This window comes from Pongo pygmaeus, chromosome X (genome assembly GCF_028885625.2).
Source record: "Pongo pygmaeus isolate AG05252 chromosome X, NHGRI_mPonPyg2-v2.0_pri, whole genome shotgun sequence".
NCBI classification, from domain to species: Eukaryota; Metazoa; Chordata; class Mammalia; order Primates; family Hominidae; genus Pongo; species Pongo pygmaeus.
Genome location: NC_072396.2, coordinates 145,013,106 through 145,085,194, shown reverse-complemented (window position 1 = coordinate 145,085,194; position 72,089 = coordinate 145,013,106). Strand labels below are relative to the sequence as shown.

Here is a 72,089-nt window from a genome sequence, read left to right as displayed (position 1 = left end):
CAAGGCCATACTTTTCCTTCTACTTGTTTTCCTCTTTGGGCACAAGTTGAGTTAGAATGGACTACAAGTGTCCTGTTCAAGTGATTGGACTTGATTGATTTTTACTACATTTGTGAAAATTACATCGCTAGTATCTCTGGCAAGGTTATAGTTTTAAATGTGCAAAATTATTCCAAATTACTTTAGAATCCATTTATTCCTCATGCTTCTGTGCATAAAGGGGATGATGCAGCTTGGAACCTGGTCATCTATGAGATCACACTTTGTATTTTCCATTTACCATGAAAAAGCCATGTAGCTCGTGTGCTTTCTCCATTATTCTCTTCATCACTTTTTTTGAACTTTTCCAGCTGAAGAGCAAGATATCTTTTTGGTCTTATTTCCCAAACCATACTCTATATATATTTCAGAAGTCAATAGTTTGTTTACATAAACACAAACAAATAATGGATTAAAAAGTAATAAAGAGTTTCACTTCTAGAATGGCAGTGTGAATAGCACTGTGGACATACTTCTCAATGAAACCATCATAACTGGTGAAAATTGTTCTTAAAAAATCAGTCATTCAAAGTCTCTAAAAATTACCTTAAGGGCATCCATTAAGTAAAACATTTATTCAAGAAAACCTACTAAATCTCAGCAAGAGCAGCAAGAGTCTGTGGTATTTCAGTCATGAGTGGCTCCCTTCTACCTGCCCCTCACTAAGCTCAACTTAGTGGAAGTTCCACTCTGGGTGGGTGTGGTCAAGAAGATGGGCCTTTTTCTCCCCTCATATCCCAGTCAAGAAATATGGCATCCCACGAGGAGGATCTGGCTGCCAGCATTTCTCATTCTCTCCAACTCCAAATGATAGAGGCTGAATTCCTGATGAGTGCAGCTGAGAGGTAGGGTGTTCCCTACCTCCACGCAGACCTTGTGTATATACTAGGCTTGTCTCTATAGGCCAGGTGCAACAGGCCAAGAATACTAGGGCCTTGATGATTCTCACTCCAGCTAGTTTGTAGAGCAGAGGTTTCATACTGGGAGAAGCAACCCAGCAAGGCAAGAGATTCCCAATGCTCAAAGCAGTGGCTCAGAGATTTTGCCCAGGGGGAGAGTCAGTCCATAAGAACAGATGTAGCTGAAGTTCTCCTCAACTCAAAGGAACTGACTTTGTTTGAAGGAGTATGTGGCAGTTCAAGCCTAAGGATACTCTAGAAAATGATGGAGATTTTAATGGTGAGCAATTAAGAGGAGGCTGATAGCTCTATCAGAACAAAAAGCCTAACCACAGACCATCTTGTTTATCAGAGAGAACCAGAGAAAGGCCCAGCTAAGAGGAGTTTTCTTGGGGTTAGAGCAAACCTCAAAGAATCACAACATAAAGCTACCCCTGCTTAAATGTAATTGGATCCAACTGTGAAGCTATGTATACCCCCAAAATTATTGAAAAATAATTGAGCAATCCGCCAGAAATTCGTGTAGTTTAATAGAAGGAGGCAGACAACTTAACAGAGGTATCAAGGAAAAAGACAAACAGAGCCATGCTGAAACCACTATCATCTCAGGGTGACTGTGTTCATGCTCACAGCCATACCATCTTAGGAGTGACATCAGAGGATTTTATTGTATAGTATGTGAATTCTACATCAATAAAGTTATTTTAAAAAGTGATACAAATAAGAGCAAAGTGAACATTTCCATTTGCTTCCCCTTAAAAGTCACTTGAGAAGAACATGGGCCTGCAATTCTTCTTTTATGTTTGGGTTTATTTATTTTCCATTTGCCACAAGTCATAGTACATGTCAAAAGAAAAGGAGATCTTGAGACAATTTTGGCCATTTGTTCTCCTTCCCAGCATACTTCGTGGCACAGTTACTTAGACATCAGCACTGGAATAGCAGGAACATCAAACAGGGAAATGCAGGGTAAGTTGGGAGAGTCTGCTGGTCTGATGAGGTTTATTTGCTCACTCTCTATATGAGAGAGTTCTTAATGCTTGGTTCCTGGCTGCTTTGATGTCTTTTCTATGTCTATTTGAGCTTACCAGATTATATGTCCCCTCTTCAAATTTATATCAGTAAAGGAGAGCAAGTAGCAAGCATCATGTCTTCTGCAAAATCACTTTCTTTGGGAGCCACTCATACCAGGATGACCCAGAAGGACCTCAAATTTGACATGTCCAAAATTGAGCGCATTCTTCCCCTCCTGCCTCTGCTACCCCTGCTCCTTCTGTATCTCCAATTCTGGCAGGACACAAACTGGAAAACTGGAAGTCATCGTAAACTCCTTCTTCTGCCTTAGCCACACAGCCGATCAATCACTCATCCATCTACCTCCCAAACAGCTCTGTGTCTCTCTGCTCTCTTTCGCTGCTCTTACTGGCCTAGCTCAGGCCGTCATCATTTCTCCCTTGGACTGTAATAGCCCGGCACCCTCTGTCTTATATCTCTGTCTTTAGAATTGCCCCCCACTGGCTCACAACATCTGATATGATTTTACACGGGATCAAGTCCAAGTTTCCCAGTTATACCCAGAATGGCATATAAGGTCCTTCATTCTCTGACCCCTGCTTATTGCTCAAGCCTCATTCCCCAACCTCCATTCTCAGGCTCATCTCCATACTCTTGACCATGAAGTTCCCTCTGTCTGGACTGACCTTGTCCATATTTTTCAAGCAGCTAAGCTCTATTCATCCCTTCAGAACCAGCTCAGGACTAATCTCGGAGTAGCCTTCTCTGACCTACACACTGTGTTAGGGGCCCCACCTCTGTTTTTCTATAGTTCTTTTTGCATGACCCCATCTCTGCACTATGCTGAAAGTGTTAGTTTATTTGGAGGTTTTCTCCATTAGACTGTGAGCTCCTTAAGAGCATGGGCTATGTCTTAGTCTTCCTTATATCCCCCCAGCTCCTAGCACAGGTCTGACCTAGAGAGGATGCTCAATGTATATGTTGTCAGAGTGACCATCAAGTTGGTGCTTAGAGGCAAGGTTTATGAAATCTAATCTTTCTGACTTGATACTTGATGATGCAGTTGATAATTGGTTAGATGCACCTCCTTTATGCTCCCAGAGTGTTCCCTCATTCCCCTTACCACTGTGATAATCATCCTGTATGTTTAATGGCATTTCCTTCTTTATTTACTTGTCTGGCTCCTCACTAAATGGTGTCAGCTCCTGGAGAGAAGGGTTCAAGTTTCCTCTTGGTCACTGCTGAATCCTTTGTGCAGAGCCCAGTATGCATGGTGGAAAGTATCCTCTGGGCAGGTGAGCAGATGTGAAAGGAGGGACTGTGTTGGGAATGTCCATTTCTCTGGTCCATCCCACCAATCAGGTGGAGTGTAGAGAGATGGCAGTGCTGCTCTAGCAAAAATTTCCCGCTCCCCAATACAAACACGAGCCTGGGGAAAGGGAGGACCCCACCAGCAATGACTACCTGCTAACCTAGATTGCAATTGTGGGCCTCAGCTTTCAGTATGGTCCAGTTGTTGCAACAGAAAGCTTTTGGAAGAGATTTTATTCCTTATAAACTCCTGGAGAGTTAGGAGTATAGAACAGACCTAGAGAGAGAAAGCAAAACTATTTCAGAGAGCTGCACTGAGAATTGGATTAGTCATTGCAGGATGGGCATCAGCTGTTACTAACATAACTTCAAACACAGAACTTTGAAAGAGCACGTCTGTAGTCAAATAGAGATTGAAACAGAATCTTGATAGAGCCCCAGTGTTCAGATGTTTATAAACTGTAAGATGCCTCCTTTCTTGTGCTCAGTCTTCCAGGCACCCCTCTCTCCTCTACCTTTTTAAGGTTTTCCAGTGAAAACTGAGAAATCTGCTAGACTAATTCCAAAAGAGCTGTAACACTGTGTCTCCTTCTTTATTGAGTGTGGTCATAGTTTTCAGCACATGAGAATCAGCAGGATTACAGGTGTCTCTCTAAAACAAACAAACAAACAAACAAACAAAAAGTTGACCACTTTTCAGTGCTGCTTAGTGTGAAAACATAAAGACATACTGAATATTTATCAGTGCCAGGGTTGTGTGGGTCTGCCCACACAAACACAAGCAAACTTTGTCATTCCACTCAAATGAGCCAGTGGCAAAGGGAAATGTTACTTATTTGAGCAGACTTATGTTACTGTAACTTTGAACAAAAGGTGCTGGTCCAATGTCTCAGTGTTGATCATAAACAAAAAAAGCTTTGAGCCTAGCCTCATCCAGAAAAGAAACCCCTTTGTAGTTTGGACTTTAGGCTGAGTTTGTCATGCACCTGCCCTATCATCCATTCCCTAAGCATTCTAATACTCATTTCTAAAATGAGGATTGAGTAAAACTATTTTTGTTTGGGAAATGTCCTGAGATGTCCTGTGATGACCAGAGACTCTGTCAGGTAAGTTTAACCCCTAAAGCTGGGCTTTGCTCCCCTAGAGGAAACATTCATTAACATTTGTTGAGTGTCTACTGTGAATCAGGCACTGTGCTAGGGCACTTTACATGTGCTCTCTTCTTTAACCCTTAAAATGGCCCAATGAGGGAGGCATTCACATCCCTGTTTTCCAAATTGGTGACCAAGACTCAAGAAGAGTAAAAACTTACCCAAGGTTGCACAGCCATCAATTGATAGAACTAGTATGCAATGCCAGCTCTGGCTTACTTTGAAGTGCATGTCTTTGCTCACCACTTCACCACACTGGTCTCTTAGCTCCTGGATGCTTGAGAAAACCACATCTAGCCATCATCTAGAGGTAATCTGCAGCCTTTATAAGTCACTATTTTTGAAGATCACTGATTCGGGTAGCCTTTGTTTTAGGATAGCTTTTACATTTGTAATGTGGTTGTGACTGTGGATTTCCCCTAACCAGAAAAGACTGGCATGTTGTACCACTTTAATCATAATGCTTGAAATAATTACTACATAATTTCAACACCTTGCCTTATATCTCAAAATAGGGAGATGATGATGTACTAACGGAGGATGTTACACTGACAGCCCACTTAGGCTTTCACCAAATTTGTTGAATTGTAAGCCAAACAACAAATAGAGGGACTTATTAGGTAAACATAGTTAAAATGCATAGCTTCCTGAAAGGCTGCTGATAGTAGACATTCATGAAGACTTGTGCAGGTGCCATTAATTTTTAATTTACCATCTGTAGAGTCTGTACCTCCAAATATCATTTTTGGGGTCTCTACTTGGGCAGTGTTCCAGGTTGAGTATCGGGAGTGGGAGGAATATTCCAAACCCACACCTGTTCAGATAAATGGTGATATCATTAGCAACAAGAAGTAAGTGATCATGGCTTCTCCCGCTTTTCATAAATTACACAAAATAACCATAATGCTGCAATTTAGTGGTCCAAAGTTCATTCTATTCAGCAGGCCATCCATAGTCAACAGTTTAAAGAAAAGGGACCTGCTGAGAAAATAGTGGTCTAATCAGATGCCATAAAATCGAGCTGATGAGATGAGTCTTATTTCTTATTTTGTAAGGGGATTCTAATGAAGCAATGCTCGGAGGGGATTCATAACTTTCATTATTCAGGTCAGCTGCATCCAGTTCCAAATGAGGCTGGGGAGCCTAATCCTACAAATTATTTGTAGACATGCTGGATTGTGCAGAGGACTTATTAAATCCCAATTTCCTCGCTGCCAAATTGTACACCTTGTCTTGGTTCCTATGAGGACTAATGAGAAAGCTTTGGAAAAAAGGTAAATCAAAGGGAACAGTAATCAAATGAAATGTACTGAAGGATGGTGCCTCAAAAACAAATTCATCAAATGCTGAAAGTGGAAGACAAGAGGGCTCCGTTTGTGTACAGCACAATAACAGCTCTCACAATACGGTAAACACCTCTGAGGCTCAGGTGGGCAAACACAGGCAGGTTCAAACGGGAAGTTTCCATGACACATCTAGCACACCTTTCTCTCCAGAAAGAGCCTGAGGAGGGAGGGAAGGGAAGCTTGGCCATTTACTTAAAATCTGCCCACTAGGCCCATAGGCCTCTAGAAATCATCTACCTGTCAATGTACAATTATCTCCTGCCAGGGAGGCATAAATAGCCCAACTGTTAATTTCTGAATTTATTCAATAAATAGTTTCCCAGTGGAATATATAGGAATTATGTTTGAAGTAATTCCAATATGGTAAGTGGGAAATGGACGTATTTCCTTTTGGCAGCACTGAATAGATTGAGAGTGTATTTTTAATACTTTCAGCATTAAGGAATGCATTAACAAAGCCAGACAAAGGAATCGGTCACCAGCTCCTGGGGAACAGAGAATCTTCCTGCTGCAGCTCTTGGCTATTGCCTTCTCAGCTCTCTGCCCTCTGCCACTGGGTTGTGTCTTGCTTACTTGCAGGAGAAACTGAGGCCATGGAGAGGAAGGAGCTCATACTGTTGTTAAGATTAAATGAGGCAATGCATGCAAAGCTCTTAGCAAGGTGCTTGGCACCTTAAATGATAAGCACTCAATAAATGATACTTAATGTTATTATTATTATTACTTTTGCAGTCACTATCATTATCATAGGAGGAGGTATCTACCTTTATTTTTTTATTTTTTTATTTTTTGTATTTTTTTTGAGACAGGGTCTCACTCCTGTTGCCCAGGCTGGAGTGCAGTGGCAAAATCTTGGCTCACTGCAACCTCTGCCTCACAGGCTCAAGCAATCCTCCCACCTCAGCCTCCTAGGTTCCTGAGTAGCTGGGTCTATAGGCCTGCACTACCACACCTACCTAATTTTTTGTATTTTTAGTAAATACAGGGTTTCACCATGTTGCCCGGGCTGGTCTCGAACTCCTGAGCTCAGGCAATCTGCTCACCTTGGCCTCCCAAAGTGCTGGGATTACAGACATGAGCCACCACCTCAGCCATATATAAATCTTAATGTGTTGAAAGTTATTTGGGATTCTTGTTCTCTAAGATCCCAGTGACACTTCATGTGGCCCATATGGGATAACCGAAGTGAGCTCAGCCTGTCTTGCCAGGTGAAGTCCTTTCAGTACAGCTTGATCAACCTTAACTAAATAAGTCTGGTGTCTAGTGATCATAGCTCAAATAAAGAGGATTTCTCTTCTGTGTATAACATGGTTTATAAGCTAGGAGTGAGGGGTAACCCATCTCTGGACTCATTAATCAATTCAACAAATATTGGTTGAATGCTTACTAGTTCTGTGCCAGCCTTACTTTTGGATGCTGAGAATAGAGTGATAAACAAAAATAGACACAATTCCTGCCTTTATGTAGTTTACAGTCTGGTGGATGTGAGGTGGGGGATGAGGGAAGGGGAAGAGACAGACATTGAACTCAACCTACTGGAAGATGTGTACTTGAAACAATGTGCATGATCCCAAAATGATTATATCAAAAGAAAATTTCACAGAAGAAATAACAGAACAGGTTTTCAGTCTGTCATTTCCAGAGCACTGGTACCTTATTAGCCAACCAGACATAGGCAAAACAAACAAACAAAACAAAACGAAGCAAAACAAAAACACACACACAAAAAAAACCAAAAACAACAACAACAAATCAAAACAAACAAACAAAACACTGAAGCTGCTCCTGAGCCTGAAATCTCCATCCAAAGGAGTGGGGCAGAAGCATGGAAGGAAACTCTGTGAAGCCACTTGTACCCTTGCACTGCCCCAACTGGCAGTAAAGTGAAACAGGTCATACATGACACCCAAGAGTATGAGAGTGAAAAGAGGCACTCCGTACTGCCTTCACTGGTGACTCACTATGGCCATTCATCCAGTCAGCATGCATTTACTGAGCCCTTACTAAATTCCAAAGGGTACACAGTAGTCCCTGCTTTCAGAGAGCTTCCATTCTAGTGATTGGCCCTGAGTCACTAACCAATGATGTTGAGTTCATCTACATTCCTAAAGGTAAGGGATAGCTAAATTAATATTAAAGGTAGTTTGGAAATGTATGCCAGGCAGAAAGAACAGCAAATACAAAGACTGGAAACAAGAACAAGCTTGGAGTATATAAGCAGCAGAAGAAAGTCCATTGGGGCTGGGCGCGGTGGCTTACGCCTGTAATCCCAGCACTCTGGGAGGCCAAGGCGGGTGGATCAGCTGAGGTCAGGAGTTTGAGACCAGCCTGGCCAACATGGCAAAACCCCATCTCTACTAACAAATACAAAAATTAACTGGGCGTGGTGGCACACACCTGTAATTCCAGCTATTCAGGAGGCCGAGGCTGAAGAATCGCTTAAATCCAGGAGGCAGAGGTTGCAGTGAGCCGAGATCGCACTACTGCACTCCAGCCTGGGTGACAGAGTGAGACTCTGTCTCAAAAAAAAAAAAAAAAAAGAAAGTCCATTGGGATTGCAGCATAGTGGATGAGGAGAGATTGGTGGCAAAGAAGGCAGGAGAGAGTTCTGGCTTATACAACTGGGTACATGGTGGTGCCATTCACTGGGAGAGGGACCATGGGAGAAAGAGGTTATTATAGATTGTCATTGCTCCCATGTGGCACAATTTTGCCACATGATCATCCTAGGTTTAGGATCACTAAGGCCATTTCCAACTTACTAATAGGCAAGTTTTCAAGGTCTATTTGTGAGATGGCTTTTTAAAATCCAGAGTTTGTTTTCCCATAGAGTAATGTTATATGTGGCCAGCAGATGGGCTGTTGTATTGGAAGTTTGACCGTCCAAGACCCAAGCGTGGAGCTGGAGTGAACCTGGACAAAGTGCCATTCATGGAGGGACTTTGTCAATGTCAAGGCCCCGGTGTAGCCATGGATATCATCTGAGTGCTGCCTGTGGCTAAATTAGCGCTCATGGAGTATTGATGGGCAGGACCATAGGATTAGCTCACGCCAATGGACCATGAGCAGAAGTGATGTGAGTTACTCCTAGGCCAGAGCATTTAATGGCTGGTAAGCCATTAATGTAAGCAACCTCTTTCTAGATGGCAACCCATGTAAGACATGTAGCAAGAATGAAATAGAAATGTGTATTACTAAAATTGTGGGTAGTTAGCCCAATGTAGGCTAGCCTGCCTTATACAGTGGTGTTTGCCGTTTGGCAGTCTAAATCCATCAGGTCCTCCTGTGTACCATGCCATAGGTGGAGGAGGTATTAGATTGGCCATGAAAAATATACCTGGGTGGGCTTGGTGTGGTGCTCATACCTATAAATCCAGCACTTTGGGAGGCCAAGATAAGAGGGTCACTTGAGCCCAGGAATTCAAGACTAAACTGGGCAACATGGCAAGACCCCATCACTACGAAAATAATAATAATAAAAAAAATTAGCCTGGCACGGTGGTGCCTGCTTGTGGTCCTAGCTACTCAAGGGACTGAGATGGGAGGATCACTTGAGCCCAGGAAATAGAGGCTGCAGTGAGCTGTGATGGCACCACTGCATTCCAGCCTTGGTGACAGAGTGAGACCCTGTCTCAATAATAATAATAATCACAATGCTCATTTCAGATATCCAGCTAGACTTGTCCTCTTGCTCGCTTGACCTTTCAATATGCTAATGTTTACTCTCATTTCACTGTGCCTCTATTCCCTAACTGCATAGCTTGACTTTCAATAACTGCCCCTCACGGCCTACCCAGCTTCCTGACACATTTTCATGCCTTTCTCTGCTTTATTGACCTTGAGTTCCCACTTGCTTCTCCTCTCCGCACACCATCTCAATTTGAGCATCCTTTGTAGCTATACACAGGATACTCTCACAGACAACTCTTGGCACTATGAGAGCCTCATCAAGCCCCATCTCCACAGGATAAGGGAGTTTTTAGATACTAGTAAAAAAGGGAGCCAATGGTGTTTTCTGGGGAAGAAATACTGAACATGAGGAATGTAGGATAAAGGTGAGACTGCCAATGAAAAATGAGGGTAGAAGTCAGAAAGACTGGAAATTAGTGCAGAGCAAAAAATGGCTCAGGACCAAACATCTGAATGGTGCCTGGTTGACTGAGATGAACTCCCTCGCGTACTTCCTTAGGGGTGCCAGCTGTGTGGTATAGGGGCAGGCCCAACAGCTTAAGAAAATAGAACAGGTAGGACTTGGCATCTATAAAACTCAAGACTCCAGGTAACATGATACCTACAAAAACATTCTTCCAGGGTTGTAGCTTAGCTCTGCCATGCTACCCTGGCAGACGCAGTAGGAATATTCCCACCCCAACAAGTAGAGAAAGGAGAAATCACTGGTGATGACTTCTATGGCTAAAGGCAGCTTCTAGTGTTGGGACCTGGACTGAAGCCTTGGAATGTCCTTTTTACCCCATGAATGGGATCTTCCAAAAGTTACACAGTGGGGGCTGCCTATAATCTGCTGTGTTTCTGTCTAAGCCAGTTTTGGGTCCAACCATGCACACAAATGATGTGGGCCCTTTCGTTTACAATGTCTCAGTGACTTTTGCACAAGAAGCTTTTTTTTTTTTTCCCCCGCCAGTTGAAGGCAAGTGCTAAATAAAACAGGAAAAAAGGAAATGGATGGCATTGGGGCCAGAAACAAAGACACCGAAAGATATTAGTTCCAGATACTCGACTTCCACAGCTGGCTGGGATGTTTAACATCTCTAGTTCTGATCTGTTCTCTCACTTTCCTTAACACAGCCACTTTCTCTGTTATAGATACACGACTTAACTTTTTGTAGGAGAAGCAAAATCCACTGGTAATTTTTCCCCCCTCGATCTCATCCTAGAACCCAGCACTCAGTAGTTGCTCAATAATGTTTGTTGCCATGAAATGTTTCTTTTCTTTTTTTTTTTTTTTGAGATGGAGTTTCACTCTTGTTGCCCAGGCTGCAGTGCAATAGTGTGATATTGGCTCATGGCAACCTCTGCCTCCTGGGTTCAAGTGATTCTCCTGCCTCAGCCTCCCGAGCAGCTGGGATTACAGGCATTCGCTACCATGTCTGGCTAATTTTGTATTTTTAGCAGAGACGGGGTTTCTCCATGTTGGCCAGGCTGGGCTCGAACTCCCGACCTCAGGTGATCTGCCTCCCTTGGCCTCCCAAAGTGCTGGGATTAGAGGCATGAGCCACCGCCCCCGGCCGCCATGAAATGTTTCTATCTGAAGAGCAGCCATCCCAGTACCTTACCTTTTCCATTCTATTGAACCCTAAACTATCTCACCTTGTTTTGCCTTCCTTCCTCCAGCCCTAGAAATACTAGAACTCTGTCTACACAGTAGAAATACTAAGATTTCCAAATGAATACATGCCTTCTTCTCTTCTTCCTTGGAGACTCATCAGGAGAGTCAATCAACTGACAAGTATATACTGAAAACCTACAGTGTAGCAAGCAAGCAACAGCTGCAGGGTAGTTACAACCCTTTGGAGAAAGCTCCAGGTACAAGGTAATATTGTCATGAATGGTTTCCATGTCATTTACTTTTCCCACATATTAACGTGCTGCTGGTTCTAATTACTCAGAATATTATCATTGTTACTGGCTTTACGTTTCTCTGTGTTTTCATAGACAAGGCAGTTCTAGACATTATAGTAGGTAACAGACCAAGTAAATTCAATTTAATTTGATTAGCTATCATTTGCCTATCATTTATCATTAGAAAAACCAATTTTTCTGGTTTTTATAAAGGATTTTCACAGCATTTCCCAGTTGAGTCCTGTGTCAAGTATTTGACAAGGTATGATAAGTTGAAATGTTTCAAGTTGCATACAATATTCCTCAAGAAACAATGTTTTACACCGCATGTTCTCACTCATAAGTGGGAGATGAACAATGAGAACACATGGACACAGGGAGGGGAACATCATACACCGGGGCCTGTGGTGGTGTGGGGAAAGGGGAGGGAGAGCATTAGGACAAATACATAATGCATGTGGGGCTTAAAACCTAGATGACGGGTTGATGTGTGCAGCAAACCACCACAGCACATATATACCTATGCAACAAACCTGCATGTTCTGCACATGTATCCCAGAACTTAAAGTATAACAAAAAAAAAAGAAAGAATGTTTTAATACAGGGTCCAGCAAACTATGGTCCATGGGCCAAACAAGCCTGCCAGCTGCTTATTTTTGTAAATAAAATTTTATTAAAATACAGCTATGCCTATTTTAAAAATATATTGTCTATGACTGCTTTCATGAAATATAACAGTTGCAAACAACTGAAATATCTTCCATGTATTAAATGCCTGACGTTTGCAATGGCCATCACATTCAGTCTTTTACTCAATCCACATGACCTCTCTGATGTAATAATAGCTAGCATGTATTGTACTAATCAGAGTTTTGTTCTTAATCTGGTGTCCATAAATTTAGATGGGAAAAATTACAACAAAATTAGAAAATTAATTTCCACTAACCTCTAAATGAAAGCAAGCCTTTCCTTCCATTATGAATGTAGGCAACAAACCAAAGTCATATTTGCAATACCTGTGACTTTATTACCAGTAGAAATATCATAGGTACTTTTCCAGTACATTACAGTTGTTGTAGTTATCTCACAATACCACTTACTTTCCTTATTGCTTTGAAATATTGGTAGATATTAGACAGACTGCTAAATCTTGTTATTTATTCAATATGCTACTAAGGAAGCATGTATATCACAAATTTGTTTTAAAAATACGTCAATAACTTGATTTCATTATAACTAGTTTTCCCTTTGTAATCCAAAGTATTGCATTTATGTATTTAAAAATAATATTCTGAAAAGGGATCTGCAGGTTTTCACAGGCTGCAAAAGGAAGCCATGCAGAAGTTTAGGTAGATCTATACTGAGTGCATTAATTCACTGAATACTGGCAACTACCCTGGGTGGTGGGTACTACAACGAGCCCCTGACCACTCCCTTTTTACACAGGAGGACAATGAGGAGCAAGAAGATTGATTTAATTGCCCAAAGTCACAGAACTAGTAGTGGGGCTGAGATTTGAACCCAGTCTGAGTTCAGAATCTATGCTCTTCATCAATATTCTGCACTATGTTACTCTTATTGTGTCACTATCCCAATTTTACAGGTGAGGAAATCAATTCTTTTTTACAAAGGAGGATGTTAAAGGCTGTTGTGAATAGGGAAAAACATGAAAAAAAATTCTTGAGCACTCACTATGCCAGGCTCTTTTCAATCATATCTCATTTTATCCTCTTAATGGCCCTCAGTGATTGACTGATGAGTGAACTGAGACATAGGGAGGATAAGCAACTTACAATCACACTAGTTTGAAGCCATGTTAGCATCCAGAGCCTCTCTCTCTCTCTCTCTCTCTCAACTACACCATGCAACCTAATTAGTATGTAAATTATCTCATGCAATCCTGAGATCTTATTTCATTCGTGGGGTTTTAAGTGAGGGGAAGATATTGCAAGGAAATATCCATGCCCTCTTTCCTACTAGAGCCAAGAAATTTTTCATCAAAACAGATGGGCTAAATCAGTATGGATCTGCATGATGCAATTTTAAGCAAAATATTTCATGTGAGGTTTAAGAATTTCACAAAACCACGTGTAAGAGTCAAATTTAAAAATAAAGTAGTAGATTGATATCTATTTCTATGATGAATGTTCTGACTGACAATATAATACAGGAAAATAATACTTTCAAGCAAGAAAATTGATATCAATATAATTTTTTAAAAAAGGAATTGCAATAAATTATAGTGCAAACCTGTTTGAAGGATCTCAAATAAAACTGCTTAAACAATGCTGACTTAACTTCAAAAACTATATTCTTGTTCAATTAGTTGGCCTGATTCCCTCAGTAAACTTCAAATCAAGGCCGAATTTAAAGTATTTTGTATCAGTTACAATTTACAAACCAAGGAAAGAAGCTACGAATGAGAAAGTCTTTCTGGGTAGGAACTGCTTTGCTCAGATCTGAACTGTTTATACTCACAAATCACAGTGTGTGTAGTTCAGACATGGCCTAAGCTTTTCCTTGGCAATAATGCTCAAGTCTGCCCTAAGAGAATGCAGAAACTCCGCCCCCAGAAAGCCGTTTCATTAGCAGCCTGCCTCTTCCTGCTAGGAGAGCTTCGTTTCCCAAGGCTCTCAGTGGTCACAAACCACGTTTCTAATGCAACTAAAAGATTCCTCTTCACGGACGCTTAATGATGCCGAGTGTGTCATTACGACAAAAACAAACAAACCTTGTCTTCAGAAAGGAAATCTGGGGCCTCATAGTCCAGAAATGAACACAGAAGAGTGAAATAAAATAGCCTGTATTTGGAGAAGCCCTTCAGGATTCTATGGGGCATTGGGGAAGGAGGCCTGGATTTGCATTTGGCAGATTCATTCCTGGCTGCAACACTTAGCTTCTTAGAACCTCAGCTACTTCATTTGTTCAAAGGCATTGGATTCCACCAGCCTGCCACTATGCAGGAGCAAATCCAGCTATTTATTAAGTATCGTGTGCTGGGTCCTGTATTAAGTATGGGGTGATTGTGAAAAGCAATGTGTGCGATATAAGCATTTAAGAATAGTTGGTTACGGGTAAGGTGTACGATATCATCATTATTATTACATGGTCATGATCTCTGACACTTCTTCCTTTTGTCTGTTTTATTTCTATTTTAAACAATGTTTATCGATTTTTTTCTGATTATATAATTTGTGAACAAGTTCATTGATCTGAAAAACACAGGAAGGTACAAAGAAAAAACAAAACTTCCATAACCATGTTCATATGAGACAAAACCACCCAGTCAAAAATGTGAATTAGAAAATAACTAAGGGATCAGAACCCATCTGGTTGAACCACACATCTATGCATGTGTCCTTCCCACCATCTATCCAATTTGTCCCTCCCTCCGATAATACACAATGGCAGACACTGTGTAGGTGCCGGGTATGTGCATGGTGCAGGACCAGAGTCATCTGTGCATCTCCAAACTCACAGAATGCGGGGGGTGGAGGGGAGGGCCCTAGAGAACGTGCAGCCGCCCCCACCCCCACCACCACCCCCCGCCCTGCATCTTTTCCAGAACAGGAAGAGAGAACATCTTTGTCGTGGGTGACCCCGCAGCGTGCTTGCTTCCCATAGAAATGGAGGAGACATTCCTACCCTGGCCCCTTGGGTTCGAGGACAGGCTCCATCTGGAGGGCCCTCGCCCAGTCCAGGAGATTCCTTCATTTCTAAGAAAAGTGCCTAACTGCGGCCAGCGGCTCCTACAGACCCCTGTATGCCCCCCTCCGGTCCTTGCCCGCCTCCCCTTTCGAAGCCTCTCGCTTGCTCGCTCGGGATTGGATCAATGCAGCAGAGTGCTCTTTGCTGGGCCTTCATGCCCTGTGATCGCCCAGCCCGGGGCTTTAGGAGCTGAGCGTATCAATTCAGGCCCACTGAACTGTATTTCCCTAGCCCGGGCCCGCCCCCGGCCTTTGTGCCGCGCCCGGTCCGCCCCCTTTACTCACTCTGTCTTCATGCTTTGTTTGGCAAACACAAAACGCCCGGCCCAGCGGCGGGTCCTTTTCAAGCTTCGCAGCCAGCACTTGAAAACGCCGCGAGGCTCGGGTACCTGGGAACACCTCCGGGGCCAGGCAGAGTGGACGCCCAGCGGCTCGTGCCCCCGCCAGGCGCGTCGGTGGTCTGGGCCGCGCCCCCCGAGACGGCCGGCCTGAGTCTGGGCCGAGAGGCGCGGGCTTCCCCACCGCGCTACCTTGAATGCCCGGGGCATCACAACTTTCTAGGCGCCGGCGTTCCCTTTGAAAATCTGGGGCACTTTCGGGGCCCCCTCGCCTTGCCTTTGTGTTTTAAATGGCCTAGAAGTTCACTTGACACAGAATTTAGAAGCCTGAGAACCGGTTTCCATGATGCACCCGGAGCTTTAACCACAGCAGCCTTTACTGGACACTAAGGGCTGCAAAGGCTCTGGCTCAAGAAGAATAAAAGCAGCAACATCGGTGGGAACAGCAGCTACTGTTTACTGAGCGCTTACTGTGTGCCAGGTGTCACGCTAAGTGCTTTACAAGCATGACGAGGTGCAAACTTAATTTACAACAACCTGTGATGTTGGGATTAGAGCCTCTTGTATTGAAAAGGAAGCTAAGGATCTGAGAGGCTAAGAAAGCTTGCTCCTAACCACTCCTCAGTCGAATGAATGTCCTCTTTACTTAAATAGTGAAATCCGTTGACGTCCTTTCTTTTTTTCTTTTTTATAAAGAGAACGGGTCTTTCTCTGTCACTCAGGCTGGAGTGCAGTGGGGCGATCACGGCTCACTGCAGCCTCGACCTCCTGGGCCCAAGCAGTCCTCCCACCCCCGCCTCCCGAGTAGCTGGGATCAGGGGTGCACCACTACATCCAGCTAATTTTTAAATTTTTGTAGAGACGAAGTCTCACTATGTTGCCCAGTTTGGTTTTGAACTCCTGGGCTCAAGTGATCTCACCTCAGCATCGCAAAATGTTGGTATTTACAGGTGTGAGCCACAGTGCCTGGCTCGTTAACTGACATCTTTTGGCCCGTTATAAGAAGTTTTTTTGTTTTTGTTTTTGTTTTTGCTATTCCTGAACATGTCATTTTCTGTCCCGCTTTTATCAGTTGCCTTCATAGCCTGAGTGGAAGAAACTTTTAGGTGTTCTCATACAATAATTATTAGAGTAGCCTCATTTTGTTGAAGATTTATAGTGTGCCAGGCACTTAGCTAAGTGATCAAATACATCCTGTCATTGGATCCTCAAAACCATCCTCCTGGGTGAGTTCTGCTATTGTCTCCATTTTACAGTGGTGGAAACTCAGCAAGCTGAAGTAACTTGCCCAAGGTCACACAGTCAGAGAGGACTTCACAGAGCCAAGGCTTGTCTGAAGCCAATGTGTGTTCTTTTTTTTTTTTTTTTTTTTTTTTTTGACAGAGTCTCACCCTGTCGCCCAGGCTGGAGTGCAATGGCACGATCTCTGCTCACTGCAACCTCTGCCTCCCGAGTTCAAGCGATTCTCCTGCCTCAGCCTCCCGAGTAGCTGGGACTACAGGTGCGCGTCACCACACCCAGCTAATTTTTATATTTTTAGTAGAGACGGGGTTTCACCATGTTGGCCAGGATGGTCTCGATCTCTTGACCCCGTGATCTGCTTGCCTCGGCCTCCTAGAGTGCTGGGATTACAGGTGTGAGCCACCGCACTGGCCCCAGTGCCTGTTTTCTAAACCATTAGATGATTTGCCTTCTATTATTATTAATTGTGTTTTTATGTTTACAGTTCTTCAAAGGGTGGCTTTTTGTTTTCCAAAATTTGCCTTTCAAGATAACATAATTGACAATCACTTGCTTTGTTATTTTAAGTCCCTTTGGGATCATTTTTTCCTTGAAAAGACTAAAATAGCTTCAAACTGCAGTAACACAAAGGGAAACAAGGAGAATTGGGCTCCTAACTTAGGTAGGTCCACCTGTTAACAGGTGTTTGTTGGAGGAAGAGAAAATGACTGATGCCAAACTAATAAATTTTAGAACATCCACATCAAAGGGAGCAGCACATGCCAAGACCCTGTGGTTGGAAGGGGTATAGCAAGTTTCAGGGACTGAAAATTCAGTGTGGGTGGAGCATAAAGAACAAGGAGGAACATGGTGTGAGATGGGGCTGGAGAGATACACATGTGGGGCCTACCCATCATGGGCCTACAAAGTCCTGCTGATGTTTTGAGTCCTTACCCTAAGATCACTGGGAAGCCATTGAAGAGTTTAGTAAATAAAAGGTGCCTGTAATCCCAGTGCTTTGGCAGGCCAAGGTGGGAGGATCATTTGAGGCCAGGAGTTTAAGAGCAGCCTGGGCAAGATAGCAAGACTCTGTCTCTACGAAAGAATAAAAAATTAAAAAGTCAAAGGGTAACATGGCATTCTTAAAAGATCACTCTAGCTTCAGTGTAGAAAACATATTAGGAAACATAGTAAATCTAGGGAAACAACTGGTAAACTATGTAGTTGTCCAAGCATGAGATAATGGTGGCTTGGATTAGGGTGATGATAGTGGTTTTCTGCTATTAATAAATGGTTGGCCAGGGGCCACGCACGTAATGTCTCAGATCTTCAGTTTTCTCATCTGCAAATTGTCCCCAACACCATCAACCTTTCTCACATAAAGGTCAATCAAAAAAGAACATATACAGGCAAGCCATTAATTTAACATAACGATAAGCCAGGTCCAGTAATTTTCAATCCTGATTAAGTAACATCTGCTACTTTGCATTATCATGTAATGACTAGGCAGAGCTATAGGTTTTTTTCAGGTTTAGTGTTAACTATACAATAAACCCCTGACTAAAACACACTTCTCCTTGTAAGGACTTAAACCATTATAGGTAAGGCTAGAGTTTCCCTTGACTTCCTTCCCAAATCCTGATCCCTTTTGTCTCTCCTTAGAGGCAATGTTTAAAGTCCTTGAAATTTGAACTTCAGAAACGCAGCTGATGATGCAGACCAACCATTTGTAGCTGAATTCATCTAGAAGCATAATATTGGGGTCAGCTGGAAATACCTAAAAGAAAAACTCTCTCTTTTGGGGCAGCTGCTTTGTAATAGACATCTGTGTTCATGGATCCCCATATCCCACTGTGGTCAAAGGTCAGTTGGATCTCTGCAGGGTTGAATATTCTCCACTTGTACTTTGAAACAGTAAGTGATTTGTTTGCATATGTACACTATACGTCACTAAAAAGCATGTTGTTTTTGGTTGAAAGTGCAAGTGTTCTGTGTCTTCAATTTGATCATAAAGTGAGCACACCTATGAAACCAGCACCCAGGGCAAATTCAAGACTGAGAACATTACTAGCAGCCCAGAAACCCTACTTGGGTCCTCTTTCTATCACTATTCCTCACTCAGAGATAACTACTGACTTCTAATGGCATAGATTAGTGTTGCCTATTTTTGAACTTTATGTAAATGGAATAATACAGGATGCACCCTTTTGTGTGTGTGTGTGGGGAGTTGTTTGTTTGTTTTTGTTTTTGTTTTTGCTCAATACTAGGCTTGAGAGATTCATCCATGTCCTTTGCATGTAGCAGTAATTCATTATCAGTGCCGTTGCATAGTGTTCCACTGTGCAAATATAACACACAATGTATCCATCCTATTGTTGATAGACATTTAGGTTGTTCCAATTGGGGTTACTTGATTTTACTATATTTTGTATTACACCTGAGCAGGTTTTTCAGCTTTAAATTTACACTGTCATGAGAATGAAATGCCAACAAAACAAAGCTGATTATTTTACCCTCTCAAACTTAAAGTCCTTTGTTGGCTCTCCCTTCCTTTCCTCTGAATTAAATCTGAATTCCTTAGCATGACACTCAAGATCTTGTCCAACATATCCAAAACTAAATGTTGAGCCTCATATCCTGCCACCAAATTCCAGCTACTCATTTCTAATTACTCCCCAGTCATACTAGGCTTTTTCATGACTCTATGCCTTTTTTGCATGTGCCTTTCTGATGATTTGAGATGCTTTCTCCTTTATCTGGAAAACTTCCACTGCTTCTTTAAGATCCCACTCCAAGGTCACCTCCTTTGTGAAGCCTTCCTGAATACTTGTAGGCAGAATCAAGTGACACCATCCTCTGGGTTCTCCTACAATTGGTTCAGCTTATTAATTTTATTTTCACTTAAGAAAGACATTGCATTTAGTGCATATTCTAAACACTTGAAAAATATTAACTCATTGATCCTTAAAATAACCCCTTTGGGATAGGTATGATAAAAAGAGTACTTTTGCCAAGTGAGGAGACTGAGGCACACAGAGGTTAAAAATGACTCCCCTACCTTATGATAGGTGGATGCAGATGTATTAATTTGTAGATGCAGAGCCTAGGTCAAAACCCAGGCAGCCCAACCCGAGAGCTCAGGCTCTTCCTTACTTTGCCACACTGCTGCTATCTCTGGGTTGCACTGCCCTCTGTGCTCGGATGAATCAACTGGCTGACATACCAGTCTCTCCCACTAGACTGTATCCCCTGTTACCATTTCATTCCTATTTGTGTCCTGAAAGCCTGAGAGAATGCTCAGTAAATAAGGAATATGGTTGAATTCACTAAGGGGAGTGGTTCAGAAGAGCCTGGGAATTTCTAGGTGTGAAATGCAAACAGGTTGCCTAAACAATTAGCTCAAGAACAACGTTCATCCAGGTAGAAGGGTTGTAAGGCTTAAATACGATCATGGGTGTAAAGTGATTAGCCTGGCACGTGGCAAGCGTGTGGTAAATGTTATTTTGCACTACACTAATAATAACAGCAGTTCACATTTAACAAGCAATTACCATGTTCCAAGCACTGCTGTAAGTGGTTTATTTAACTAATTTAATCCTCATGATAACACTATAAAGTAAGTATTATTGTCAGAATCTAAGCAGTAAAACAGAAACCACTTCAAGTGTAAACAACAGTGAGAATTTAATGCCTGAAATTGGTGACACAGTTCAGGGAAGACCTAAGAAACAAAAATGGGTTGAAGAGGCAACCTGGACATTAGTAGTAGCAGGAAGCTGCTAACACCTATAGGCTGGAGGGACAAAGGGAGGGGACAGTGGTACAGAGCCAGGGGCTGCGATCACCCAGTGGAAGCTAGAATCACAGTGGCAATCTCTGGGATGGAGAAGGAGGGGCCACCAGCAGGGGCTGGAGCCACAGAAGAGATTCAGCCTTGAAGGAGAAACTGCTTGAAGCAGAGATACTTTCAAGGCTTCCTGGGACATGGGCCTCTCAGTGCTGAAACCAGAAGAGTCCTGGACAAACTGGGACAAGTTGGTCACTCTGGGGCACAGAGAAGCAGGGGAAAGAAATTATCTGGCTTCTTTTTTCTTTTCCCCCTTCTTTCTCCAGTGAGTGCCTCCCATTGGCTAGACCCAGCAGGACGTCAGCCTGGGAAAGAGCCTGAAGGGGTTAGACCCCCTACCATACAAAGCAGAGCAGGCAAAAAGCTAGAAACGGACTTGAGGATCAACAGACCCACGACTGGAACAGCCACATGATAGGCACAGAAACTTTTATGCACAAAGGCAACAAACCACTTGCAGTCTGGGTCTTTGAGTAGCCCCTATCTATAGGGTTGGGTTCGGGCAGCCAGGAACTAGTTTTAGCTGTGCAGAGCTATTTTCAGTCCTGAGGGGCTGTGATTAAACATGACCATGTGACCTGTGACTCCAGCCTCTATCACAACCCATTCCTCTTACACAAAAGGTGAGGCACAGTTCTGCAGTAGATCCCACCTCATGTTGGACAGTCAACAGCACCAGGGCTGCTGGACACAGGGACGGCATTGAGCTAGAGAGTTTGTGCCAATGTAAATCAGCAATCACTAAGCATGCTGTTTAGTTCAGCTGACATTTTATTTTCACAGCAAGATTGTTGATGAAGCAAGTAGTGAATTGATTTACATTCTGGCGCAAGCTCCTTATTTCGTCATGGACCACTAACGAACAGTTCTCAGACTGGCACTGGTGTTTGGACCACACTTTTGTTGGCTTTGTCTCTGGAGAAATAATGTGGTTTAAAAGTAGAGGGAAAAAAGCATCAGATCAGGGCTCAATCTCTGCTTCTTTCACTAATTGTGTGAGAAAGTCACTTAACCCCTCTCTTAGGTCAGTTTCCTCCTCTGTCAATACCAACCCAAGATGCCCTGCCATCCACACCGGGTCACCTCTGAAGGTTGTTTCCTTTACTGTGGGGCTGAATCCATGACTGGTTGGAAAAGGGGTGGATATCTTATTCTTAATCTGCCACAAAACTTGGAGCGGGGAGGCACAGAACTACCGGGACATACCCATGCTCAACGATGGGGCATTGAAAAACAGAAATAGCCCCTAGAATGTGTGGCACAAAATAATCCACTTATACTGGCCTTGTAGCAAACTATGAGTGTGTGTGTGTGTGTGTGTGTTTATGGGTGTGTGTTTGTGTGTATTGGGGAACATGGTGATAGAGTGGGGTGCAGACAATGGAAAGAAGAGTCGGGAGAGTGAGGGGTGGGGTAATGTGACTGACTGAGCTGCCCAAGGGAAGTGGTAACCAAATGAAATGACTATCATGGAGAAGTCCAAAGACACTGAAGGAGAACTGCCCATGTGGATAGGCATGTTATGTGACAGTGCCGACAGATGGATACCATGTGTAAGCTTCACTGGATCATGCCAAGAGTTCAGTGGATGTGGTGGGAATTACTGTGCCTTCTGGGGATCACATCCTAGCAGTGACACAGGGTTGGGAGCCAAATTGGCATGTCCTCCAAAAATGTGGGTAGGGCTACCCTGGCCTGGCTACATTTTACAGCCCTTACCTTGGCCAGGGGACCAGAGTGTGCGTGAGGGTCAAAGCCACCAATGTGCACCTGTGTGTTCACTCACAACAGCTGGGCCACCTCTTTAAGGGCAGCCTTGTATTCCTCTGGTCAGAGGCCAATCCCTCCCCCACCTCCCTTCCCAAACACCCAGCTGCTGTGCTGGGAAGGGCCATTAGTGAGGACAGAAGGAGACAAAGGGGAACCTCTTGTGTCTCCAGGTCCTGCAGCTCCCTAGCTGTTCCTATGGGCACACAGATGTCTGCAGGCTCTGTGAACGTTGTCTGATAGCCAAGGAGGGCAGTGGGCCAGGTCAGGGAACTGGGACTCCAGCCAGCACTGTCTGCCCTGGACTATCGCCCAGTCTGAGTCTTTTCTGCCAGAATCCATGCCAGGGGAATGTCCAGTGGTAGATCCAAGTATCCCAAGCTCTTTAGACCCATGATGTCTTTACAGAAAAAATTATGTGCCTGTTGTGAAAGGGCCTTGGTGTCTCACACTGAGGCCAGATGTTAGAAACTATTATCTGGAGGTGGCACCTAGAGAAGAACATGCTTGGGGAGGCCACAGCCCATGTGGCAGTGAGGAACATGCTTGGAGCCTTAGGGAGTTCTGGGGAACCAGGTGGTCCTGTTGCTCTGGTAGATCCACACCATTTAGTGAGATCACATGAAAACCCTTAAATAACTCAGAGTTACTGGGAGTCAGACTTCAAGCAGAACTTTCAAGCCCTTTCTCCACCTTCCTTCATCTCTTCTGGTTTTATGTTGCTCTCCTCACTTTATCTCTCTTTTCTCCTGTATCCTATTTGATGCCTAGTGCCCAGGAACTCTGGGGGCTCATTCTCCACCTACACTAGTTCCCTAAACTTGTCTCCTTCCTGCTGATACTGTACTTGTTTTAGAATGCTACCCCAGAAAATACCCCCATTGGCTTGGATCTGGCACTCAATTCTGGGGCAGTGGGGGGAGGGCAAGAGAGAGGGCGTCTTTTCAGGCAGCATGCTGAGACTGACACTGCCGCAGCTTCCTGTGCTTCCTGCCTGGTCAGAGGTGCCCAGGGGTAACAGCGAGGGTAGCAGCAACAGCTCTATTCACTCAACAGGGTCATAGACTAGGCATTTGCTCAGCTGTGTTATATGCTGGGATATAGCCAGCAGGAACCAGTTCATAGCAATGGAATGAAATTGCCTGGGAGGGACTGTGGTATGGAACTACTACTGTTCTCTGGGAGAGTAAGGGCAAAGGGAACACGTTCAACTCTAGATGGGCACTCCAGTGGGCAGAGCATGGACATCAGGGTAGGCTGACAGCAGGCAGCAGGGCCCCAGGCTCTGGGCTAGAACTTAATGTCAAGTCCTAGGGAACCTCTCCCCAGGCCTCAAATGCCAGGAGCACTAGCCCAGTTTGGTGCGGACTCCAGAGTCCCGGGTGGTGTGGTGGAGGGAGCATTGACTTTGCTTAGAGCATGACAGGCTTGAGTTCAAATCACAGCAATGCCATTTAAGACCTCTGTAAAATTGGGCAAGTTATTTAGTAATTTTGAGTCTCAGTTTCCTCATCTGGCAAATGGAGACACTTCAAAATCATCTCACAAGGTTAGGAATTAAATAAGGCAGTGTCTGTGAAAGTACACTGACTGACATTATTACTAAACTTGGGTCTAATGTAGAGATGGAAGTGCTCTTGGAAGGGAGCAGAAGCCCAGCTGTTACCACAAGCTGGGTAGGAATGGGTTTTGCAGAATAGAACACGCAAGCCAAGCCCAGAACCCTTGCCTGGGGCTACTTTGAAGTCAGGCTTGGCATTGGAGGGGAAAGAAAGATTTTAAGCAAAGAAGCTACCTGATCAGATTTATGTCAGGGGGAGGCAGAGGACAAACATTTTGGAGCTAGTATGACTCAGTTCTGCATCCCTAGCTCTAGCAATAGGAGCTTTATAAGCTTAGACAAGTTATTTAACTTTTTTGGCATCTGTAAAATGAGGATAATGATGCCTGCTATTATGGGTTAAATTTTATTTCCCCAAATTTTCTGTTGAGGTCTTAACCCCCAGTACCTGTGAATGTGATGTGATTTGGAAATAGGATCTTTGTAAATGATCAAGTTAAAATAAAGTCTTTAGAGTGGACCTTCATCTAATATGACTGGCGTGATGATTAATTTTGGGTGTCAACTTGATTGGATTAAAGGATACACAGATAGCTGGTAAAGCATTATTCCTGAGTATGTGTTTTTTCACTCATGTTTGTGGCAGTGTTTCAAAAAGAGGTTAGTATTTGAATCAGTGGACTGATTAAGGAAGGTCTGGCCTCACCAAATGTGGGCAGGTACCATCTAACCAGCTAAGGGTCTGGATAGAACAAAAGGTAGAAGAAAGGAAAATGTGATCTCTCTTTCTTCTGGAGTTGGGACACCCATTTTCTCCTTCCTTTGGACATCAGAACTCAAGGTTCTCTGGGCTTCAGACTCCAGGACTTGCACCAGTCACCCCTCAGGTTGTCAGCCTTTAGAATTGGACTGAGCCAAGCTACCAGCTTTCACGGTTCTTCAGCTTACAGATGGCATATCATGAGGCTTCTCAGCCTCCATAATCACATGAGCCAATTTCCCTAATAAATCTTCTCTCAAATATCTACACATCTATATATGTCATATTGGTTCTGTTTTTCTGTAGAACTCTGATTAATACAACTGGTGTCCTTACGAAAAGGGAAAATTGAAGGACAGACATACACACACAGAGCACACCATTTGGAGACGAAGATAGAGATCAGTGTAATGCATCTATAAGCCAGGAATGATAAAGATTGCAGCAAACCACAAGAAGCTAGAAGAGAGAAGTGGAACAGAATCTCCCTCATAGCCCTCTGTAGGAATCAATCTTGCCAACACCTTGATCTTGCACTTGTAGCCACCAGACCTGTGACACAGTAAATTTCTTTCTTTTATAGTTTTAAAAAATGTTTTAATTTTCAATTTTATGGGTACATAGTAGATGTATATATTTATGGGGGTACATGAGATATATTTTTTTTCAGGTTGTCCTAACCTTTTGCTTTATTGATTTTTCAAGGATCAGAGTGTTTACTGAGTTTCAGAAATTGGATTCTGTACTTAATTTTCTGTACTATCCTAGTTTTTTATTTATGTATTTATTTATTTATTTATTTATTATTATACTTTAGGTTTTAGGGTACATGTGCGCAATGTGCAGGTTAGTTACATATGTATACATGTGCCATGCTGGTGCGCTGCACCCACTAACTCGTCATCTAGCATTAGGTATATCTCCCAGTGCTGTATTTTGATACAAGCATGCAATGTACAATAATTGCATCAGGGTAAATGGGGTATGCATTACCTATCTCAAGGATTTATCATTTCTTTATGTTTCAAACATTTCAATTATACCCTTGTAGTTATTTAAAAATTTACAATAAAAGATTGTTGACTGTCATCACCCTGTTACACTATCAAATACTAGTTATTCATTCTACCTAACTATATTCTGGTACCCATTAATCATTCCCACTTCATCTCTACTCCCCATTACCCTCCCCAGCCCCTGGTAAACATCCCTCTACTGTCTATCTCCATGGGCTCAAATGTTTTGATTTTTAGATCCCACAAATAAGTAAGAACATGAGATATCCGTCTTAATATGTCTGGCTGATTTCACTTAACATAGTGATCTCCTGTTCCATCCACGTTGTTGCAAGTGACAGGATTTCATAAAGCTGAATAGTACTCCATTGTGCTTATGTATCACATTTTCTTTATTCATTCATCTGTTGATGGACACTTAGGTCGCTTCCATATCTTACCCATTGTGAATAGTGCTGCAATAAACGTGGGAGTGCAATTACGTCTTCAGTATACTGATTTCCTTCCTTTTGAGTATACACTCAGCACTGGGATTGCTGGATGGTATGGTAGCTCTATTTTTAGTTTTTTTCAGGAACCTCCATACTGTTCTCCATAGTGGCTGTACTAATTTACATTCCCACCAACAGTGTACAAGGGTTCCCGTTTCTCCACATCCTGTCCAACATTTGTTATTGCCTATCTTTTGGATGTAAGCTATTTTAACCGGGGTGAGAAGATATGTCATTGTAGTTTTGATTTGCATTTCCCTGACGATCTGTGATGTTGAACACTTTTTCATGTGTCTGCTTACCATTTACATGTCTTCTTTCAAAAAATGTCTATTGAGAGCTTTTGCCCATTTTAAAATCAGATTATTGGATTTTTTCCTATTGAGTTGTTTGAGCTCTTTATATATTCTGGTTATTAATTCCTTGTCAGTGGTATAGTTTGCAAATATTTTCTCCCATTTTGTGAGTTGAGACATTTCATTCATGTTGTTTAAATCATCTAGTTTGTGATGCTTTGTTGTGGCAGCCCTAGCAAACCAATATACCTACCTTAATGGAGGATTATAGATAATCTAGGCATTCAATAAATGATGGCTATTATTGTTGTGCTTTCTCTCAGTTGCTTAATCAGGTATGACTGGAAAGCTCCCAAAAAGCAGGACACTGTGCAGTGTGAGAAGCACAGGTTCCAGGGCCCAACAAAGGCCTGGGTACACCACTTACTAGATTTGTTACCTTGAGCATGTCACTAAAACTTCTTGATCTTCAGGTTCCTCAGCTCTAATATGGAGATAAGAGTGGTAGCCACCTTAGAGCATTGTGAGAAATGCTTGAGAAAAAGGAATTTAAATGATTACTCAGCATAGTACCTGGAATATTAAAACCACTCAATAAGAGATAGCTATTGTTACTACTATTGTTGTGGTGATTATTATTATTATTATTACATGTAGTATAGAATCTATAGGCTTATGTCAAGTTCTGCCTTATCCTTGAAGCTTTTCTTGAATGCCCTAATCAAATGATTTTTCTTTCCTCTTAATTCCTGCAGCTCAAGCCTTGACACTGAATTACATTTTGTCTTATGAGTTGTTTCAAATGTTTATCTTCTCTTTCCAAGGACACTGAATGCTCTATGAAAGCATGGGTTGTATCTTACTAGGTTTCTGTAACTCCCACAGCACCTAAACACAATTCTTTGCTTTTAGTAGATGCTCAGTTATTGCTTATGATTGATTGACTGATACATTGAAGCCAAGTAATTGCAGCTTCAACAGGGATTCAGGGGTGGTAAGAAGGGCTCATTTGTAAGCATATCCAACTTTTGAGTTACCTTAAGGGTTATATTTTGAAATACAGAGGTATTTGCTTTTGTTGTCACCTTTCAAAAACAATAATATCCCATTGAATATTGTTAAATTCACTTAAGTATCATCCCACATAGACATGTAGCAGTTAAAAACAAAAAAACCAAACCAAAAAACCCTCCTATCTCAAAAGAGTTGGATTAGATACTATTTAAATGTTAAATTCTAACTTAAATGTTAAATTCTAATTTTGTCAGTTAAAACATGTCCTGAGGTATCCATGGTGTGGGTGGAAGAAGTGGCCTGAAAAAGTGGGTTTAGGACCAGATTGTAAAAGGTACTGTGGTTGGTTCATGCTAAAGAGTTGGGATTTTGCTTTACAGGCCTGGGGACTCACAATGAGAACTCTGAGGATGCTGCTTCCTCTGAGGCCTCTCCAATGGGCTTACTTTCCCAGCCTTTTTTAGCAGAGGGCCTAGAGGGAGAAATTTTTTTTAACTGTTAATTGCTGTTTCCAAAACATGACTCTTCTACCCTGCCACTCTCATCAATCAATCTCTTGCTCACTTCCCAAGATTCACTGGAGACTGTGATCCCTGACTCTATGGCTTCCTCTCCACCTCACACTTTGCCCTTATGATAGGGGACTTCAATGCCCATGGTGACAATCCACCCAGTACCTTGGCTTCTCATTCTTCTGACTTCATCTACAGTGGCCTTTCCTCCCCTCCACCTGAGCTATGCACTCATGGCCACACCCTGAATCTTATCATCTTGGAGAATTACTCTACCTCGTGAATTCTGAACTCCACAAACTATTCTCTGAACATGATTTTCCTTCCAATTCTCTCATTCCATTATTTCCAGCAGTTTTTAGCTTCATCAAAACCATCAGTCCCTTTTGCTTCTCCAATTACTCACTGTCTGTCCTATCTTTTCTCCCTTAGTATTTTAACCTTTGACTACCCTCTTACTGAAAACTTTGACTTTCATGTCCTCTCATTCATTGAATCTGCTTGGCAAAACTCTTTGCCTTCTTCAACTACATTCCTGCAGAAAACCATACAACCACTTGCAGGTTGGAACTGCTGTAAATTCACATTCTTCAGTTTCAAGCATGTACTCAATATTGTCAAACAATCCTTCTATGCATCCCTAAGATCATTCCCATTTCACACAAAAGATAATTTAACCTGTCATCACTTTCTTTGAGATTACTACCTCATTACCTCCACCGTCATTCTCATATTAACTCACTTTTTACCTTACAAAGACATTTGGAGCAATCAGGTAGAATTTCCTCAACTGACTATCCTCTTTCTTCCTGAGAAATAAATACACCATACATTGTATTTCTGTTCAACTACACCATTCCTTCTTGTCTCATGAAAGAAGCATATCCTATTACTCCTGACAGCTTATTTCTTCCCTTGTACCCAGCATTTCTTCTCTGTTCCATGATATTATTATTTTTTCATTCTTGTATCTTCAACCTTTCCATGCGTAGCATATAAATATTTTAAGTCTCTCCCATTTAAAAAAATCTCATATTCCTGTTTAGAAAACCAACCTCTCCCCTTCTCAAATAATGTTTTTGCTGCTGTTGTCATTGATTTTAGTAAGTTTCAAAAACCTCGGACTTTAAAAATCTCTGTACTCATCACTTACTAGTTGTATTACCTTGAGCAGGGACAGTACTTTGCAAGTAACAGAGATTACCCTGGCAGCATGACTCACTCTTTCCTATATTCTGTTCCAGGGTAACATGGTGGCGTTCCTTCAAAGTTCCTGCATATTCTAATTGCCATTTAATGTTTCCTTGGTTAGAATTAAGTCCTTCTTCCCAAGGAAGATTACATTTTACTCAAGAGAATATTTTAGCTGGTGTTTTGTTGTTAGCCAATAGTATTCCTAGATGATTTCTGTCTTCAATAGTTTACTTGAACAAATATTTACTGAATGCCTATTATGTTCCAGGCACTATTTGTAGGTTCTCCCTCACCTCGGTGTCAGTTTTGTGATCTGTATTAGGAAAACATTTTTCATGGCTTCCATCTGGCCAGTCTGTAGTCCACACCCACAAGGATAATACCTTTAACAGATGCTATTAATGCGCTACCTCATATATACTTGGCTAACCTAAAAATGTAAGGGTTAATGCTCCCAGGGGTGGTAGAGAGTAGATAAACGACCTAGCCTCCCTGTGTTCCAGTGGGATAGTTCTGAAGTATGTTATACCAGTCTTCTCAAAGAAGGTTTCTCAGTAGGATTGAGCCCCATTTGTCCATAGCAGTAACCTGCTCATTAATGTACATGCTATTGGTTTTTATCTCTTCCTGCCTCACTTTTCCTACTTTACCACTTAGGCTAGCCCCCAAATAACCTACAATCTAGTAATCTTTGTTTCAATTCTGTTTTTGGAGGAGCCAAACTAAAATAGTGTCTTACCCTAAAGGCGCACTTACTGTGGGCCAGCTATCATGATATTCACTTCATGTACCTTAGCATAGTGGTTAAGATTGAGATTAAGTTAGGCAAAATATACAAAATGCTTATAATAAGGTCTAGCACATAGCAGGTACTCAATAAATATTAGCTATATAATATATCAGACAAGGTCCAGTCAGAGACATAAACCACACCAGTTATTTGAACAGAAAATTTAGTACAAAGAATTGTTACCTAGGCATAAAGTCATTACACCAACAACTGAAAAGGTAAAAAGAGAACTTTAAAGCATCACAGAATTAACAACTGCAGGATGAAGCTACCATCCCTGGGAAAACAAAGGGAAGAGGTCAGAAGTGTTAAGGCTTAAAATCTTGGAAGAGACTTTCATCAGAGCTGAAGCTCAGACCTCTGAAGAGGGCACTGCTCAGCTGGTACTGCTGACTCTAAGCTTGGAGGAGTGGCTCCATGAACCTCAGACCTTTAGGGAGGGGCAGAGTTGGTATATTAGTCCATTTTTACACTGCTATAAAGGTATTGACCAAGACAGGGTGATATATATAAAGGAATGAGGTTTAATTGACTCATAGTTCTACACGGCTGGGGAGACCTCAGGAAACTTACAGTCATGGTGGAAGGGGAAGCAGGCACGTTCTTCACAAGGCAGCAGGAGAGAAAAGGAACGAAGGAGGAAGAGCCCCTAATAAAGCCATCAGATCTCATGAGAACTAACTCACTATCATGAGAACAGCATGGGGGAATCCACTCTCATGATCCAATCACCTCTCACTGGATTCCTCCCTCAACACATGGGGATTATTGGGTTACAATTCAAAATGAGATTTGGGTGTGGACACAAAGCCAAACTATGTCAGTTGGCTGGTGCTGTTTCTATGAAAGGGGCATGATAAGGTGAGTTTGGTAAGTTCTAGAAAAATGAAAATCTCAATTCAGAATGTGCTGCTTCTGGAAGAAACTGAAACTATTGGAGTGAAGAAGTATTGTTAAGGAAGATATTCATAGGAAAATGAAACCAACAGGAAGCACATAGCAAGGACAAAGTCCTTTCTTCCTCCTCTAGCCTCAAGAGTCTTCCTCTAATGTACCCTTTGGCACTTCCTAACAAGAAGCCGACTGGCAGAAAAGAAATATGGTTTGTATGGTATCTGTCTCAGCATCACAAAACCGAGTATAAACACATGGGTTTTGGCCTGAGAGGCAGCAACCTAATAATTGGCGTGAGTGCTCTCTACAACAATCCTTTGGGGCAGGTACTACAGTTATCCCTGCTTTTTAAAAAGACAGACTTAATTTTTTCAAGCAGTTTTACATTGTGATGATTAATCTTATGTGTCAACTTGACTGGGCCAAAGTTTGTCCGGATATTTGGTTAAACAATATTCTGGGTGTGTCTGTGAGGGTGTTTCTGGAAGAGATTAACATTTACATTGGTAGACTGAATAAAGCAGATTTCCCTCCCCCATGTAGGTGGGCTTCATCTAAACTGTTGAAGGCCTGAATAGAACGAAAAGACTGAGCAAGAGAGAATCTGCTGTCTCTGCCTTATAGTCTTCAAGCTGGGACTCGAACAGGAATTTATACCATCGGCTCTTCTGAGTCCCAAGGCTTTGGACTGCAGATATTGGGACTTCTTGACCTCCATAATCCCATAAGCCAATTCCTTATTATCTGTCTATCTATGTATCTGTCTATGTATCTATGTATCTATCTATCTTTGTATCTATGTATCTATGTATCTATCTATCATCTATTATCTATCTATCTATCTATCTATCTATCTATCTATCTATCTATCATCTATCTATCTATCTCCCACTGGTTCTGAGTCTCTGGAGAACCCTACTACTTACATAGGTTCACAGCAAAACTGAGTGTAAAGTATGGAGAGTTATATCCCTGAATTTTTATGATTAGACTGCAAGTTACTAGTCCAAGATCACACAGCTAGTCAGTGGTAGAGCCAGGATTTCAACCCAGGATTTCAGGTGCCAGAGCCCATACTATTAATCACCTAAACAATATCCCCATGTAAACAATATCACTGTTTCTCTCTCCTTTTATCCAAGCTCACATGTTCTCCAGTGTCATTAAAGTTCTCTACAACTCAAACCTTTTATACATTTGGGTAGGACAACCTTCTTTCTTCTTCACACTTCTTTTTCCAAATTAGTGACTATTTTCTACACTTCAGAGTCAGAGCAATTAAGTGTTTATCAGGACACCACTCAGCACCTCAAATGGTTTTGGTGAACTTAGGTTTCTGTGGGTCCCATTGAAGAGCATGACAAACTTATAATACTGTTGAAAATGTATGTGCATTAAACTGGCATTTATCCTAAGTCATAGGTAGAAGATAAACTTAGTGAGTATGAACTGACGCCTGCAACATCTGGTAAGGAGGAGAAATCCAGGTATATTCTAGTTCTCACTCCTGAGAGACCAAATGATTTTCCTTGGGCCAAGCTCCCTCGTGACAATGAGTTTATTCTCTGTGGACACTACCTTCATGTAGATTCAATGTCTCTTTCTCAATGTTCCTAGTCATTATGCCAAGTCAGAAGCACTAAGCTCAAGTTTGAAGGGTAGGTGTAGGGTCAGCAGAAGGTCACTAATATCTCTTGCCAAGTTGAAGAATTTTGAGACAAGTGATTGTCCAACTGTAGAGCCAACACCTGATAGCCTTCATGCTAGAGGGTGGAGACCTCTGCAAGGAAAACTGCAGCTGGAATCCTTCTCAGGGGCTGCCCTTCAACAGAAAGTCTGGTTTCACTCAGCACAGAAATGTTGACTCTGGGTCTGGACAACTCACATGTGACCACATTTTACAGACTATAGTTATCATCATTGTCTAAGGTTGTGATATCTCATGGTGCAGGAGTTCCTTCTTTCCTTTCTAACAGGTTGGAAACCTTCCATTTGCCAAAGTCTCCAAAGAGGGAATTTCCAACATGACAATTTGGACAGGCTTGAGCCTGGTGTGAGACAGCCTTTGCTCTTGTGATCTGCTTTGTGAGGAGTGAAACTGATGTTATAATTAAGGCTATTCAGAGAAAAACAGTGATACGTGACTGACATTCTGAGCTTCCTAACTGGGTAAGTATTTGATGAAATCTATAATGAGTAGGATACGTTTTCCTATCATGTTAATCAGAAGCTTGAGCCATTCAGACCCTCTCAAGCAGTGGCCATTAGCCAACTACAGGCATTTCATGACAATGGCTTTCATCTTTAGCATCCCATTATTGGTGCATGTTGCTATGAAGGCTGATGCTTAAAGGGCAAGAGAGGTGAAAATCTCTATTTTCTGTCATTCTTAGGAGAATATCAGGTTCCAGTACTTTCTATCCCTTCTTATTATTGTTCCAATTCCTCTTTAATCCACTTGATCAGGATTTAATTATTCAGATTCTTACCTATAGCAGACACTACCAAATGAAAATATTTTGTGGAGTACCACAAGATTTATGATATATTAACAGGACCTAGATATATCACAGGACCGAAAACAGGTGGACTAGTGATAAGGTTTGAATCCTAGTGCTATATTTTAAATTCTCAAAAACAAAGAACAATCTAGTCATGAAGGCCTAGAATAGAAGATGACTGCAGACCTTGGTCATTAGAGAGCATAGATATTTAAATCTTGGAAAACCCAGAGAAAATATCAAGTCTGATGTGGCAGGGGAAGAACCAAGATGAGAGACAATCATGAACTAGGAGCTACAAAAAAACGTCAACAGAACAGATGTAAGTGGGGGATAAAGTAAGGAGAATCAGGTGATGGTAGAAAATAAAATATATCTGAAGTGCTTGCATTTATCTGCTGTTGTCTGGGCATGGCATGGATGGGGAGGACTGGCTTAAAGGTACAGGGTCAGAGCAGACAGCAATGACACTATAACACTGAGGAGTTTCCATCAATGTGGCCCATGAACTTCTTCTGGATAGTCTACAGGCTGCTCATTTGTAGTTTGGGGTTTGAAAATATGACAAAGACTATCCTCTAGTTTGTGTCACAAATGAATTTACTGATGACATTGATGTCTCCTTTGAAATACGGTGCTACGGTATGAATGTGTCACCCAAAATGTATGTGTTGGAAACACAATTCCTCTGCCCTCATGAATAGATTAATGAGGGCTCTGCCTTCATGAATGGATTAATGTTCTCCCACAGGAGTGGGTTTCTAACTATGAGAGTGGCTTTGTTATAAAAGCAAGTTTTCTCTGGCTCTTGTGCTCTTGCACTCTCACCATGTAATGCCCTCCACCATGTTATGACACAGCAAGAAGGCCATCAGCAGATGTTGGTACCATGCTCCTGGACTTCCCATCTCCAGAACCATGAGTTAACAAACCTCTATTTCTATAAATTACCAAGTCCATGATATTCTGTCTTAGCAACAGAAAATGAACTATGACATAAGGATATTATTTTCATTATTTAGTGGATTTTAAAGGTGGCAGCATGTGGGTCCAATGCTTTGTAGTGGCTTTGTCTCCACCAGAGTTCTCTGTGCATTACAGAGAATATATAGGGAAACTCAGGAAAACTTTCACCAACATTTCCAATCTCCCCAACCAACTCCAACCATATCAATTTTGAAAGGGTTCAGCTTTCCTCCAAGCCCCTAACATGTTTGTTCTAGTTTATTTCTGGTGACTTCAGTGTTTTTAAAAAGCAATATATCATTGTTTCAGTTGCCCAGTATAGTCCTTCAGAAGCTAACTCTTGTAATGCCACATACCTTTCTAGTTTAAGCCCTTACCATAGAAATAGTGGAAACCAATATTTGATTGCTATTAACTGCTACTGAAGGTTTGTAATGTATTGCTTTTGGAAAAGAAATAGATATTCTAACATGAAAATGATGATATAATACATCGATAGGTGAAAATCTGAAGACTGGGTGATTGATTTCAATGGCAGGGATTGGGGGAGAAAGAGACAGAGAGAGAGAAAAATCTTCTCACTTTCACCTGTTTGACTATAGTTGACTGAATCAGCAATAAAGGTTGTGACATTACCAAGGAATATCAAGTCACTAATACAAACACAATGACCTCTTTATTGTAAGACAGTCTGGCAATCACTGTCACCTCTTTCACCCACAGACATTTGATTTGAAATACTATAGCTGTAGGGGTATCCCAGCTGTAACACACATTTATATCCAAGTCACTTTTTAAGTCTTTGACTTCAGCAGCCATGAGATGTTTCTTGTAAAGGAAAATAAAACTCAAATATTTAGAAGCCATTGGGTAAAAAAAAAAGTTTGCCCTCAGTTGGTTTCCAGAGTTTGGTGAATTGCTTTAGAAAGACTTTACAAATTTAACAATTTTAATTACATGAAATAAGGTAACATGACTGTCACTCTTCAAAAACATGCACTTTTTGTTCCAGGATTTGAAGATGCCTAACCAGAAAGTACACAATTGCAAAGGCAAATTTTCAAGTACAACATGCAGCTTAATCATAATAGGTAACATTTATTGAGTGCTTACATAAAAGTATTATCCCATTTTATAGGCGAGGAAATGAACCTACAAGGAGTTTAAATAATGCAATGTCACACAGGTAATAAATGGCACAGCTGAGCTTTAAACCCAAGTCTTAGACCAAGCCCATGATCTTAACCGTTTTACACTTCTTACAGAATTGTGAATGGTATGTTGCTCTAGACTACAGGAATCTCATACTTTGAAATTATTTTTGGTCTAGAAATCTTTTCAATAATCTATATGTCACTATTTTGTATAGCCAGTTTATGAAACAAGCAGTAAAAAGTGTCTCAATTCAATCAAAGTTTATGGAACACTTCCTCTTAGTCTTCTATGTTCCACAGTCAAGAAATTACCTTATAGTCAGGGACATAGACATAATATGTTAAATAAAAAGAACACTCATAGATAATAACTCTGATTGAAGTGACAACTTGTATATCCAGAACTTTCCTGCTTTTATGTAATTTTATTATTTTGAGCAATTGCAATTTACTAAATCTCTAACTGAATAAAATTTAATTTTATATCATTGTCAAGCTTTCTATATCATTAAATTCATACATAAAAGAATAGTCTTTGTCAGATAAGGAGTCTTGATTTCTAATTCAGAAAACATGTCTGTTGTAGCAGGTGCTAGATTAGCAGTACTGACCATGCTAAATGTCAGAAGTGTTCAGCAAACGGAGAGATAGCAGAGAGGATTGACTATCTACTTAGGGGGTGCTTCATGGAGGAAGAAAACTTTGAGCAGAACCTTGAAGGTTGAGTATAATTTGAATAGAGAGAAAAAAGAAATAAGCATAGGATAAAAGAAAAGAGAGAAAAATAGCCTAAGGAGGTCCTCCAGGGGACATTTATGTGTAGGAAGAGAAAGTTTAAATCCATGTAAGAGACCAAAAAGGAACTACTAGAGAGGGAGAAAAAAACTAGAAGCAGAGACAGAAGTCAAAAAAGAGAATTTCAAGGAGTGGGCAATAATCCTCTTCAAATGATAGAGATGTGGTGGAAGGTAAGAACAAGAACAGGGCATAAACTGGGTAAGGCTTGAAGCTTCTGAACAGCGGCCCATAGAGTGGAATAGGTAGTAGACAGGCTTGAAGGTTAATGTGGATGGATAGGCAGATGAAGCAGCCAGTAAATACAGCATGTGTGGAATTCAGCAGTGAAGGGGCAAAGTTAGGTGAAAAGAAAAAATCGACTCACACAAAAGGTCATCTACTTTCTAAGATAAGATGGTCAAGATTGTTTTTGAGGGTAAAAGGGAAGAAAACTGTGGCCAAGGAGAGAGCAAAAATACCATGGATTAAAGAAGTAATTGGAGAGATAAGGACCCAAAAAAAGGAGGGAAAAAAATGTGGTCCAGAACACAGATGTACCTTACTTTCAGAATAGCAGTTCCTTCATTCAACAGATATTTGTGAGGTACTATGTTAGGCATGGGAAGCACAGGAGAGAAAAAACCAACTAATCAACCAATCAACCAACCAAACAACAAAAAATTAGAATCCCTACCTTCAAGAAACTTTATAGTTTAGTGGGAGAGAAAGATTTTTAAACAAATAACCACTAAAATAAAAATAAAATTACAAATGGTGGTCATCATAAAAGAATTAAGTAGTATCATGAAACAGAATCATGGGGAAGCTGCAAAGACAAAGCCTTCCTGAAGAAAACCTGAAGGGAAAGAGGGAGCCAGCCATGTGAAGACCTGAGGTCTGGGGATAGAAATTTTCTGAACAAGGGAGACAGCAAGTACACAAGCTCCAAGGTAAAAATAAAATAAAATAAAAATAAAAAGTCTGGTATGTTCCAGAATCTAAGAGAAAGCCAAGCAAATGGCAATGATAACAGTGAGCCTCCTGACCTCCTAGCGAAAAAGATCAGGCCGAGTTCCATTTTCTTTCTGAGCCAAGTGAAAGACAGGTGAACCCATCCCACCACCACAACCATACCAGCATTTTCACTCTAATTCTGTGAAACAAGGAGAAGAAGCAGGGGCTGCTTCTAGGAGAAGCAGCTCAGCAGGAACCAGGGAAGAAGCTTTGAGTAGTTAGACAGGCAGGCAGGCCAAGGTAGGCCTGGGCCAGCTGAGGAGCAGATGGCTGCAGGAGCAGCAGCTGGGGCTCATCCACAGGCATGTCTCTAGCCTGCCCCTGAGCTCTGGATAAAACTTCTAAGGGTCACAGAAAAAGAAGCTCTGTGCTGTGTGATTGACTGATTGATTTAGAAATGGACTGATTTTTTTTTAAAGCAACTAATAGTCATTTTCTGCTACCACATGTACCAAATAAGGTGGGTGATCAAGCTACGCAATACCATTAAAAATAATTTTTAATGAAATGTAATTTGTGTGTGTATATATATATGTAGCACGCAGTTTGATGAGATTCAACAAATGTATTCATCCATGTCACCACCACCCCAGTTAAGATACAGAACACTGCCAGGTGGTTCATGCCTGTAATTCCAGCACTTTGGGAGGTCGAGACTGGTAGCTGGTGAATCGCTTGAGCCCGGGAGTTTGAGACTAGCCTGGGCAACATGACAAAACCCTGTATCTACAAAAAATAAAAAAAAATTAGTAGTGCATGTTGGCATGTGCCTGTAGTCCCAGCTACTCAGGAGGCTGAGGTTGAAGGATTGCTTGAGCCCAGGTGGCAGAAGTTGCAGTGAGCCAAGATCACGCCACTACACTCCAGCCTAGGAGACAGAGCCAGACCCTGTCTTATAAAAAAAACAAAAAAACAACAAAACAACTCCTCCCCCCAAAAGAAACCAGAATATTTTTCACTTCAGAAAGTTCCTTCAGTGTCCTTTCCCAGCAAAGAATGTCATGTCTTTCCCCAAAGTCAACCATAACCATTGTTCTGATTTTTCTCACCATAGAATCATTTCACCCTTTTTGAGGGTGGTATAAATGGAATCGTGCTGTTTGTACTTTTTTTGCATCTGATTTTATTCATTATAATATTTTTGAAATTTTTCCACCTAATTTGATGTATCAGTAGTTCATTTATTTTTATTGTTCTCCAGTATTACATTGTATAAATATACCACAATTTGTTAATCCATTTTACTGTTGATGGACATTTAGGTTGTGTTTTTAATTATAATGCATACGCCCACTATAGAAATTCATATACAAATCTTTTTGTGGGCACATGTTTTCATTTCTTTTAGGTAAATATCTAGGAATATAATATCTGTGTTATAAGGCTAGCATATATTTAACCTTATAAGAAAATGCCAAACAGATTTCCAAAATGGTTGTAACATTTTACTTCCCCACCAGCAATATACGAGAGTCCCAGTTGCTCCGCATCCTCTTCAACATTATGTACTGTCATTTTGGTGGGTATAAAGCAGGGGTCTCCAACCCCTGGGCCATGGAACCAGACCTCACAGGAGGAGGTGAGCAGCAGGTAAAAGAGCGAAGCCTCATCTGTATTTACAGCCACTCCCCATCACTTGCATTACCGCCTGAGCTCCACCTCCTGTCAGATCAGCAGTGGCACTAGATTCTCATAGGAGGATGAACCCTATTGTGAACTGCACATGTAAGGGATCTAGGCTGCACACTCCTTATGAGAACCTAATGCCTGATGATCTGTCACTGTCTCTCATAACCCCCTGATAGGATTGTCTAGTTGCAGGAAAACAAGCTCAGGGCTCCCACTGATTCTACATTATGGTGAGTTGTATAATTATTTCATTATGTATTACAATGTAATAATAATGTAATAATAATAGAAATAAAGTGCACAATAAATGTAATGCCCTTGAATCATCCCAAAACCATCCCTGCACTGGTCCGTGGAAAAATTGTCTTCCACAAAACTGGTCCCTGGTGCCAAAATGGTTGGGGACCACTGGTATAAAGTATTATCTCATTGTGGCTTGATTTGCATTTCCTTAATGGCTAATGATGTTGAGTACCTTTTGATGTGCTTATTGGCCATTCCTATATCTTCTTTCATAAATTGTCTGTTCATGTCTTAGGCCATTTTGGAGGATTGTTTATCTATTTATTGGTGATTTTAGGGATTCTTTATATATTCTGATTACAAGTATTTTGGCAGATATACGTGCATGTTGTTACACTATATTAATTATTTTATGTGAATATTGTCTCCTTGTCTGTGGCTTGCTTATTCATTATCTTTTTAAAAGCAGATGTTTTCAATTTGGTATATTCTACTTTTTCAATTTTGTCATGGCTAATACTTTTTGTGTTCTGTCTAAGAGATTTTGTTTACCCCAAGATATCACAAAGTTTCTTCCAAAAGTTTTATGGTGTTACCTTCTAAGTTTAAGTCCCTAACCAATTTCAAATTAATTCTTGTGTGGTTTGAGTTAAAGATTAAAGTACACTTTTCTATATCGATATCCAGTATTTTCAACATGATTTTTTGAAATCTGATAGTATGGATCTTCTAAACTTTCTCTCCTAGTTTAAGTTCATTTTAGCTGTTCTAAAACTTATGTGGAAATGCAAACACAGTTCTTTTTCAATTTTGGGGGGGCTTTCCTAGATCCTTTAAATTTCCACATATATTTTAAAATCAGCTTGTCTACAACTACCAATCTGGCTGTGATATTGAGTGGGATAGCGTTGTATTCATAGATAAATTTGAGGGAAACCAATCTTAATATTAGGTTTTCTAATTCATTAGTATAGAGTATATCTCTCAATTTATTTAGGTCTTCTTAAATCTCAGTAATGTTTTATAGTTTTCATTGTAGAGGTCTACACATTCTCTGTTAAATTCGTTTCTAAGTATTTTATAATTTTTGATGCTATTATGACTGGCATTTTGAAAATATCACTTTGTAATTTTCTATTTTTAGCATATAGAAATACAATGGATTTTGTCTATTGATATTGTGTGGTGGACTGATCCTTAAGATGCCCCCCAAGATTTTAATTTCTTGATGTTCATGCCCTTGTGTGACCTCCCCTTGAATATGGATGTGACCTGTGACTTGCATATAGTCAACAGAATATGACAAAGGTGACGGGATGCACGTGATTCTGTGTATGTGATTATGTTACATAAGATTGTGGCACCCATCTGGCTGTAGTCTCTCTACCTTACTGCTATGAGGAAGCAAGCAGCCATGCTGGACAACCCCATGTGGCAAGGAACTGTGGTTAGCCTCTAAGAACTGAAGGTGGTCTGGTCAACAGCCAGCAAAAATACTGGCTGAAATCCTTCAGTCAAAATTAACTGATTGCTACCAATAATCATGAGTTCAGGGTAGTGGGTCCTTGCCTAGTTGAGACCTCCACATGGAAACCCAGCCCTGTTCAATTCCTTGATTGTAGCCCTGTAAGACCCTGAGTGGAAGATCCAGATACACTGTGCCCAGACTTCTGACAGAAATTGTGAGATAATAAATATGCTTTATATTTTAGCTGCTAAGTTTGTGGTACTATTATGCAGTAGTAGAAAATGAATGCAGCTTGTATGCAGTGCCCTTTGTAAATTTGCTTATTACTTCTAATAGTTTTTTGTTTCAGATTCCTTTAGATGTTCTGTGTACATAATACTTCTGGTGGCAAGGACTATTTCACATCCTCCTTTCCAAATATTTGGTCTTGTTAGTTCTTCATTTGTCTGCCTTCTATTTTATTAATTTCCACTCTTAACTTTATTATTTTATACTTACTCTGGGATTAATTTTCTCTGTTTTTTGAGCTTTTAAGGATAGAAATTAAACAATTCTTTTTAGAGCTTTGTTCTTTTTTAACATAGACCTTTAAAGCTATCAATTTCCCTCTAAGTCCTTCTTTAGTTGCATTCCATAACTTTTTAAACACTCTAATTGCCATTCAGTTCAAAATATTTTCTAATTTCTCTTTTGTGGTTTCTTTCTTTGAATTCCTAGTTATTTAGATTGTGTTAATTTCCCACTGTTTGGGGCTATATATATATATATATATATATATATAGAGAGAGAGAGAGAGAGAGAGAGAGAGAGAGTATCTTTTGGTTATGATTTCTAATTTAAACCTGTTACAGTCAGAGAACACGAACGGGTAGAATGAATGAGTAATAATCCTGAAAATGCTGTTGTTTCTGCTGCTTCCTCATTGAAATAATGCTGAAAACTGTGCTCCCACTCTGAGACATGTTTCCACAAATGAATGAGAGCCCTGGGATGGGAGGAAATGGCAGATAGGAGGCAGGACTAACTTGCAGCTCTCACTCAGAAGTACAGAGCAGTGTGTGGAGACCCACATTATGAACTTTTTTTCCAAAAACTACTGCAGGAACATACCACGAAAGCTGAGATAATCCATAGACCCTTTGAAGGAGGTGGATTGCTACTGCAGGCTTTGTGGGACAGCCAAGGAACAGTCTGCTTGCTTTCTCAGCTGGGAGGCATGTAGCCTGCGGCAAGTTCTCAGCCCTGCTCACCAGCTGCCTGGAAATAAACTCAGTGCTGTTATGGGGGCACAGTGGGAGTGAGACAAGCCTTTTGGGCTGCAGGTGGTGTGGGAACTGGGTGAAGCCTATGACTGCTGGCTTTCCCCCACTTTCCTGGCGAACTGTGTGATGCAGCAGAGACAGCCATAATGCCTTGGGAACATAACTCCATTGGCCTGGGAACCACAACCCCGTCTCCCACAGCAGCTGCAGCAAGCCCTGCCCAAGGAGAGTCTGAGATCAGACATACCTAACCCTGACCCTGCCTGATGGCCTTTCTCTAACCACCCTCGTAGCAGAAGACAAAGGACATAATCTATTGGGAGCTCTATGGCCCTGCCCACCACCTGATCCTCCCTATACTACTACAGCTAATGCACTCTTGAAAGTGCCACCTCCTGGCTGGAGGCCAACCAACACAAAGTAAGTGCATTTAACAAAAATACAACCAAGGACCCCCACAGAGTCCACTTCAGTCCCCTGCTACCTCCACTAGAGTAGGTACTGGTACCCATGGCTGAGAGACCTAAAGATGGATCACATCACAGGACTGTTTGCAGACACTCCCCACTACTGGCCCGGAGCCTGGTACCTCCACTGGGTGGCTAGATCCAGAAGAGGAATAACAATCACTGAAGTTTGGCGCTCAGGAAGGCCCACCCTAGGGGAAAAGGGAGAGCACCATATCTGGGGAGCACCCCCGTGGGACAAAAGAATCTGAGCAGCAGCCCTTGAGTCCCAGATCATCCCTCTGACATAGTCCACCCAAATGAGAAGGAATCAGAAAAAGAATTCTGGTAATATGACAAAACAACATTCCTTAACACCCCCAAGAGATCACACTAGCTCACCAGCAATAGATCCAAACCAAGAAAAAAATATCTGAATTGCCACAAAAAGAATTCAGAAGGTTGATTATTAAGCCAATCAAGGAGGCACCAGAGAAAGGTAAAATCCAACTTAAACAAATAAGAAAAATGATACAGAATATGAATGGAAAAATATCCAGTGAAATAGCATAAATAACACACACTGAGTGTTTGTTATGTGTGCCAGGCACTTTTCTATGATTTCACCTGTATTAAAATATGTAATCCACAAAAACAAAAAAAAAACAAAACAACAAAAAAAAACAATAACAACTTCTGGAAATCAGGAACACACTTACAGAAACGCAAAATGCACTGGAAAGTCTCAGCAATAGACTCAAACACATAGAAGAAAGAACGTCTGAGCTCGAAGACAAGGCTTTTCAATTAACCCAATTTGACAAAGACAAAGAATAAAGAATTTAAATAAAATAAACACAGCCTCCAAAAAGTTTGGGATTATGTTAAATGACCAAACCTAAGAATAACTGCTGTTCCCAGGGAAAAAGAGAAATCTAAACATTTGGAAAACATTTGAGGGAATAATTGAGGAAAATATCCCTGGCCTTGCTAGAGATCTAGACATTCAAATGTGAGAAGCTCAAAGAATACCTGAGAAATTCATCACAAAAAAAAATCAGCACCTAGGCACATAGTCATCAGGTTATCTGAAATCAAGACAAAGAAAAGAATCTTAAGAACAGTGAGGCAAAAGCATCAGACAACCTATAAAGGAAAACCTATCAGATTAACAGCAGATTTCCCAGCAGAAATGCTACAAGCTAGAAAAGATTGGGGTCCTATCTTTAGCCTCTTTAAACAAAACAATTATCAGCCCCCATTTCTACTAAAAATACAAAAAATTAGCCAGCAAGACTAAGCTTCATAAATGAAGGAAAGATACAGTCTTTTTCAGACAAACAAATGCTGGGACAATTTGCCACTACCAAGCCAGCACTACAAGAACTGTTAAAAGAAGCTCTAAATCTTGAAATAAATATTTGAAATACACCAAAATAGAATGTTAAAGCATAAATCTCAAAGGACCTATATAACAATAACACAATGAAAAAAAAATATGAGAAAAACAATGTATTCAGGCAACAAATAGAATGATGAATAGAATAGTATCTCCCATCTCACTACTAACATTGAATGTAAATGGCCTAAATGCTCCACCTAAAAGATACAGAATGGCAGAATGGACGAGAATTCACCAACCAAGTATCTGCTGTCTTCAAGAGACTCACCTGATACATAAGGACTCACATAAACTTAAGGTAAAGGGGTAGAAAAAGATATCCCATGCAAATGGATACCAACAGTGAGCAGGAGTAACTATTCTTATATCAGACAAGACAAACTTTAAAGAAACAGCAGTTAAAAAAGACAAAGGAGAGACATTATATGATGATAAAAGGACTAGTCCAACAGGAAAATATCTCAATCCTAAATATATACAAACCTAACACTGGAACTCCCAAATTCATAAAACAATTACTTCTAGACCTGAGAAATGAGATAGACAGCAATACAATAATAGTGGGGGACTTCAATACTCCATTGACAGCACTGGACAGGTCATCAAAGCGGAAGGTCAACAAGAAACAACGGACTTAAACTATACCCTAGAGTAAATTGACTTAACAAATATTTACAGAACATTCTACCCAGCAACTACAGAATATACATTATATTCATCAGCACATGGAACATTCTCCAAGATAGACCATATGATAGGCCACAGAACAAATCTCAGCAAATTTAAGAAAATAAAAATTATAGCAAGTACTCTTTCAGACCACAATGGAATAAAATTGGAAATCAACTGCAAAAGGAACTCTCAAAACCATACCAATACATGGAAATTAAATAACCTGCTCCTGAATGATCATTGGGTCAACAATGAAATCAAGATGGGAATTTAAAAATTCTTTGAAGTGAATAATAATGGCACAACCTATCAAAACCGCTGGGATACAGCAAAAGCAGTGCAGGAGGAAAGTTCATAGCATTAAATACCTACATCAAAAAGTCTGAAAGAGTCTGGGCATGGTGGCTCATGCCTGTAATCTCAGCACTTTGGGAGGCCAAGGTGGGTGGATCATGAGGTCAGGAGTTCAAGACCAGCCTGGCCAACATAGTGAAACCCTGTCTCTACTAAAAATACAAAAAATTAGCCAGACATGTTGGCAGTGCCTGTAATCCCAGCTACTCGGGAGGCTAAGGCAGGGGAATTGCTTGAACCTGTGAGACAGAGGTTGCAGTGAGCTGAGATCATGCCATTGCACTCCAGCCTGGGTGACAGTGCGAGACTCCATCTCAAAAAAACAAAAACAAAAACAAAAAACAGTCTGAAAGAGCAACAATAGACAATCTAAGGTCACACCTCAAGGAACTAGAGAAACAAGAACAAACCAAACCCAAACTCAGCAGAAGAAAAGAATAAAGATCAGAGCAGAGTTAAATGAAACTGAAACAAAAAAATAAAAAGATAAATGAAACAAAAAACTGGTTATTTGAAAAGATAAATAAAATTGATAGACCATTAGTGGCATTAACCAAGAAAAGAAGAGTGAAGCTCGAAATGAGCTCAATTTGAAATGAAAACAGGAGACATTACAACTGATACCACAGAAATACAAAGGATTGTTCAAGGCTTCTATGAACACTTTTATGTGCATTGTATTAGCCTGTTCTCATGCTGCTAATAAAGACATACCTGAGACTGGGTAATTTCTTTTTTTGTTAATTTTATTTTTTTAATTATACTTTAAGTTCTAGGGTACATGTACACAATGTGCAGGTTTGTTACATACGTATACGTGTGCCATGTTGGTTTGCTGCACCTATCAACTGGTCATTTCCATTAGGTATTTCTCCTAATGCTATCCCTCCCCCAGCCCCCCACCCACCAACAGGCTCTGGTGTGTGATGTTCCCCGCCCTGTGTCCAAGTGTTCTCATTGTTCAGTTCCCACCTATGAGTGAGAACATGATGTGTTTGGTTTTCTGTCCTTGTGATAGTTTGCTGAGAATGATGGTTTCCAGCTTCATCCATGTTCCTGCAAAGGACATGAACTCATCCTTTTTTATGCCTGCATAGTATTCCATGGTGTGTATGTGCCACATTTTCTTAATGAGACTGGGTAATTTCTAAAGAAAAAGAGGTTTAATGGACTCAGAGTTCTACGTGGCTGGGGAGGCCTCACAATCATGGCGAAAGGTGAAGGAGGAGCAAAGGCACATCTTACATGGTGGCAGGTAAGAGGGCATGTGCAGAGGAACTCTCATTTATAAAGTCATCAGATCTCATGACAATTATTCACTGTTCCCACGAGAACAGTATGTGGGAAACTGCCCCTGTGATTCAATTATCTCCACCTGGCCCTGCCCATGTGTCAGACATGGGGATTATTACAGTTCAAGGTGAGATTTGGATGGGGACACAGCCAAACCATATCACACATGAACTAGAAATCCTAGAGGAGATGGATAAATTCCTGAATATATACAACTCTCCTAGATTAAACCAAGAAGATATAGAAACTCTGAATAGACAAATAACAAAGTGAGACTGAAATGGTAATTTAAAAGTTACCAACAAAAAAAGTGCAAGACCAGGCAGATTCACAGCTGAACTCCATCAGACATTCAAAGAAGAATCCATTCCAATCCTATTGACACTATTCAAATGGATAGAGAAAGAGGGAATACTCCCTAAATCACTCTATGAAGCCAGTATCACTGTACTACAAAATCAGGAAAGGACATAACAAAGAAAGAAAGCTGCAGACCAATATTCCTGATGAACATAGATGCAAAAATCCTCAACAAAATACTAGCTTACAGAATCCAATAGCATATCAAAAAGATAATCCACCATGATTAAGTGGGTTTCATACCAGGGATGCAAGGATGGTTTAACATTTACAAGTCAATAAATGTGGTACACCATATAAACAGAATTAAAAACAAAAATCACATGATCATCTCAATGGATGCAGAAAAAGCATTTGATAAAATCCAGCAACTTTTTATGATTAAAACCTTCAGCAAAATTGGCTACAAGGGACATACTTTAAGGTAATAAAAGCCATCTATGACAAACCCACAGCCAACATTATACTGAATGGGGAAAAGTTGAAAGCACTCCCCCTGAGAATTGGAACAAGACAAGGATTCCCACTTTCATCACTTCTACTCAACATTTTACTGGAATTCCTAGCCAAAGCAATTAGACAAGAGAAAGAAATAAAGGACATCCAAATCCATAAAGAGGAAGGCAAACTGTCGCTGTTTGCTGATGATATGATCGTATACCTAGAAAACCCTAAAGACTCGTCCAAAAAGCTCCTAGGACTGATCAAAGAATTCAGCAAAGTTTCAAGATACAAAATTAATACACACAAATTAGTAGCTCTGCTAGATACCAACAGCAACCAAGCTAAGAATCAAATCAAGAAGTCAACCCCTTTTACAATAGCTGCAAAAAATAAAATAAACTACTTAGGAATATATTTAACCAAGGAGGTAAAAGACTTCTACAAGGAAAACCATGAAACACTGCTGAAAGAAATGATAGATGACAGAAACAAATGGAAACACATTCCATGCTCATGGATGGGTAGAATCAATATTGTGAAAATGACCATACTGTCTAAAGCAATCTATAAATTCAATGTAATTCTCATCAAAATACTACCATCATTCTTCACAGAACTAATAAACACAATCCTAAAATTTATATGGAATCAAAAAAGAGCCTGCATAGCTAAAGCAAGACTAAGCAAAAAGAACAAATCTGGAGGCATTACATTACTCCACTTCAAACTATGCTATAAGGCCATAGTCACCAAAACGGCATGGTGCTGGTATAAAAAATAGGCACATAGACCAAGGCAACAGAGTAGAGAATGCAGAAATAAAGCCAAATACTTACAGTCAACTGCTCTTCAACAAAGCAAACAAAAACATAAATTGGGGAAAGGACACCCTATTCAACAAATTGTGCTGAGATAATTGGCAAGCCACATATAGAAGAATGAAACTGGATCCTCATCTCTCACCATATTAAAAAAAAAACAACTCAAGATGGATCTAAGACTTAAATCTAAGCCCCAAAACCATAACAATTCTAGAGGATAACATTGGAAAAATCCTTCTAGAGGTTGGCTTAGGCAAAGAATTCATGACCGAGAACCCAAAAGCAAATGCAACAAAAACAGAGATAAATAGCTGGGACTTAATTAAAGTAAAAAGCTTCCGCACAGCAAAAGAAACAATCAGCAGAGTAAACAGACAACTCACAGAGTGGGAGAAAAATCTTCCCAATCTATACATCCAGCAAAGGACTAATATCCGGGATCTACAAGGAACTCAAATAAGGAACTAAAACAAATCAGCAAGAACAAAACAATTAATCCCATCAAAAAGTGGACTAAGGATATGAATAGACAGTTCTCAAAAGAAGATATACAAATGGCCAACAAACAAGAAAAAATGCTCAACATCACTAATAATCAGGGAAATGCAAATCAAAACCACAATGCAATACCACCTCACTCCTGCAAGAATGGTCATAATAAAAAATAAAAATAAAAAATATATATTAGCATGGATGTGGTGAAAAGGGAACACTTTTACACTGTTGGTGGGAATGTAAACTAGGGCAACCACTATGAAAAACAGTGTGGAGATTCCTTAAAGAACTAAAAGTAGACCTACCATTTGATTCAGCAATCCCACTACTGGGTATCTACCCAGAGGAAAAGAAGTCATATGAAAAAGATACTTACATAGGCATGTCTACAGCAGTGCAATTCTCAATTGCAAAAATATGGAACCAACCCAACTGCCTAACAACGAGTGGATAAAGTGTGATATGTATATATATCTGGATGCCACAAATAAGTGAGAACATGAGATGTATGTCTTTCTGTGCCTACTTTATTTCACTCAACATAATGATCTCTAGTTCCATCCATGTGGTTGCAAATGACAGCATCTCACTCTTTTTTATGGCTGAATAGTACTCCATTGTGTATATGTACCATGTTTTATTTATCCATTCATCTGTTTATAAACACTTAGGTTGCTTCCAAATCTTAGCTATTGTAAACAGTGCTGCAACAGACATAGGAGTGCAGATATCTCTTTGATATACTGACTTCCTTTCTTTTGGGTATGTACCCAGAAGTGGGATTGTTGGATCATGTGGTAGCTCAATTTTTATTTTATTTATTTATTTTTCTTCCTTTCTTTTTAAAACTTTTAGGTGTTGGGGTAGATGTAAAGATTTATTACATTGGTAAACTTGTGTCATGGGGGTTTGTCATACAGACTATTTCATCACCCAGGTATTAACCCAGTACTCAATAGTTATCTTTTCTGAACCTGTCCCACCTTCCACCCTCCACCCTCAAATAGACCCCAGTGTCTCTTGTTCTCTTCTTTGTGTTCATAAGTTGTCATCATTTAGCTCCCACTTATAGGTCAGAACATGTGGTATTTGGTTTTCTGTTCCTGTATTAGTTTGCTAAGGATAATAGCCTCCAAATCCATCCATGTTCCCACAAAAGACATGATCTCATTGTTTTTCATGGCTGCATAGTATTCCATGGTATATATGTACCACAGTTTCTCTATCCAGTCTGTCATTCATGACATTCAGGTTGATTCCATGTCTTTGTTGTTGTGAATAGTGCTGTAATGAACATTCGTGTGCATGCATCTTTATGGTAGAATGATTTGTATTCTTCTGGGTATATACCCAGTAATGAGATTGCTGGGTCAAATGGTAGTCCTGTTTTTAGCTCTTTGAGACATTGCCATACTGCTTTCCACAATGGTGAAACTAATTTATACTCCCACTAACAGTGTGTAAGTGTTCCCTATTCTCTGCAACATTGCCAGCGTCTGTTATTTTTTCATTTTCTAATAATAGCCATTCTGACTGGTGTGAGACGGTATCTCATCGTGGTTTTGATTTGAATTTCTCTAATGATCAGTGATATTGAGCTTTTTGCATGTGCTTGTTGTTCGTATGTATGTCTTCTTTATGAAAGTGTCTGTTCATGTCCTTTGCCCAATTTTTAATGGGGTTGTTTTTTGATTTTCTCTTGTAAATTATTCTAAGTTCCTCATGGATACTGGATATTAGACCTTTGTCACATGCATGGTTTGCCAATATTTTCTCCTGTTCTGTAGGTTGTCTGTTTACACTGTTGATAGTTTCTTGCTGTGTAGAAGCTCTTTAGCTTAATTAGATCCCATCTGTCAATTTTTGCTTTTGTCATAATTGCTTTTGGTATCTTTGTCAAAAAATCTTTGCCCATTCCTCTGTCCAGGATGGTATTGCCTAGGTTGTCTTCCAAGGTGTTTATAAACTTGGCCTTTATGTTTAAGTCTTTAATCCATCTTGAGTTGATTTTTGTATATGGTGTAAGGAAAGGGCTCAGTTTCAATCTTCTGCGTATGGTTAGCCAGTTATCCCAGCACAATTTATTGAATGGGGAGTATTTTCCCCATTGCTTGTTTTTGTCAGCTTTGTCAAAAATCAGATGGTCATATATGTGTCGCCTTATTTCTGGGCTCTCTATTCTGTTCTATTGGTCTAAGTCCATGTTTTTGTACCAGTACTATGCTGTTTTGGCTACTGTAGCTCTGCGGTATAGTTTGAGGTTGGAAAACTTGATGCCTCCAGCTTTGCTATTTTTGCTTAGGACTGCCTTGGCTATTAGGGCTCTTTTTTGGTTCCATATGAATTTTACAATAGTTTTTTTCCAGTTCTGTGAAGAATGTCATTGGTAGTTTTATAGGAATAGCATTGAATCTGTAATTTGCTTTGGGCAGTATGGCCATTTTAATGATATTAATTCATTCTATACATGAGCATGGAATGTTTTTCCATTTGTTTGTGTCTTCTCTGATTTCTTTGAGCAGTGTTTTGTACTTCTGATTGTAGAGATATTTCACCTCCCTGGTTAGCTGTATTCCTAGGTATTTTATTCTTTTGTGGCAATTGTGAATGGGATTGATTGCCTTTCTGATTTGGCTCTCAGCTTGGCTGTTGTTAGTGTATAGAAATGCTAGTGATTTTTGCACATTGATTTTGTATTATGAAACTGCTGAAGTTGTTTATCAGCTGAAGGAGATTTTGAGCTAGGACTATGGGATTTTCTAGATGTAGAATCATGTCATCTGCAAACAAAGATACTTTTACTTCCTCTCTTCCTATTTGGGTGCCCTTTATTTTCTTTCTCTTGCCTGATTGCCCTGGCTAAGACTTCCAATACTATGTTGAGTATGAGTGGTGAGAGAGGGCATCCTTGTCTTGTGCCTGTTTTCAAGGGGAATGCTTCCAGCTTTTGCCCATTCAGTATGCTGTTGGCTGTGGGTTTATCATAGATGGCTCTTATTATTTTGAGGTATGTTCCTTTAAGACCTAGTTTATTGAGAGTTTTTAACATGAAGGAATGTTGAATTTTATCAAAAGCTTTGTCTTGTGGTTTTTGCTTTTAGTTCTGTTTATGTGATGAATCACATTTATTGATTTGCATATATTGAACCAACCTTGCATCCCTGGTATGAAGCCTACTTGATCACAGTGGGTTACATTTTTGATGTTTTAGTTCTGTTTATGTGATGAATCACATTTATTGATTTGCATATATTGAACCAACCTTGCACCCCTGGTATGAAGCCTACTTGATCACAGTGGATTAGCTTTTTGATGTGTGGCTTGATGCGGTTTGCAAGTGTTTTGCTGAGCATTTTGCATTGATGTTCATCAGGGATATTGGAGTTTTGTTTTTCTGTTGTGTCTCTGCCAGGTTTTGGTATCAGGATGATGCTGGCCTCATAGAATAAGTTAGGGAGGAGTCACTCCTCCTTAGTTTTTTGTAATAGTTTCTGTAGGAATTGTATCAGATCTTCTTTGTACCTCTGGTAGAATTCAGCTGTAAATCCATTTGGTCCTGGGCTTTTTTTGGTTGGTAAACTATTTATTACTGCCTCAATTTCAGAACCCATTATTGATCTATTCAGGCATTCAGTTCTTCCTGGTTCAGTCTTGGGAGCATGTATGTGCCCAGGAATTTATCCATTTCTTCTAGATTTTCTAGTGTATGTGCATAGAGTTGTTTATAGTATTCTCTGATGGTTGTTTGTATTTCTGTGGGGTCAGTGATGATATCCTCCTTATCATTTCTAATTGTGTCTATTTGATTCTTCTCTCTTTTCTTCTTTATTAGTCTAGTTAGTGGTCTATATATTTTAATTCTTTTTTTTTTTCAGGAAAAAGCAGCTCCTCAATTTGGTGATTTTTTGAAGGTTTTTCTGTGTCTCTATCTCCTTCAGTTCCACTCTGATCTTGGTTATTTCTTGCCTTCTGCTAGCTTTGGGGTTTGCTCTTGGCTCTATAGTTCTTTTAGTTGTGATGTTAGGTTGTTAATTTGGGGTCTTTCTAATAGCTTTTTGATGTGGGTATTTAGTGCTAAAAATTTCCCTTTTAACACTGGTTTTGCTGTACCCCAGAGATTCTGGTACATTGTCTCTTTGTTCTCATTAGTTTCAAAGAACTTCTTGATTTCTGCCTTAATTTCATTATTTACCCAAAAGTCCTTCAGAACCATGTTGTTTAATTTCCATGTAATTGTATGGTTTTGAGTGATTTTCTTAGTCTTGACTTCTATTTTTATTGTACCGTGGTCCGAGCATGTATTTGGTATTATTTCAGTTCTTTTGCATTTGCTGAGAATTGTTTTATGTCAAATTATGTGGTTAATTTTAGAATATGTGCCATGTGGTGATGAGAAGAATGTATATCCTGTTGTTTTGGGGTGGAGAGTTCTGTAGAGGTCTATCAGATTCACTTGGTCCAAGGTTGATTTCAGGTCCTGAATATCTTTGTTAATTTTTTTGCCTCATTGATCTAATACTGTCACTGGAGTGTTGAGGTCTCCCATTATTATTGAGTGGGAGTCTATGTTTCTTTGTACATCTCTAAGAACTTGCTTTATAAATCTGGGTTCTCATGTGTTGGGTGCATATATAATATATTTTTTAGATAGTTACGTCTTTGTGTTGAATGGAACCCTTTACCATTATGTAATGCCCTTCTTTGATCTTTGTTGGTTTGAAGTCTGTTTTGTCTGAAATTAAGATTGCAATCCCTGACTTTTTCTGTTTTCCATTTGCTAGGTAGATTTCCCTCCATCCCTTCATTTTGAGCCCCTGGGTGTCATTACATGTGAAATGGGTCTTTCAAAGATAGCATAGCATTGGGTCTTGTTTGTTTGTTTGTTTGTTTGTTTTTAATCCAGCTTGCCAGTCTGTTCCTTCTAAGTGAGGCATTTATTTCATTTACATTCAAGGTTAGTATTGATATGTGTGGATTTGATTTTGTCATTTTGTTGTTAGCTGGTTATGATGTTGGCTTGTTTGTGTGGTTGCTTTACAGTGACACTTTCAACTTTTTTTCATCACAATGAAAATAACAAAAGCAACACACAGCTTTACAAAAACAAATTTTTATTAGAAAGCAGTAGAATCTGAGCAGGAAGACAGTACAAAGAATGTAAACGGTGTAAACATCACCACGTTCAGCTCAACCTGATTGAATGCCGAAAGACAACTCTAAATGCTCTATGTGCCCTTACTAGCAAACTACATGAATTCTATTTTATACAGAAAATACACTCTAATTTTAATTAGGTGAAAGTATTTTATCAAAGTCAAACCCAGCGCCAAATACTGGCATCATCACAAACAACTGTAAGAATGCTGCTATCCCTGCTAAAACTGGTTTGTTCAATAGCAGCATCACATTTATGATGAGTTAGTGTTGTACATTTGGCTTTATGAGGATCTTAAACTTCTGAATTTCAAACATAAAGTTTTCCAACTTGATTGCCCAATGCAAGCATCTTTTGCCAGAAATTCATAGAAAATCTCATGTACCAAATATCACAGTGGCTACAATCAAATCACCTAAGAATAGTCACATTAGACTCGCCAGGTTGAATTGTATTATCACCTTCCATTTTGCCAGGTTTCCAACACAACTGCATTTTCACAAGACTTAGAAAGTATCAAATCACCTAACCATCACACACGATCAACATAATTCCTGTGTACGTCTCTGATAGAAAAATCAGAAAATGGATTTTCTGAGAATTAAATGGCCTGTAAGTTTTATTTGGGTTATAATCATAAGATTTCCTAATTGAATTCATCATTCTCTTTGAATTGATCCACCAAAGTTTGAGTGATCCATATCACAGGACATTATTTTTTCACCGAAAAGATCACAACCAGTGCTTAGAACTTCAACTCTGTGCCCTTCTATGCTCCAAATATTGCCACCAGTGTGTCCATTTGGAAATTCCATAATCATAAAGCATGATCTTTACTTACTGACAGGAGTAGATTTGGATCTCTAGGGTGGAATTTCAGCTCATTGATAGCATTTCCGTGGCCAACATAGTGCTTTTTACACTGCGATGTTATGGGACTAATCATCCCAATTATGCTTCTATTGCTATCATAGGTCAATGTGCAAGTGTAAAAGTTTTTGTCAGCATCAGCATCCACATAAGATTGCAACAACCGAATTTCTCCTTGTCAATGACATTCATACAAGGTAACTCTGTTGCTTCCTACAGTTGCAAACAGTAATGGATCTTCTTCTTTACTGTGCCAATTAAATTGAACTCCAAACAGTGGTTGGTTATGATCTTCCTTGAGACTATTTACACATTTGAAAGCATATTTGCATTTCTTCGACTTCCATTTTCCCTTTCCCCAACTTTGCCTTCCAGGTGCATTTGGCATGTTTGTAGGTGTATCAGGGTGTTCAGTGATTGTACCATTTTCTACTGACAGCGTCATCATTGTCCTCTCCAGAGAGGTGAGGGTTGCTGGTCTCGTCACTGCTCAGCTTCTGCTTCTTCACTGCAGGCATGTCTAATCCCATCAGCACAGTTGACATTTCCCTCTCTTTTTAGTTGTTTGAGGGACCTCCACACTGTTCTCCATAGTGGTTGCACTAATTTACATTGCCACCAACAGTGTAAAAGAGTTCCCTTTTCTCCACACCCTCGCCTGCATTTGCTATTACTTGTCTTTTGGATATAATCCATTTTAACTGGGATTAGATGATATCTCACTGTAGTTTTGATTTGCATTTCTCTGATAATCGTGATGTTGAACACATTTTCATATGCCTGTTTGCCATTTGTACATCTTCTTTTGAGAAATGTCTATTCAAATCTTTTGCCCATTTTTTGATCACATTATTAGACTTTTTCCTATAGACTTGTTTGAGCTCCTTATATATTCTGGTTACTAATGCCTTGTCAGATGGGTAGTTTGCAAATATTTTCTCCCATTTTTTGGTTGTCTCTTCACTTTGCTGATTGCATCCTTCTGCTTTGCAGAAGCTTTTTAACTTGATGTGATCCCATTTGTCCATGTTTGCTTTGATTGCCTATGCTTGTGAGGTATTGCTCAAGAAATCTTTGCCCAGACCAATGTCCTGGGAAAAGGACATTGTCCCCAATGTTTTCTTGTACTAGTTTCATAGTTTGAGGTCTCAGACTGAAGTCTTTAATTCATGTTTATTTTATTAATCCATGTTTATTTTATTTTTGTATATGGCAAGAGAAAGGGTCCAGTTTCATTCTTCTGCATATGGATATCCAGTTTTCCCATCACCATTTATTGAAAAGACTGTCTTTTCCCCAGTGTATGTTCTTGACACTTTTGTCAAAAATGAGTTCACTCTAGGTGTGTGGATTTGTTTCTAGTTTCTCTATTCTGCTCCATTGGTCTATGTGTCTGTTTTTATGCCAGTACCATGTTGTTATAGTTAATGTAGCTCTGTAGTGTAATTTGAAGTAAGGTAATGTGATTCCTCCAGCTTTGTTCTTTTTGCTTAGGATAGCTTTGGCTATTCTGAGTCTTTCGTGGTTCCATAAAAATTATAGGATTTTCTTTTTTATTTCTGTGAAGAATGTCATTGGGATTGCATTGAATCTGTAGATTGCTCTGGGTACTATGAATATTTTAACAATATTGATTCTTCCAATCCATGAACATGGAATATTTTTCCATTTTTTGGTGTCTTCTTCAATGTCTTTCATCAGTGTTTTATAGTTTTCATTATAGACATCTTTTACTTCTTTGGTTAAATTAATTTCTAGGTTTTCAATTCTATGTGTGGCTATTGTAAATGCAATTGCTTTTTTGTTTCTTTTTCACATTGTTCCCTGTTGGCATATAGAAATGCTACTGATTTTTGTATGTTGATTGTGTATCCTACAACTTTAGTGAATTTATTTATCAGTTCTAGTAGGCTTCTTGTGGAGTCTTTAGGTTTTTCCAAATATGTGATCCCATCATCAGCAAACAAGGATAATTTCACTTCTTCCTTGCCAATTTGGATGCCCTTTATATCTTTTTTTTTTTTTTTTTGTCTGATTGCTGTAGCTAAGACTTCCAGTATTATGTTGAATAACAATGGTTACAGTAGGCATCCTTGGCATGTTCCAGATCTTAGAGGAAAGGCTTCCCATTTTTCCCCAAGCAGTATGGTACTATCTGTGAGCTTGCCATATACAGTTTTTATTATGTTAAGTTCTCTCTATCCTCAGTTTTTTGAGGGTTTTTATCATGAAGGGATATTGAATTTTATTAAATGCTTTTTCAGCATCAATTGAAATGATCATTTTGTTTTTACCCATCATTTTGTTGATGCGATGTATCACATTAATTGATTTGCATATGTTGAACCATCTTTGCATCTCAGGGTCAAACCCCACTTGGTCATCGTACGTGATATTTCTAATGTATTGTTGAATTCGGCTTGCTAGTATTTTGTTGAGGAGTTTTGCATCAATATTCTTCAGAGATATTGGGCTGTAATCTTCTTTATTTGATGTGTCTTTGCCTGGTTTTGGTATGAGAGTAATACTGGCCTTGTAGAATGAGTTTGGAAGAATTCCCTCCTCCTCCTCTATTTTTCAGAATAGTTTGAATAGGAGTGGTATTAATTCTTCTTTAAATGTTTGGTAAAATTCGGCAGTGAAGCCATCAGTTTCCAGGCTTTTTTTTTTTTTTTACTGGGAGACTTTTTATTATAGCTTCAATCGCATTACTTGTTATTGGTCTGTTCAGGTTTTGTATTTCTTCATGGTTCAATCTTGATAGGTTGTATGTGTCTAGAAATGTGTCCATTTCTTCTAGATTTTCCAATTTATTGGCATACAGTAGCTCATAGTAGCCACTAATGATCCTTTGAATTTCTGCAGTATCAGTTGTAATGTCTCCTTTTTCATTTCTGATTCTATTTACTTGGATCTTCTCTCTTTTTTTTTTCTTAGTCTGGCTAAATGTTTGTCAATTTTGTTTAACATTTCAAAAAATCAACTCTTGTTTCATTGATATTTTGTACTTTCTTAAAAATTTCAATTTTATTTATTTCTGCTCTGATCTTTATTTTTTATTTTCTTCAACTAATTTTGGGTTTGATTTGCTCTTGCTTTTCTAGTTCTTTAAGTTGCGTTATTAGATTGTTTGTTTGAAATTTTTTCTCTTTGTTGATATAGGCATTTCTAGCTATAAACCTCCCTCTTAGTACTGCTTTTGCTCTATGCCATAGGTTTTGGTATATTGTGTTTGCATTATCATTTGCTTCAAAAATTTTTTTCAATTTCCTTATTAACTTCTTCATTGACCCACGGGTCATTCACGAGCATATTGTTTAATTTCCATGTGCCTGTGTAGTTTTGAAAATTCCTCTCATTATTAATTTCTAGTTTTATTCCATTGTGGTCAGAGAAGATGCTTGATATTATTTCAATTTTTCTTTTAAGACAGGGTCTCACTGTGTCACCCAGGCTGCAGTGCAACAGTGTAATCATGACTTACTGCAGCTTCAACTTTCCAGGCTCAGGTGATCTGCCCACCTCAGCCTCCCAGATAGTGCAGACTACAGGTGTGCACTATCACACCTGGCTATTTTTTTGTATTTCTTTGTAGATATGAGGTTTTGCTATGTTGTCCAGGCTTGTCTCAAACTTCTGAGCTCAAGTGATCTGAGCGCCTGGGCCTTCCAAAGTGCTGGGATTGCAGGTGTGTGTGACTGCACCTGGCCTATTTCTATTTTTTCAACATTTTATAACTTGTTTTGTGACCTAACATGGTGTATCCTTGAGAATGATCCATGTGCTGAGGAAAGGAATATGTATTCTGCCTCCCTTGGATGAAATGTCCTGTAAATATCTATTAAATCCATTTGGTCTGTAGTGCAGATTGAGTCTGATATGTCTTTGTTAATTTTCTATCTGGAAGATCTGTCCAGTGCTGAAAGGCTGAAAGTGGGGTGTTGAAACCTTCAGCTATTATTGTATTGGTGTCTATGTCTCTGTTTAGCTCTAATAATATTTGTTTTATATATCTGGGTGCTCCAGTGTTTTGTGCATATGTATTTAAAAATTGTTATATTCTCTTGCTGAATTGACCCCTTTATCATTACATAGTGACCTTCTTTGTCCCTTCTTATAGTTTTTGCCTTAAAAGCTATTTTTTTCTGATATAAGTAGAGCAACTCCTGCTCTTTCCCATGATTTTAAGCCCTTGATGGTAGCTGCTGCTGCTGCCGCCGCTGCTGCTGCTACCAGCCCTGCTCACTCTCTAGGCCACAAAGTAAATTGATAGGTCTTTAAGACTACACAGAAATCAAAGAGGTGGATCAGGGCCTATATGAGCTGAAAAGAAATGGCCTTGTCAGTGGGCAGCTTCCAGCTCATGTGTCCGGTTTTTGTTTTTGTTTTTGTTTTGATCCAGTCTGATTAGCAACGGAGCTGAAGCATGAAACTAGATCTTCCAATTTTAAATCCAGTTTTATATATGACAATAATTTTTGCATGGAGTCTATAATCTAGACCTGAAGACAATTCCCAAAAGAGTTATTAAAGTTATTTGATAGCTAGCATGGATAGGAATAGTGTATAACCATTCAGGATGAATACTTAGACGAACAGCATTTATTTAGATAAGATTCAAAAAGTGTTACCTCTGTCTGAAAGTTAGCTTTGCTACTTTACAATCACATTTATACTCAATTACCTGAATTGGATTGTGGGTTTGTATCTCTAGCCATTCCTTCCAGAGACATCCTTTTCTTCATTATCCTGGGGATCTGCGACCTTCATCAACAGCAAGAGTAGACATGCCACTCACTTCAGAGTGGTTTCCATCACTAATGCTTCCAGTCTGGGATTGTCATGCTAATAATTACAATCTCGTGTACTTTAAGGTTTATGAAGCACTTTTCAACATACGTTTTCTTATTATATCCCAGAGTATTAGACAACTGAGTGGGGTCCAGGTAGAGTTTTTAGATTTGAATCCAGTTAGCAGATGAAGAAAATCAGAAGAGAGATAATTTTCTCAAGGTCCCACAAGCAGTCAGTGGCTGAGCCATGATTGGAATTCACGTCCCCCAGTTTTAAATCCTGTGCTCTTCTACCACCCTCATGAGAAGGTAGTGCAGGTCCCTTGTCTCCTTGTATGGAGAGGTGTGCATGCATAGCAATTTTGTCTATCCTTTTTCTCCACAATACTGCAATAGGTCTTTTCTGGGCTGCATTATGACTTTCATTGATCCTAAATGCTTATTACTTTATGGGTCTCTTCCTCCATAAAAATATAAAATGCACCCACCACCGGAGCATCCAGATATATAAAAATATAAAACTTATGTTTTACTACTGCACTGTTATAAAGATGAGTATGTTTTATTATATACTAAAACATTTTCTTTGATGTAATAGTCCAAAGTTTTTCTTCTGATTTTAAAATAAATTAAGACATTTTCATGAGTTTCTAAAATTATTGTGGACACTAGGCTTTGTGCCTCCTGTTTTTAATGGAGAAGAGGGCCCCGGATATTTTTCTGGACAGAGTGAGGCAGTAAGAATAGGAAGACTTACTAGAGCACTTCATAACCTGAAATTTATGGACAACCTGAATCACTGAAATCAATTAAGTGGTATAGAAAATTCTGGACATATGTAGAGGTGTGCATTTTTCTGAGGTAAGCATGCATAGTTTACATTAGATTCTCAAAGGGATCTGTTTTCCAAAAACAGATTAAGAAAAAGGAGACCATCTATTGTAGTGAAGGTGTACTAAGGAATCCCATGCCAGGTCTTTTTGAGATAACTCAACCTCTGTATTTTTATGGACTATAGAGGCAGTTTCATAGGTTTAGATGCTCCTTGACTCAAGCATAGGTACTGCCCCCCCAATCCCCACCCCTCAACACACACGGTCAAATCTTGAACTCTGTCCTAACAGCCCTGAAAGATTGGTCAGGTGAAGAGAACTGTACCTTTGGAGTTAGTCTCCAGGACCCCAGGATTAAGCCTCAAGTCTATCCCTTTATCCACCAACTTCTGAGACTAGTGCTCTGGGTAAGGAAAGAATTCACCCTGAAGCACGAAAGATCCAAAGGCCATGTGCTTTGGCTGGGGACAGTGGCTGATTGTTGGCAGAAGTAAGACATCGGGTGGTGTCACTTAAATGCCCTCAAGCCAGCCCTTGGCAACTTGTCCCAAATTTTTCAACAGAAGGCTCTGTCAACTAAAAGAGCCACAACACCCTTTACGAAGCTAATAAAGAGCTGCAAACATTGGCAGGAAGAGAACCCACCCACACACTGGCAAGAGCAACAGCAGTGATGAGAAGAGCCCTGCAAAGGCTAAAGAACATGGGTACAGAAGTGGCAGCTGCTAATCAGGACCAGCAGGAGGCATAGAGGAGAGTGACTTTGATGCCAGTTGCAGAATAACATAATAATGCCCACCATTACAAGAAAGGGGTACAGCCTGGAGGGCTTGGGGGCCATTAACTCTCCCATAGTGCGAGGGCTCAGAGCCCCACCCCCACCCACAACCCAATGGAATACCCACGTGAGAACAGCAGCAGTGGCAGCAGGCAACCCCGCAGGAAGAAGGATTTTATCACTGACATTGTTTAGGATGGCTAGCACATGATGAGCATGAAAAGCAGACAGACTTTGAGTCAGTTTTATTATTGTTTTTAAATTCACCACAGGCAGTGCCGCCCTCTCCTCCTTATTGCCTGCACCTGGGGTGGAACTCTCCCACCACTCTCCCCCACTTGGCACAACATCGCCCCAATCACTAGGGCCTGAGAAATAGTGATGAAATTAGCCTCCTACTATTGACAGATTGCAAAATAACTCTGGCTGTCCTGGAGGGAAGGCCATCCATTTGTAGTTCTTCCCACATAGGCCCTAGGAAGCAAGTAGGCAAAGGCAGAAAATGCTAAGTCAAGTCCTGGATGGAGTGATGGCAGCCAGTATCCCACAGCTAGAGAGAATTCCTTTCTGTTCTACTCTTGTAGCTTGCTTCAAATACAAAGGGCATTGATCCATGTGGGCTGCAGAAAACACTTCCATATGGGCACAGTATTAGATGCTTGGGTCTTCAAGTGCTTAAAGTGAATGGGAAATGTAGAGTAGGCCTTTCATAATGTACCATTCCAATTATCCCACCATTTTGGGGGCAGGGGGGTCCAGGATTGACCCTTCTTTTTACCCTAATTAAGATCTCACGTAGAAGTTTCTTCTAATTTGTGGGAGAAATACCTGCTTACCTTGTTTGCCTTTTTCTTCTATTAAAGCTGTATTCCCTCCTGTCTTTACACTGCTTTTCTGCTCTAGCCTCACCTTGGAAAGTTTCCTTTGCGGAGTCTATTTAAATGAATGCTGTGTCTCTTTCACTCATACACCAAAAACTTAGAAATCTGGTCTTTTCATTTCAGAAGGATATTTGGGGGTGGGAGGGGAAATCTCATTAGCTTGTCAGTCAAATGTATATTTGCAAACACGGTGCACATCAAACAATACAGACTTGGATAGGAAACAAATGTATTGTGCTCATTAAATTATTAGTATTATTATTTTTACGAAAAGGAATGCCTGAGAAAACAAATGCATTTGGGTGTGTTCAACTACTCTTAGTTTTATAATAGGATTTACTCTTTTCTTTTTAAAAATTCCTGTTCTTCAAACTTGTAAAAATAATAAATCGTTTATTTCCATGTCCAACTTGATTCCCTAGTGTTTGATTACTGTTTCACCAAAAGGAAAATAAATACAATGTGTGCTATTAAAGTAATTCAGTGCAAATTGGGCATAACACAAAATTACATTATTAACAGCTGTTAAATGACTATAAAATGTAATTAGACACACTCAATTCACTACTCATGAACTGCACCTGATTTCTAAAATATCAATTTAGAACTTTGATTATTCATGACAAAAGAGAACATACTTAGATTTTAGGTTTAAATTCCTGATAATGGATGTATTCCCCTATGACCTTTACTGGGATTCCAAATAAGAGGAGGAGGAAAGAGTTGTTTAAGCGCAGGAGGGGGATTGTGAGTTATCATGTGGGTGTCGGCAGGTTCCCACTGAATCCCTGCCAGCTGCAGTGAGGCATGAGTGCCTTGGTTAAATTTTAACTCTCTGCTTGCAAAGAAGCAACAAAGCCCAGCACTGATACTTCTATTCTAGATGTTTACGACTGTTGCTTTTCTTGATTCCTCAATTTCTTGGCTGCCTTTTCAATGTATCCTGTTAATTTGCTTAATAAAAATAAATAAAATAATGCCAGCCAAAAAGTATGGGGATATTCATTCTGCACTTTCCTCCTCCAAGGCAGGATGGAGGCAACATGTCCAATATATGCTTTGGGATCCCATGGGAACATAACTGGTTCTCATTGCAAACTCCTTACTCTAGTCACCCTGGCTTTTCCTACTCTGCCCCTACCTACCTTCTCAGTCTGATTTCCAGCTTCTCCCCTCTCTAGCCAAGGCTACCTGCTATTTACCCAAATGTGCCTTGGGTAGATTACTTTCCCCTTTTCATAGTCCTCTCTTTCCTTCAAGCTACAGTTCCACATGCACATTTCCTTCTTGGAGCTTTAACTAACCCCCCAATGAGAGGTCCCCTTTTCTTCATCAGATCCCCTGGAGCCTCAGCCTGAGCCTCTTCTATGATAGTTGCTACACTGTTTTCTGATGAGAGGTTGGTATTGCACAGTGGTTTATAGTATGGGCTCTGGAGTCAGACAAAATTGGGTTTCAATCTTGGTGCTTCTAATCTCTCGTGGTGTGATTATGAGAAAGTTGCATCACTTCTCTGAGCCTCAGTCTCATTATTTATAAAATGAACACAATAATAGTTTTATTTCCTCATTCTCAAATCATGAGGACATGAGAGTTTTAGAATTCAAAGATTTGGGGATTTTAAATGGTATAGTGCACATTTTGTATGCTACAAAACACTCCTCAGAAGGGATACTGCCTTGAAAGCAAACACCTTGGTACTTCTACAGTGAAACAACTGAATAATTACACAAAGTAAGTTAAAATGAAAAAGAATCTCATGTCAGTTCAGGTCAGCTTTTACTGCCAAATTGGTTCTCGAAAAAATCATATGAATCAACTTTGGGTTGTTAAAAACTTTGTACTTTAGAATTGTAGATAAAAGACTGTGGACTTGTGAGGGTTAAATAAAATATGTGTAACACTTGACATAGTGCTGGCACATAATAAATGCTTAATGAAATTAAGCTGTTGTTACATGATCATTTGTGTACTTGGCTTTAACTCCCTATTGTCAGCGAGCTCTTGGAGAGGAAGAGGTTTTGTCTTAAACGGCCAACCCCTTGCATTGAATTGTACTTTGTAGGTGCTCAATAAATGGTCTTTGGGAGAAAGTCATCATCACATTGCTTAAATACATTTCCAGTTACAGAAATGTAGAGCCTTGTAAATGGCTATAATCTAAAGATTAGATCTGAATTCCTCCAAATAAAGCTTACAGTCTGGGCCACCAAGAAGTAAAATATGTCAAAATAAAGTCACATGGATTTTCACAAGGAGAGTTACATTGCTTAGTCTCTCACAACAATCATGCAAACCTGATCAGCTTTCACACAGACTGGGAAAAGAATGCAGTTGGGGGCAAGCACACTATCCACAACCTAGCAGGAACCAAAGCAAGGGCAAGAGAGAGGTGTTTGATCCAGAGGTCATGTGAAGCCCGAGTGGGAACTGAGAGAAAATAGCTGACTCCTGGGTGGGATGAGCACTTTGGTGGCATGAGTTGGTGGTCTGAGGGCATTCACCCTCCAAAGGCAACCAGCACAATCAAGACTAATTGGTCTTTGTTGGCAGCCTCAATGCAGTCCCCAATCTGAATAGGTCTCCTTCCCTCAGGCTGACACCCCTAGGAGGATTCAGCACTTCTGAGTAATTTGGCCAAGCCTAACCTGAAGTAATAAAACTTTTAGAGCCTTTCCAAGATCTTTCTACAGGAAAGAAAGATTCTGCAGGCAGATTAGAGGAGCTTTTCTTCCCTCAGCATAGGTTATGGCCTCAATGAACCCCATTTAGGATATTCATACAGATGAAGGGAGAATAGATCCCTAAGGAGAAAAATGAGCTGCCTTCTACACTGGTTGAGATATAGTTTATTGAATGGCAGGTCACTTCGCTTGGATGATCAGCCATTTGTCATATGTAACTGGAGGCCTCTGAGAAACTGGGACAGGGAATGTGAAAGGAATCAATGGGAGTTCTGGCCCAAGAGAAACATTTGCCAGCATGAATTCATTCACTAACTTCTCTAAACTCTGCTTTTGCCTTTTAGCCTCAAGGCCACTCCTGAGTTCAAGATGGTCTCAGTGTAGGAACTAGTCCTAATAACAGGCCATAGGGTCTGCCAAGAGCTAGCCAGTGCAGGGTCTTTGCTCCTGAAATACTTCCCACAAAGGCAGTCATACCGAAAAGAGGATCTTTAAGTGCATGAGATGGGTTAGATTCACTTTGAAATGATGGTCTCATATCAAAAGATATGCCTGGAAAGTAACAAGCCTGGATGCTGCTGTTTTAATTTCAATAAATGTAAGTGAACCTATACAGCTCATAGGGGGTCTGGCCAGTTATCACAGTGATACTGACACTGTTGAAAGTATTTTTGAGACCACTTTTTGGGGACTACCTTCAGAGTGTGCACTATATTCTTAAGAATCTCTTCAATGGTGACAAACCTATATCTTTGTGGGGTGAATTTGATTTTTGGAAAGAGCCATAAATTACCCCAAAGCAAAAATCAAGTAGGTAGCCTAGGACATACCATTTAAACATAGAGTAATGCAACCATAAAAGTGAAAGAAATAATGGTATTTGCAGAAGCTTGGATGGAGTTGGAGACCATTATGCTAAATGAAGTAACTCAAGAATGGAAAACCATATATTGTATGTTCTCACTTATAAGTAGGAGCTAAGCTATGAGGACAAAAAGGCATAAGAATGATATAATGGACTTTGGGGACTCAAGGAGAAGGGAGGAAGTAGGTGAGAAATAAAAGGCTACACGTTTGGTGCAGTGTACACTGCTTGGGTGACGGGTGCACCAAAATCTCAGAAATCACCACTAAAGAACTAATCCATGTAACCAAAAACCACCTGTTCCCCAAAAACTGTTAAAATAAAAAAACAAACAAAAACAAAACTAAAAACATAATAAAAATAGAGTAATGAAGAAGCAATGCTTTTCTCAGGGACTAACCCTAAAGGGAAAAGAATCAACTTTCACTGAGCACCTACCACATGCCAGTTACCTTTATAAGACCTTAATCTTACTTCATCTTTAAAATAACTGTCTTAAGGTATTAATACTCTCATGTATAAAATGGGGCTCAGAGAAGTCAAGTACCTTCAGCAACGTCACACAGATCATTGGTGCAGAGCTGAGATTGATGGCCATTTCTTCCATTCGTCTGCAAGCCAGAGAGTGTTCTTTCTGTTATACCACATTGCCTTCTTTGAAGGTCATTAAAAGGATAAAAAAGGGTGATCCTTCCCATCTTGATACACTCACAAAATTTGTTTCTCATTTTCACACCAAATAAAATAAAGTGGAAATACATATAAGTTATTTGTTTTGAGATAGGAGAATGCCAGGAAAGTTAGGAATGAATCAGGCATTTGTAAATCAGAGAACTTTAGATGCTGAAGAAGAGCTTTTTGTTTAAAGAAACCCTGGTAGTTATTTGATAAATGTAATAATTCTGATGGAAATGACTTATTTTTCCTAGTTAACCTATATTTTAACTTCCAAGTACAACTGGCAGTGGTGGTGGCCCCCAGGGAGTTTACATTCTAGTGGGGTGGACAGAATCCCCCTACCTCAAAATCAAGTAAACAGATAAAAAAGGAACCAACAGATAATTGCAAGTTCTAATGGTCTATGAAGAAAACAAGTAAGAGGCTGAGATAGAGAATAATAGGGGCATACCTACTTCAGGCCTCTCTAAGGCAGGACAGGATGGCACATGAAGTGTGGGGCCAAGAGCATTCCAGACAGAGGAAACAGTGTGCGCAAAGGCCTCGAAGCCAAAAAGAGCTTGGTATGTTCAAGGAACAGAAAAAGGCCAAGATTATGGTGAATGAAGAGAAGTATTGGCACCAGATGAGGTGGAAGGGAGGGTTAAAAGCAGATCGTAAAGAGTTTCCCAAACTGTGGTAAAGACTTTGAATCCCATTTTAGATAAAACTGGATGAGTTTAGGAAGAGGAATAACATGATGGATAGTCACTGAAGGTAGATGACTGGCTGCAGTTGTGGAGACTGGATTGGAAGAAAGCAAAAGCAGAAGAGGGAGGGCCTCCACTGTAAGTGTAAAGGAAAGCGATGATAGTGACTGGGACTAGGGTGATGACGGTAGAGATGGAGAAAGGAGGCTGGACTTAGGCTATATTTAGAGATGGATTCAAGGGACTTCTAATAAAATGGATGTGGGGACTGAGGAAAAGAAGAATCCTAGGATGAATCACACATTTGGGGCTTGAATGACTTGGTGAATGGTGGTGCCAATCACTGAGCCAAGGAAAGCTGGAAAAGGTACAGTGTTTAGGGCAAAAAATCAACGTTCAATTTTGGACTTGCTAAGTTTGAAAAGCCTTTAGAAATATCTACACGGAGATGCCAGTTAGGCAGTTGGAGATGTGAATCTGGGCTAAAAACATAAATTTGGAGGTCATCAGCATATGTTGTTATCTATAGTCATGGACTTCATAAGATCACCCAGGGAGAATGTGTATATAGTAAAAAGAAGATGGAAACAGATTGAACTCTGGAGCTCCCCAACATTAAGAGGCTAAGCAGAGGAGGAGTCAGCAAATGACACTGAGAGGGATATCATGTAGAAGGAAAAGGAGAGAGTGCTGATTTTTGACCTCCTAAAGTTCATGAATCTGAGGGCTCTAGGATAAGGGGAACTTGGTACTATCATCCACCATTACTGCAGTAGGACTTAGATGGTTCTTGTAAAGTCATGGTGTCTAGTTTCATGCTTGATAATTAGTACTGGTTCCTGGCCTCAGGTTACTGGTCTTTGGGGTCAGCTCCTGTGTCAAATAACCTGCTGGTAGTACACTTTCTTGGTACCCTGGGCATTAGTAAACCAGCCCAGGAAGCTTCCTGGAGTGCCCACAGCAACACTGATGAGTGTAGTCAAAACTACAGCCTTGGGACTTAGAGCCAGGCAAGACCAAGCACCTATAGGTAGCACAGAAAATCGGGTATTCAAAAGACCCATAAGGCCTTGCCCTATAACCTCCTTGGGGAATTCATCATATAATCTGATAAATTGTGTAATATTCATTTAATGTCCATCTCATGCCTTAAACATGCCCCCCTCAAAGCAGGAATTGTATTCTGGCTTGTTTCCCACTTTATCCCCTGTGCCTAGCATAGTGCCTGCTCATGCTAATTAACAGACTTACAAACCAGATCAGCAGTAGGGGATTGGTATGGGTTGATAAATGGGCTTATTGGAGCAAAGCCAAGTCTATGAGATTCCTGACTCCCAGAAACTACCACTATTGGGGGCTCTAGGCAGGCACCAGCCCCAGCAGCTCTGTAGGCAGTCAGAACACCTTTACTCACAATATTTAACAAAAGGGAGGTGAGGCTATAGAGCTGAGACTGGGGGTTGCACTGTCATCATCAAGCCTGAATGTTTTCCAGTGGGTCTTAGCTTGTATTCCCACATGGCATGAGGCTAACTTTGCCAGTGAAAGAGCAGAGTCTACCATTAGCTGTCGACAACATGGTGAGCGTCTCTTAGTTGCTTGTGCTCCTTCACTGCTTCAAAATCAGCCCAGCTGGTATGGAGCAGGATCTGCTAGCCATGAGATGTAGCAAGTGTCAGCTTGCTTTGGATGTGTACACAGCAGTCCACGGGTTGGACACGGTTGCCCACCTGCTAATGAGAGAAGCTCCTAAGAGTAGGGATTGCATGGGGGCCTATCTCCTATCTCAAAGCTGGATGTTCCAATGAAGGCCCACAAACTGTCCTCATTCCAGGGCAAGGCCTCTATTTGACAGCTGGGTCTCTGGCGCAGAGCAGCTTGTTATGGATTGTGTTGTAAAGGGGAGTAAGTCAACCTTGTGGGGTCTTTAAGGATCACTCCAAACAGAGCCATGGAAATTATACTGGGAAAGGACATGAAATGAAAGGATTTATTATACTCACAGGCCCTAGAGACAGAAGGCATGGCGCACCACACAGGGCCATATGGGAGGAGCTCCCAGGGAACAGGCTCGACCAAGGAGGTGGGGAGCTGAGAAAGCAGGGACCTGTGGTCAAGTGCGTTTATTGAGAGTCAGAGTAAGCAAAAGGCATGAGGGGATTTTACTGGTGCATCTGAATGTCTCTAGGCCCCAGTTGGGGGAGGGCAAGAAGGGGAACTTGTGGCAGGGCCCAGCCTTATCACACAGGTGTATATGGTCATCTGGGTGGGGTGCTCACAGTTGGTTTGTGGGGATGTTGAGGAATCAGGAAAATACGGAGTTTTTAAAAAATTTCCAATACATAAATTGTGTCTCCCCGAAATTCTTTTGTTGAAATCCTGATCCTCTATGTGAAGGTATTTGGAGATGGAGCCTTTGGGAGGTGATTAGGTAATAAGAGTGGAGCCCCTGTGAATGGGATGAGTGCCCTTTTAAGAGAAACCCCAGAGAGCTCTCTTGTCCTCTTTTTCACCATGTGAGGACACAGCAAGAAGTTAGCAATCTGTAACCCAGAAGAGGGCCCTCACACAAATCCAACCATGCTGGCACCATGATCTCAGACTTCCAGCCTCTGCAACTGTGAGAAATAAGTTTCTGTTGTTTATTGGCCACGCAGTCTATGGCACTTTACTGTAGCAACCTGAGCTGACTAAGACACAGGTGGTGAACTCCTCCCTGACAGAGGTAATAAGTAGCTCCTGTGGGGCACTCACACAGCATGACAGATGCCAAGAATCCAGTTTGGCTTTCCTGTGGGCACTTTCTAGCTGCCTATGTGGAATTACCTGCCTCTACTGCCAGAACTACTTACAAAAACTAAAGTACAATTTGATCCATCAACACAAGAAATACTAGTTGCTAGGGGTCATCAAAGTATCTAAGTACATGAAGAATTTAGATAGCAGCATATAGTGGTTAAGAGCATGGGCTTTGGAGACAGACATAACTGGGTTCAAATCTTGATTCTACTATCAGTCAGGCAATGTGACCAGGCTACTTAACCTCTCTAGCATCAGTGACTTCATATTCAGTGGGATTATAGTAACACACACACATCTCCCAGTGCTGTTAAGAGGGTGAATGAGATCATGTTTGTATAATTCTCAACATGGCACCTGCCACATAGTAAATGCTGCAAAAAATGTAGCTATTACTATGATCAGAGCAGCAGTAGGCATAGTGGTCAGGAGCTAGTCTGGGGCCAGTCTGCTATGCTACAATCATGGCTCTGCCTCTTACTTTGTGAATTTGGGCAAGTCATTTAACGTTTCTAAGCCTCAGTTTTCCCATCTGTAAAGTAAGAGTAACAATTTTTCCTACCTCAATGAGTTGTTTGGGGATTAAATAAGAATGTATATTCCATGAGATTTTTGTAGGTATGGCTGGATTTGGGGAAAATAAAACAAAATGACAGAAACAATTCAATGGAAAATAAGTTTGGGAGTCACTGCACACTATATATCCTTCTTAGAGAGTCACAACGCACCTAGGCATATGACTAAAGGCTCTGGCAAGTCCTGCAGTAAAGCAACCCTATTATTGTTACATAATTCCATGTTTCTCCAAATTATAGAATCTACACCTCCTTTTCATGCTGCATATATTAACACCTGGTAAACCAGTACCCATGGGATACTTAGAACAGTGCTTGACACAATGTAATGTTTCAGTAAGTGTTAACAATCAATATTGAATATTATGTATTAATTCCCTAAGAGGATGGTGCCACAACTGAGGTGGGTGGCAGGGCTTTTGATTTTCTTTTTACTTTTTTTTTGTTGAAAACTGGTTTATTATTATTATTATACTTTAAGTTCTGGAATACATGTGCAGAACGTGCTGGTGTGTTACGTAGGTATACATGTGCCATGGTGGTTTGCTGTACCCATCAACCTGTCATCTACACTAGGTATTTCTCCTAATGCTAACCCTCCCCTTGCCCCCCACCCCCTGACAGGCCCTGGTGTGTGATGTTCCCCTTCCTGTGTCCATGTGTTCTCATTGTTCAACTCCCACTTATGAGTGAGAATATGCGGAGTTTGGTTTCCTGTTCCTATGATAGCTTGCTGAGAATGATGGTTTCCAGCTTTATCCATGTCCCTGCAAAGGACATGAACTCATCCTTTTCTATGGCTGCATAGTATTCCATGGTGCATATGTGCCACATTTTCTTTATCCAGTCTATCATTGATGGGCATTTGGGTTGGTTCCAAGTCTTTGCTATTGTGAATGGTGCCACAATAAACATACGTGTACCTGTGTCTTTATAGTAGAATGATTTATAATCCTTTGGGTATATACCCAGTAATGGGATTGCTGGGTCAAATGGTATTTTTCTAGTTCTAGATCCTTGAGGAATCGCCACACTGTCTTCCACAATGGTTGAACTAATTTACACTCCCACCAACAGTGTAAAAGTGTTCCTATTTGTCCACATCCTCTCCAGCATCTGTTGTTTCCTGACCTTTTAATGATCATAATTCTAACTGGCATGAGATGGTATCTCATTGTGGTTTTGGTTTGCATTTCTCTAATGACCAGTGATGATGAGCTTTTTTTCATATGTTTGTTGGCCACATAAATGTGTTTTTTTTTTTTTTGAAAAGTGCCTGTTCATATCCTTTGCCCACTTTTTGATGGGGTTGTTTTTTTTCTTGTAAATTTGTTTAAGCTCCTTGTAGATTCTGGATATTAGCCCTTTGTCAGATGGATAGATCGCAAAAATTTTCTCCCATTCTATACATTGCCTGTTCACTCTGATGGTAGTTTCTTTTGCTGTGCAGAAGCTCTTTAGTTTAATTAGATCCCATTTGTCAATTTTGGCTTTTGCTGTCATTGCTTTTGATCATGAAGTCCTTGCCCATGCCTATGTCCTGAATGGTATTGCCTAGGATTTCTTCTAGGGTCTTTATGGTTTTAGGTGTTACATTTAAATCTTTAATCCATTTGAGTTAATTTTTGTATAAGGTATAAGGAAGGGGTCCAGTTTCAGTTTTCTGCATATGGCTAGCCAGTTTTCCCAACAGCATTTAATAAATAGGGAATCCTTTTCCCATTGCTTGTTTTTGTCAGGTTTGTCAAAGATCAGATGGCTGTAGATGTATGGTATTAATTCTGAGGGCTCTGTTCTATTCCATTGGTCTATATATCTGTTTTGGTACCAGTACCATGTTGTTTTGGTTACTGTAGCCTTGTAGTATAGTTTGAAGTCAGGTAGCATGATGCCTCCAGCTTTGTTCTTTTTGCTTAGGGTTGTCTTGGCTATGCAGGCTCTTTTTTGGTTCCATATGAAATTTCAAGTAGTTTTTTCTAATTCTGTGAAGAAAGCCAATTGTAGCTTGATGGGAACAGCATTGAATCTGTAAATTACTTTGGGCAGTATGGCCATTTTCATGGTATTGATTCTTCCTATCCAGGAGCATAGAATGTTTTTTCATTTGTTTGTGTCCTCTCTTATTTCCTTCAGCTGTGGTTTGTAGTTCTCCTTGAAGAGGTCTTTCACATCCTTTGTAAGTTGGATTCCTAGGTATTTTATTCTCTTTGTAGCAATTGTGAATGGGAGTTCACTCATGATTTGGCTCTTTGTTTGTCTATTATTGGTGTATAGGAATGCTTGTGATTTTTGCACATTGATTTTGTATCCTGAGACTTTCCTGAAGTTGCTTATCAGCTTAAGGAGTTTTTGGGCTGAGACAACGGGGTTTTCTAAATATACAATCATGTCGTCTGCAAAAAGAGATAATTTGACTTCCTCTCTTCCTATTTGAATATGC

General features: G+C 40.3%; 1 non-coding gene and 1 pseudogene across 1 annotated transcript; both read right to left on the bottom strand.

The window, feature by feature from the left end:
* Positions 1–3,783: 3,783 nt before the first annotated feature.
* Positions 3,784–3,845, bottom strand: LOC129025533 (U7 small nuclear RNA). The gene has a single exon (XR_008497283.1). It is a non-coding gene; the product is annotated as a U7 small nuclear RNA (small nuclear RNA).
* Positions 3,846–53,363: 49,518 nt separating this feature from the next.
* On the bottom strand, positions 53,364–65,606 carry LOC129024224 (polycomb protein EED-like; annotated as a pseudogene).
* Between the last annotated feature and the right edge of the window lie 6,483 nt (positions 65,607–72,089).